Raw genomic sequence first — 72,089 nt, forward strand, 5'->3', positions numbered from 1 at the left:
GATGGTTTAACTCAGTTTAGTTTCAGCATGTCATTATTTGCTAGGAAAAGGTTCATTACTGCAAACTTCTTAAACTTACTAGCATAAAGTTTTGAGAAGTATTCCCTTATAATGTACTGAATCTTGGTTGTTTCTGTGGTGATGTTTCCATTCTCATCTCTGAGTTTATTTATTTCAGTGTGTTCTCTTGTTCTTCTAATAAGATTTGTTAAGGGTCTGCCAATTTGTTAATTTTTCAAAAACCAACTCTGTTTTGTTGATTCTTTCTATGTTTTTGGATTCTTATTTATTTAATTTTGATTTAATTTTAATTATTTCTTTCCATCTACTGGATTGGGGTTTATCCTGCTGCTCTTTTTCAAGGAGGCTCAGATGTCTCACTAAATTGTTGGTTTGAGATCACTCCAATTTGTTGATGTAGGAACTCAGAGCTATAAACGTGCCTCTGAGTACTGCATTTGCGGTGTCCCAGAGGAGCTGGTAATTTGTGTGTTCATTTTTGTTGAATATTACAAACATTTGAATTTCGTTTCTGATCTCTTCCATGACCCACTGGTGATTCAACAGTGTGTTGTTCAGCCTCCATGTGTTACAGGACTTTCATTGGTGGCTTTTGGTGTTGAGTTCTAATTTTATTCCCTTGTGGTCTGAGAGAATGCAAGGTATAATTTCAATGTTTTTGTATTTGGACAAGTTTGCTTTGTGACCTAAATGTGGTCTATTTTGGAAAAAGTTCCCTGTGCTGCTGAGAAAAATGTGTATTCTGATGCTGCTGGGTGAAATATTCGGTAGGTGTCTGTTAAATCTAGGTGATCTATGCAGTTTTATATCTGTGGTTTCTCTGCTGATTTTTTGCCGAGTTGATATATCTAGTGGGCAGAGTGTGTGTTAAAGTCCCCAACAATTAATATCTTGGATCTATGGGAGATGTGAGAAAAATTAGAATTTCTTGGATAAATTTGGGTGCCTTGTGGGGAATAGATATTTAGAATTTTAATATCCTCCTGAAGGAGAGATCTCTTAATAAGTATATAGCGACCTTCTTTATCTCTTCTCACTAATTTTAATTTGAAATCTATTTTATCTGATATTAGGATTGCAACTCCTTCCTGTTTATGAGGCCGTTTGCTTGTTAGATTTTGTTCCAGCCTTTCACTTTCAACATGTGTTTGTTTTTATGAGAAAGTTGTGACTCCTGAATACAGCAGACAGAAAGATCTTTTTTTTTTTTTTAAATCCAAGTAGACAGTCTATTTTGCTTAATTGTATTGTTAAGTTTGTTTATGTTGGGAGATAGTACTGAGAGATATTTGGGAGTTCCTGCCATTTTATGCACCTTCTTGGGGGCTGTGCCAACTGGGTTATTCCTACGGTTCTTGGATTCTCAATTTGGGTGCAGTTTCTTAGCCTTTATTGTGGTCCTGTTGGTTTTCTCTGTGTAGGACATCTTTAAGTAACTTTTGTAGGGCTAGTTTGGTAGAGATATATTGTTTCACTTTTTCTTTGGTATGGAAAGTTTTTATTTGTCCTTCAGTCATAAAGGAGAGTATAGCTGGGTACAGTTTTCTTGGTTGATAGTTGTTTGTCTTTAGGGCATGGCCTACATCATTCCAGGCTCTTCTTGGTTTAATTGACTCTGCTGAGAAATCTGAGGTGATTCTACTTGGCTTCCCTTATAGGTGATTGATCTTTTCACCTTGACAACTTTAAGGATGTTTTCCTTGGTCTGAATTGATCCTGGGGATATTATAATGTGGAGTTGTGATGTCTTGTTTTGGTCTGGTCTATTTGGGGTTCTAAAAGCTTCTTGTATCTGAATAGGCCTATCTTTTTGCGTGTTTGGGAAGTTTTCTGCTAGGAACCTGTGAAACAAATTTCTTAGATCATTAACTTCTGTTTCTAGGTGCTGCCCTATACCTATTATCATCAGATTAGGCTATCTGATGGTGTCTTCCAAATGTTGAATAGGTCTATTATATTTCTTGGATTTGTCTTAGATAGTTGTGTGTTCTTCCTCTATAATATATAGGCTGTCTTCAATCCCCGAGTTTCAGTCTTCTTCATGGTCTAACCTATTTTCAAAATTTCTACTTTGGTTTTTTTAATTTCTTTTCCTTCTAATTGGTCGGCTTTGATGGCTTCAAATTCTTTGTTGGAGCTTTGTTTTAGATCTTGTATGAATTTGTTTACTTCCTTAATTTCGTGTTCAGTGTTTATTCACAAATCACTTAATTGATTTGTTATGGTTTCCTTGGACTCTCATTCCTTCTGTTAGGCTCCATTCAACATTCCCTTTCAGGTCTCCCTGACTTCTTTCAGCTGTCTTTTAATGGCTTCCACGAATGCCTCTATTAGGTATGAAAGTAACACAAGTTTTGTGCTAGAACACTATTTTAAGGCAAGCATCAACCAAATTCCTTTAGTTGCACAATCAAAAGTCGACAGATACAAACAATCTATTTCAACAGGTACAATCTATTCAACGTAAAACAACAATGTATTAATGGGGTAAGAACAGCAAAGTAGAATTTGGCATACCAGAAATTAGTTTTAGGGAGAAAAGTGGGGAAAAATATGATTAGAGAGATGTGGAAAGGTAAAAGGAGAGTGAAATTAACCAAGTCCTAATCTCAAAGAAGAAAATGTATTGGACAAAATGATAGGAGAAAGAGAAGTGAAAGTAAAAGAGGCAAGAAAAAATGGAAAAACAAAAATTTAAATTTAAAAAGTAAAACACAAAAATGATGCAATTTTAAAGAAGAAATATTGAGAGAAGAATGGGAATACGATGAGAGGAGGGGAAGAGTAGAAAGGAGATATGAAGAACTAAAAATACTTATAATAAAAATAAAAAATAAAAAATCATTTTAATATTATATATATATGGTATTATGAGATAATACTGTAATTAAGGAATTTAAGCCAGAGATTTTTTGAAATAAGTAATAAATTTCTGGATTCATCGTGTAAACAATGTGGAATAAGGTCTAATAATCTATGAAGGGTATATCTGAGGATGAGCAGAACAGCAATTAAGTTACCCAAAAAAAGAATGAAGAGAAGAAAAAGTGAAAAGAATGAGAAAGAAAGAAAGGAAAAGGATCAAAAGTTCAATAGAGATAAAATAAAAATACAAAAGTGCACACACATATACACCAAAAATAAAATTTCTAAAAGCTAAACAAGATTAATAGAAAACAATTTTTTAAAAAAATAACAAGTTAATAAAAAGTTACAAAGAAAGTGTTCTTTGGGGGGGGGGGGGTTGAAAGGGAAGATCCTGTATCTCCCTTGTGTCCATAACTAGTCTCTTGGTGGAGTCTCTGGTCTGCTTTTGGTGTTTGGTTTTCCTGTGGCTTGATTGGTTTCTTAAGTTAGTTTATTTGGCAGGCAGAAAAATGGTCTGCTTTACCCAGAATTTTGTGATCCCCTTCCCAGGCTAGTTCAGTGGGAGGGAGATCTGCTTTGTTTCTCACAAAAGAGGGAGTTGGCTGTTTCCTCTTGATTGGAGATGCTGTGATGAGGCTAGGTTCTGGGTAGAGTTGAGGCCTTTCAGCAAACAGTAGCTTTTCCCTGAGGGGCTAGCTTCTGAGACACTCACAGAGCCCAGCATGGAGCCATTCTCAGGGTTTATGTTTACTGAAATTCAATTGATTGTCTAGGCTGCTATAGGGAGGGGAAGCCTCTGGCTCTGTTTACCCAGTGAAGAAAGACATTCCTCTGGGGGCAGAGTTTTCACTGCTTGGGCTGGGTGACTTTCTCCTGGGTGGAGCTGAGCCTGGCAGGTCATGTCAGGTTCCTCTGACCTGCTAAATGACTCTTTTGTTCTCCTCCAAGGCCTGGGTTGGAGCTATATTCTCAGCTGGGTCTTTGACAGTATCAAAGATGGAGATCTCAGGTAGTGGCACAGTGGGGAGAGGGAGCGGGAGGGGAGCCATGCCTCCTCTGCTCCCTGAGAAGGTGTTATTATGTAAGGCGTCTACTCATGCCAGTGTCTTGGTTCCTGGGTCGTCTCTGGTCTGTGATCTGCAGGATGAAGATACCTACTCCTTGTCAGTTCTTGCTGGTGTTGGGTAGAATCTGATCATTTGCTGTGTCTGGCACATTTGTCCAGGACTCTCTGTGTTGTAGGTGTGGAAGCAATGGCCACTGCTACCACCGCCACTGCTACCAGCAAGTGCTCATATCTGTTTCCTTGCCTGGATTTCCCCTTTCTGGCAAAACTCTTTGTACTGGGATGGCACACTTGGCGTTATTCTCCCGCCTAGGACTGTTCACTGAAACACTAATACTGCTTTCTAGGTGAGAGCTTGTTTAGCCTCCAGGTTCTGCTCTGCCATCTTCCTGGAACTACTCTTCTTTTTTTTCTCTCCAGTATATTTTCTTGTTTTGGAACAAATGTCATGGACTGTTTAACCATTCAAAAGGAAGCGTATTCCCTTAATTTAATAGAAAAGGAATGCAGCCTGCTTTCATCTCAAGGAAACTTTGAGTATAATGTTAATCTCATAATTCACATCATTGAATTATCAAAGTCGTATTTATAATTTTTTGTTAAACTATTCATTAATGTTTTAAATGTTTTAAAAGCTAGTAATTCAAGAAAACACATTCTATTCTTCCAAGATTCCATAGTGAAGAATTTGTCTTTTATCATAGCCCTTACCACTGATCCCCTCCCTTCAAACTTGTAGCTTTATTCAGTTTTCTTGTTCCCACTTTCATTTTGGTACTAGCACGAATAATCTCCTTGTAGTATTTGACAATGAAATTCCATTTGTTGTTAGAGAGATCAATACATATTGCCAAAGCAGACCCATAGGCAAATAATAGAGCATAAACTATTGAATATCATTAACGTGATCCTATGCAACTATTCCATCAATTAATATAAATACCACAAAGTGTGCATCTTCATATAATTTTTAAAATACAATGTAGTTACACATCATATGTCATAAAATAATTCAGACCACTGATAGAAGAGACTAAGCTCAACCTTTTGCATTGTTCCCAATACTATTTACAAAATTTTCTTTCTCATTAACTTTCACTGCAAGGCCTTCTTTCCCTAGCAATAAGTTATAAGTTATGTCCTTGGATTTTAGTCAACTTTGAGTAAGCTGTTTTCTTTCCACAACTAGTTAGTCCCTCATGTTAAATACCTGAGGAATAACTTGTTCCAATATGCCTGCAAGTGGAGTATCCAAGGCAACTGTCTGTGCCCACTCTTCCCTTACTTTGTTTGGGAATGCAGCATCATAGACAGGGGAGAAACGGGTTTCAGGGTTCAGGTGGCTGGAACCCTGGTGTTATGAATTATGGGTAGCAGAAAAGAGTAGTAGAAACTAGGATACCAGGTAAAGGTTAACTGTGATTGTAATTGCTGAGGTCCAGTGTCAGGAAATTTGTTAGCAGCAACAGCTTTGCAGGGGTTGGGGTAGCTAACACAGGTATCCAGAACTGTTTAGCAGGGACTAGGAAGCATAGACAAAGTGAAAGAGTAAAAGTTGTGAGGGATTGTGGGGCACGACCAGGGTAACAAGGTCATGGGTGTGCAAACTGGGTAGCCAGTACTATGGTAGAAGCAATTGGCATGGTGTCCTGATGTGGTGCAGAGCTCTGGGTGTGCTTGTCCAGTTTTGGCTGTTAGATCTTTAGGGAAACTACCTCTAGCATCTCATTATCAGCTTGTTGTGTTCAGGCATGTGCCATCTATAAATGTCTACTCCAAGTAGAATGCATTCTTTGACACCAGCTATAGGATCTTTGCCCTAAGCATCCTGAGAGACCACACTCCACAATGCTGCAGAACAGCCTCCAAATAATGAGTTGCAATCACCTCATACAACTCTTGCTGCTACTCTCCAATGTCAATGATCATGGTAGCAAGGAATCTGAGATGTGCTCAGCCGCAGTGCTCTGGGAAGCTACCAAATCGCCCTGTCTTTCTGGGAACTCCCTAGAAATGGGCAAGAGCACTTGTTGATGTTCTTCCAACTTTTCTCTGTGGCTCAGCACAACCAGACTGTTGTACCTCAGATGGGATACTTTGATGTCCAGGTGGCCTCAAATGTGCTCTATCTTCTCTCTCTAGATGCTCTTCTGCTTCAGCTGCCTCTCCTTTCCCTTCCACGTAGCTCGCTTCATCTCCACATCCTTTGAATTCTGCTTTATTTCAACCTGTGGCTTTAACACCAAGCCTTTCCACTTTCTCGTCTACCTCTCTAGCTGTGAATCTGGTACAACAAGTAACTTCTGTATCTGTTTATCAAGATTTGAGCTGGAATCTAGGAGGTACTAGCTAACTGAGAACATGGGGAGCTTCCTAAATACTCCCCTGCCATTCACTGCTCATTGAGAAAGATGCAAATGTGTTCTGGTCAGTCTCTCCTTCTCCATTTCTGGTGAATAAAGTGAAGTCACAATGGACCTACCAGACAGCTGCTATGTCAGCAAGTGACCAAACTAAAGACAATATAGTGAGGGGTACTTATCAAGAGTAGTAGGACAAATGCACATATTTGTGTATATTACTAAGGGCTTTCATCACACTAGTTATTTTATGTCCAAAATGACAGACCAATGTTAGGCTCTCCCCGAGATCTTCCTGTTCTGCAAGTCCTGAGGTCTCCGACATACAACTCAGACCTAATGACATGGGTGAACAAAAAAGTAAGGGAGTATGGATTAGTATTTTGAAGGTGTGGTAAGGTTTTGTCTTGTCATGACCACCATGAAATCAATGTCCTTTCTCTGACCTTCATCATATCTCTTTATTTGGCATAATTGGCAGATTTCTTAGTGTGTCGTTTTCTCCTGTTACTTCAGTTTACAAGTTAAAACTTTAAGCATGCCAAACCAGGGGTTTCCATTGTCCTAGTAGATGTTTTGTCTTCTAGGACCTTCCTTCCAGGTAACTCTCTGTTTAGCATATTGCACAATGCCCCAATCAATGAAATAATTTTGAGCCTAGGAGAAAATCTCCATTTGTAAAGCAGTACACATAAGAAGGAAATGATGCCCCACACTCAAATGCTCCAGGAAAACAGAGTGTAAGGGTGTCTACACAGTTGGGAATTAGGATTCTGAGGGGTGGGAAGGGATGAGTTTAGATAGGAAACCTAGAAGTAATTATAAATTTCTGAATGTCTAACCTTATTTCCTTCTGCCACTCAGACCCAATTCAGGAAGTGGTAGAATGTTTATGATCACAAAAAAGAGTTTTTAATCCCGGGCCCAAACTCTATGTGTTCTTGTTACATCGTTCCACCAGCTCCTGATGTAAATTGTGAGAAGGGCAAAGGGGAAAGTTGACCCCTGCTCAGGAATATAAATGGAGCTTAAAAGTAACTGCAATCTCTGACTTTCTATTTTAAAGTTAAGATAAAAGGCAGTTTGAGTTTCTACGAAATCAGTTTCTAGGCTCTATTGTTCCTTCAGAACTTCTTTCCTTCCTTCTGTGTTTTGAGAGCAACAGTTAGTAGTGCTTCTGTCTCTTAGGGGCAATCCTTCTCGTCACACAATGCTTAAAGTAGACAATAGGTGGGAAGCTGCCATTAAATTTAAAAAGCATGAAATAGCACACAATGTGTGCTTTCCCTGAATTCCTGGACCTAACAAATTCCAAATTCCGAAGAGAACGCGATTATGTGTGAGTACTAACAACCTCCACTGAATGGTGAGCTTAGAACACTTTTCCCAAGGCAGGTTCTGTCCAGGTTATTGGGATGGCTGAGATCTACTGGATCAATGAACTTACAGACCATGCAAGACAGAAAAATCTAAGACATTTAGATCCCAAAAAGAAACTGGACCAAGAAGAGAAAACTTATCATTGCTGAAAAAGGAGGAAGACTTAACTAGGAGAATGTCCCTCTGAATACAGATATGGGTATAATTATAACAAAGTTCTAGGTTATGGCTCATCAGTAGAAACTATCAAGTCAAAACTCACTAAAGCTAAAAATAAAGCTTATAAAATTAACAAAAAACTATTTGGATTTCAGTACTAACATCTGTTTTAAGGAGTGTGATTTTGGTGTGTGTGTGTGTGTGGTGTCTGAGATTATGTATGGGTGAGCATTAGTTCCTAAAATCATCATACTGTCAATATTCTTTAGATTTCCCATTCATGTCTGGTGGCATTCTAGCTCTACCACGTGAAACACAATTCTCGCTTTCTTCTGGTTAAATGGAGATAAACATGTAATGGATATGTCAACCTGGGTAGTTTCAAATGATGATATTCAGATCTTACTCTCTGGAATAGGTAATGTATAAGAGTGAGCCAGGATTGTCAGCCCAGTATTTCCAGTGACTTACATAATCTTTCTGAATCTCAGTTTCTTCCTGTGTGGAAAGTGAAAAGAATTACTGTGTGGACCTTAGAATCAGGTGGGAGTTATGACTGGGTGTAGGAAGTATACGTGTTTGGGATGTGTGTACAGAGCCTGACACTCTCATAAAACTATTGATGTTTATATTGAAATGTATTCCAGGAATTGGAAACAAGAAGGATTTTTCTGTTCTAGTTTACTCTTTTATGGCATTGATGGAACCAGAGATAGTCAAGGAGAACAGGCAAACAAACACAGCACTTGTACACTGTAGCTATTGTGTTCACAATGAGCTATACCACTGTGGACAGGGACAGGAGGGATGGGACTGTCAAACAAGAAATGAACTCATTACCTGACTTACAAAATGGTTATCCATATAACAATTTTAAAAATATAATAACAATTATAAAAATCGAGGTTGATGATTCTCTCCTCCAGTTTTTGTAGGTGCCCTTAAGACTCAGGCCCACCAATGGAGTTTTTGAAGGTCAATATATATGATAATTAATATAAAGCCATAATCTCTTAAGAAATGTTATAACAAGTATTTCATTCTTAGTACTGGTTTCTCTTTGAGTAGAAATTCTATATGTTGTTGGCAGAGCTAATGTTTTACTTTCTGGTTTTAATATTTGTTAGGTGTTGAAATCCTTCTTAAAGATTTGCAACAGAGTTCTGCTGTGTCTTGGCACCCTGCCCCTAACTAAAATGGTAATCAACTTTTGAAATTCATGTACTTAAGTATGAGTTTTATTTATTTAATTTGCTGATGATGGTGAACTGTCGCTGTCCTTCAGCTCTTCAGCTCAAGACTGCTCTAGCACTTGAGCCAAAGTACCTCTTCTAGCTGTTTCTGCTTAGGTGGTGCTATGGAATCAAACCCAGGGTCTCGTACATTCAAGATAAGCTGTCTACCACTTATCCACCTTCTCAGCTCCCATAAGCGGTATTTTTGTGCTAAGGTCTATCAAGCAAATCACTGAGCAAATGTATTCATTCGCTACTAGACATAATCAAAATTATGAATTATCTGATATTTTAATGAATAAATTGTTATCATTGTTACTAGGAATTGTTTGTCTCCCCATGCTGTAAACATGGAGGACGTATTTTAAATTAAAACTAAAAAAGTAATTTTAAGGTCTTGATGCTAACAAATGTGTCCAGGTGTTATTACACTAAACAGAGAATTCAAAATGAGTTTTCTTCATAAATACAGAGATTAAAGGACTTATAATACTTATTTCAAAATGCAAATTAAAGGGAAAATCAGTCAGGAGATAAAATTTATATTGAATGTTAATTTTTGAAGAGGAAAAGAAAATATTAGATGGCAGACTAAAGACAAAACACTATCAGAGCCCTTTATGCTGAATTATAAAAAAAGAAGCTTTAATTGAAAAATTGAGCTGGAATGTGCACATCAGGCAAAAGCAAGCAATCAGAGCATACCACCAACAAAAACGCCATAATGTATACCTCAGAAAAAGGAAACAAGTGCAGACCAGGGCTCAAAATCCTTATCCTTTATTTCAATGATACACATATACCCCCCTACACACAGACTCACAATCACACACATAAACACACACACACACACACACACACACACACACACGAACACACAAGAATGTATGCAACAGCTCAACCTACTCACTTCCATTCAACATGAATCAAAGATCTTCCTGTAATATTTGAAACTTTAAAAGTTTCAAGTCTTTTAAGTAATTGATAACAGATGCTTAAGCAATTATTTTCTGAATAGACTCTGCTATAGAAATGAGAGTTCAAGATGGTTATAACTACTTAAATATCTTTGAATCTCAAAAGAATTAAACAAGAGACAATCCGAATTTTGGGACTATATTTCTACCAGATATTCTTCAAAGGCTTAATAAGAGGTTGCAAAATCCAAAATTAAATATCAAATTAATACAACTAATATTTGTGTAAGCGAAGTGAAAGACACTGATCAGTGACCTATGCTGCCTCCATTTCTAAGCCGGCTGCACATTGTGGAACCTTTGATTCTACTGGGCCAGGCCCACAGTTGTCTTCCCCAGAGCAGTGGCCCTGCTGGGGTTGGCACTGGGAGCTGTGTGGAGAAGAGGGGAGGTCTCGGAGGCGGCCAAGCTGGGATTGGGGATGGGGGTAGTAGGGAGAGTATGGGAGGCCCTGGCAGAGGCTGGTGAAGGGAGGAAGGAGGCCGTAGGCCAATGACTCAGGAAGCAGCAGCCCCAAAGGCAGCTGGGTTCTGGAGAGTGTCTGTGAGGTGTGGAGTTTGGCCCCGGGGGCCTCATGGCTGGGTGAGGAGAGGAAGGAGTCTCAAATCCCACCCAAATAGGCAAGGAGAAATGAGACAACCAGTGGCTGAAGAATTTCAAGAAAAAAGGCAGGGACTTGTAGGTAAACTCTGGGGGTGGGGAGGGCAGCAGTGCTGAACCAGTGATGGTCATGCCTCTCTCGAGGCACTTGAAGTGAGTGAGGGCCAGCGCTGCTGTGCACTGGGCCTCACTCTCGCCTTGAAGCAGGCACCAGGAATCACAGGCACAGCTTCAGCTTGCCTCACAGAGCTGGCCTGCCATGAGTGCTGGGGACTGGGCAGCTGCTGGGAGGTTAGGTGCAGCAGGACAGAGGAGAATGGCTGGTGGGTACTGCTCCACCCTAGCCAGATACAGATCCACTGAAGTGGCCTCTGGGGATTTGCGTGTTGGCTGCTATGTGTGGGCTGGGAAATACCTTAACATGGCCAAGGAGTCTCCACAGCTAGGCACATTTGCTCCTGTGCCTCTCCCATCTTCTGTATTCCCACTGTCCTCCTGCCTCGTGCCATGTCCAACTACAGGAGTAAACTTCTCCAGGCCTCTAAGAGGCCATCCTGGAGATGCTCACAGGGCTTCCCACGTCTGGTTTACCATGCATGCAGGGCTCACAAGGTGCTATCCTCCAGGCAAAGCGTACCCCAATTTCAGCTTAGAAGAGGGAAAAGCTTCATTGTCCCAGATACAGCTGCCCTTGGGGTTCTCTGTGTACACTAGTCTTGTGCTGAGATAACGATCCCCAAAGACCGCCAAGGAGCCATTTCCGATGTGAGCACACGAGGGTCATTTATTGCAAGCTCGAGCATGGACTCACAACTGTCAGCATCACAGTGGGTCAGAGTTGAGAACTCTGAATCTTCAGTTAGGGTTTTTATAGGGCATAGGGCTGAGGTAAGTGGGTTCATAGCTTGTCAGTTACATGATTTGTTGACATTTAATGAGTTAATATTGTAACAATATTTTTGGCTAATATGTGTAAGCTTAGCAGTAAAAAGCAAATTATGTTAAATATGGAATCTTAAGAAACATGTGTAGCTTTAGGTACCTTCCTGTCATCTGCTGATGGCTATTGCTAGGGGAGTTATGGGAAGAATGTTATTGGGACATTTCATGGTGTTGCCAGGAACCTGAGTCCTAATTTTCGGTAAAAGTCTTTACAATGGGTACGTTCAGTAAATGCCTTCACAATGTATACTTTCAGTATAGGCCTTCATAATGGACTAAGTCCAAAATGGCTATACTTTGGCTAAGGTCTCCCACTTGGTGTGTGTGTGTGTGTGTGTGTGTGTGTGTGTGTGTGTGTGTGTGTTTGGTGTGAGAAAGTCAGACACAGCTGAGCTTTGGTGCAAAACACTTCTTCCCTTCAGCATTGAGTTTGGTATCTAGTGGTTGTTCCCTCTCCCGGATTCTGAACTCTAAATTTGTTCTTCTGTATACTTTTATCTTTAGATCTTAATATTCAGATTCCTAATATCTGCTTGTGAACTTCAGAATTTGCTTCATAAATGGGGTGCTTTTCTTCTAACTTTTATGAAGCCCTTTGCTCTTTTTAAATGCAGCATGTGCTGTGTTAGTGGTTTTACTTAGCCCAGACTGTTGTGGCCCAGGCTGTGACTGTTAGTTCTGAGATTAGTTTAGGCTAATATGAGATACTATCATTTCAGTCTGTCTAGTGAAAAAAGTTCAGAAGCTTTATTGAAACATTTTCCTGGCTGTAAAACCAACAAAAAATTCCAGTGGTATAAATGTACAATCTGTTGATTTTAGTTAATTGTGCACCACAGCAATGAAAAAAATCTTCTTACTGAAGTGATTATTTAGAATGTGGAAAAAAATCAAATATTATAGAACTTAAAAACTGATCAAATAACAAAAGAAAAAGAAAGACACTGATCAGGAATGCAGTACAAATGTAAGTGTTTAATAAATAAATGAAATGTTTGGGATTCTTATCCACATAGTAAATACAAAGGAAAATAAATAGGAAAGTCTCTGAAATCCCATCCTACACACCAGAATAGCTATCACGACTTGAATAAATAAACATCTGGAGAGGTAGAAATAAATTAGGAACTGTATTTGGTTTTGTGGTATTGTAAAATAGTGCAACCTATAATGATCACAATGGAAGTTTAGACAATACCAAAAAGACACATGTGTTGATGACCTTTACTGCAACCTTGATATATAAAGAAGGAATATATATCAACATCAATATCCATGTGCATGGCAGCAAGAAAGAAATCTGTGCATTCAACCGAGATGCACAAAAAAGAGGGAATAAAGGAAATATGCTATTCATAACTATAAACATGTTCTGGTATATAAGAAAAGTGAATTTTTCCAATATCACTGCTATATATTTTTGGATATATACCTAATCCTAATTTCACAGGTTTCGTGGCTTCTTGTTTTTCTTTAAAAGGGACCTCCATATTGATTTTTAGATGTTGAAGATATCCTATAGTATGTGGATATTAGAAGAAATTTAAATATATCAATGAACACATAAAGGACCATCATATACAGTTTGTAATTTGATCCAATTTTAAGAAGGCAACAATTGGGGGACAAGACAATGTTAGAACCTTAATAACAAAAAAAACAGACATGGAAAAATTTTAGAAATGTGCAACTGATTAGTTCTAATACTAACAAAATATTTTCCTCAAGTTTTAAAAATGAAACAATTAAAATAATACTTAATAATATCAAATAAGTATGCTATGGAAGAAAATGTACAATAGACATATGTTTCCCCATAATTTGTTTTAATTTATAACAAATGGATTAAAAGAAAATGTGATTACATGTCTGAAGATGATAACACATTCAAGTATCATTGATTGAATCCAGCAAAAGAAAGTAACAGAGAAGTAGAGAGTAAGAACAACCTGGGGCATGGATTTAGATACTCAGTAGAACATTGTGAGGAAAAAATGTGCTCCATTTTGCTCATCAACATTGAGCTAGGACAGCTACCTTTTGACAGAGTACTCGTAATGTAGTCAGAGCAGTGGAGTTACTAATTTAGGCAGTAATTTATTACTTTTATTCCCTAATCTTATGATGTGATTCCCAAATGATGTGAGTGATCCTAGATTTTCTGAGCCCTTTTTTCACCAAAAATTACTAATTCCTTCCCCTGCCAATAATTCTTCTGCTACTCTCATTTCACCTTGTTTCTGAACTCAACTCCTGTGTCCTTTTGGTTTATGAGAAAGAGCTAGAGAAATATGAGGATTGTCTGGAATCTGAGTAACATCCATTCTAGCTTGGAGGATCTGGTAAAAAAACCTCCACCTGGGACTCAGAATCAGATATTAATTGACTTCTTTGGAAATAGAGAATCTCAATCCCTCAGGCAGGATTCATCATTCCTTGACTTTCTCTGAAGAGATTTGGTCCTAGGGCATAATTCAGAGAATGAACTTTCCCACCACTCACCACAGCTTTGTCAGGAGGAATAGGTTCAATACTAAAAGTGATCTCAGTCCTCACAGGGCCAGTCAGAAGCCAAAAGATCATATTTTCCTCCTCATCAGGCACCTTCTAGTAGGAACAGAGTCTGGGCAAAGTCTACGATGGAGATAAAGTGAGACTAGGCCTAAGGAGTACACAAAAGAATGATCCTCTCTTTGACTAAACGTGAGTTGTGCAGTGAGACATGACAACTTCCTTTGTATATGAAAATTCAATAGGTGAGTCATCTCACTGCCACCGTGAGGGAGGTCAGTTTCCCTAAAGAAGTTGTTAAATGTTGTGTCTACCAGTTTGCCCTCTAGGCTGTTGTCTCTCCCACCCCTTCCCATGCCAAGAATGCATTGCTTCTTTCAGACACTCAACTACTTCTCCTGAATCCTAAGCAGGAATATTGTAGGCTATTCTTTGGCAAACCTCTTGGTTTGGAGGTAGAAAAGACCAAGGCTCTGCACATGCCAAGAGGTAGAGAAGGTGAGTATAAGCTCAGATTGGTACGGAAGAACAATCATGTTGAAAAAAAAATGAAATTAATGGTTGAGTAATTTAGGGTGTATAGCCACTAAATTTAGGTAATTATTAGTAACACATATACAATCATGGATTAGGAAGAAAACAGTGAAGTAGGTTCATGATAACATGGAAAAGACACATAACAGCCATAACAGGAGATGAGAGTGTTCAGGAACTGTTGGCAGAGGTCTATTTACTATCTGAGGAGTGACCTTGGATAGGAGGCTTTTAGAATAATATCTAAAAGAGAGGGACTTGCTGGGCACTAGTGGCTCACACCTGTAATCCTAGCTACCCAGGAGGGTGAGATCTGAATGTTATGATTCAAAGCAAGCCCAGGCAGAAAAAGCCAGAAGTAGTGCTGTGGCTCAAGTGGTAGAGCACTAGTCTGGAGCTCAGGGACACTACCTAGGCCCTGAGTTCAAGTTTCAGGATCATCAAAACAACAACAAAAAACAATAATGATAAAAAGAAATAAAAGAAGGACTTAAAGATATGCGATGGAATGATGATCCTGTGTAACTGTCTAGGTAACATAAAAGGAGACAAAATTTGGAGGAAAATGATACCTATTCATTACTAATCAAGGATGCAAAGAAAATGCCAAATTCCTCTTCTCAAAAACTTCCAAACCTGGGCTCCTTGATTGAGTGATTGCCTTGCAGGCTTGACGCCCTGGGTTCAATTCCTCACCCAGAAGTGGTGCTATGGCTCGAGTGGTAGAGCACTAGCCTTGAGATGAAGAGGTGAGGGACAGGACCCAGGCCCAGAGTTCAGGCCCCATGACCTGCCAAAAAAAACCCCAAAAAACAAAAAAAAACTTCCAAACTTATCTTTTCTCATAATTGAGGAGAGAGTTTTTATTTTAACAGGGATTCTTATCTAGTTCAAGGTCATCAGAACTTCAGTAGAGTTTTCCTGTTGAGATATAATGGACCTAACTCTGCTGAACTTAATCATGACTAGGAAAGTATGGACATTGATGTGTTTATTATATTTTTCCTTATAAATATATAATTCTGTCAGGTATTATATATAATGTATATTGTACAATATATTATACATTTTATAGTATAATAAATATATTATAATGTAACATGTATTATATATGAACAGATTTCCTAATTTTAGAGTTAGGAACAAGCAACATATTGAAAGACAAATGCTTGAATCTCTGAGTAATTTCTCTACCACTGGACAATTCCAGGTTTCATTCTTATTACCCAAAGAGCAACATAGGCAAGCAGTGCCCATGGAGGTGGAACTCTGGATTCTGGAAACTGTGATCAGCACATATATATATATATATATATATATATATATATATATATATATATATATATATATATATGAAATATTGTTTTATACTAGTGAATGTGTAAAACTATAACAGCAGATAATTAAGTCAACATCTATGTGCACACACACTCAATCAAATTTCAAGTATAATAATTTCTTTTCAGGCTGGGAAAATGGCTCAGTGGTAGAGCTCTTGCCTTGCATGCATGAGGCCCTGGGTTCGATTCCTCAGCACCACATAAGCAAAAGGAAAAAAGCCGGAAGTGGCACAGTGGCTCAAGTAGTAGAGCGCTAGCCTTGAGCTGAAGAGCTGAGGGACAGCACCGAGGCCCAGAGTTCAGGCCCCACCTCCGGACCCCCCCAAAAAAAATATAATGTCTTTTCTATGTTCCCTATGCACCTACACAGGGAGTACATGAGTTGCCCATGAATTGTCCTGGGAGTTCTTTATCTGGCTACTGTAGCTTCACATCATTTGTTCTCTTAGTAGCCAGATGTCATGTGTTCAACAACAATACTTGTTACAGGAAAAAGTATCCACCCTGACACACAGAGGAACTTGGATTTCAGAAATGCCACAAATAAGTGGGGGTTGCAGCAGTACTTTTCAAAATTAAATAGATTGCATATTTATTAGAAAGTTTGTCAGAAAAATAAACTTCAGTGCAGGATGAAACACTTGAAGAAAACTACAGTTGAAATTAAATATAGCTAGGTGCTGGTAGCTCATGCCTGTAATCTTGGCTAATATGGAGGCTGATATCTGAGAATCACAGTTCAAAGCCATCTTGGGCAGAAAAGTTGACATGAGATACTTATCTCCAATTAATCAATCAAGTCTAAATTTGATACTGTGGCTCAATGTTGTACAGAGATAACCTTGAGCCAAAGACCTCAGGAACAGTGCCCAGGACCCAAGTTCAAACTCTGCAATAGAAAATAAATAAAAATAAAAAATAAATTACATATAATTTATTACCAACACTGTATAAGGAAAATATATGACACATGGCAACATATGACTTCAAGTTACAAAGTTCCAAAGCATTTCCTCACTCTTGAGAACTAGGAGTAATCCATATTGAAAAAAATAAAAACATGAATGATTTATACCAAATTTCAAAACATACTATATGTTATACAAAGGAAATGCAATAAACATGCATTTCACAATTTAGTAACATCATATAGTATGAAGAATCTGATTAACTGATTCATAAAAATCAATACAATGCAGATAAAACATCCAATATCTCAGGGGTCAAATTAGCAGAATAATTTCCATCTATGATGGTTGTTTTGCAAATTATCCAGCCCTATCCATCCCACAATTGCAGAAGGCTTTTCCTGAGAATGTCCAGAAACCTGTCTACTGTGAGTGCTCAATGGAGACCTGGTCCCATTCTCTATTATTTTGACATGTGATAGACTGAATATCTGATAACTTGCCAAAGACACAATTTGGGAATGGCTTCCAGTAATGACATTTTAGTTCTCAGAATAAAATGGAAATTGAAGCTAGTGGGAAATTCTACCAGATCCCGGAAAGATTTCTATTATTGTGCTAAAACTGTCCCTTCTACTTACACTTGAACAAACTGCAGCAATTGTCACTCCAACCACATGTCCAAAAAATAGCTTTCCAAATATTGACCTGTTTTCATGTTAGCAAATCAAGACACTCTATTGTGGCCCTGTTTTACTTAAACTATCTGCTCTGGTTTGCCCAAGAGATAGTTGACCTTAACAATTTCTTAAATTTTAGGTCATCACACAATCACTTCATAGCCCTTAAGCATTAAAAATACATATCCATATTAGTCTGCATTACAAACTTATGACGGTTTTTCTTCATTTGTCATGTTATACATATTTGTGTATCCCAGGGCTTAGTTCTGTAATCTTCTTTCTCATGAGTGTTACCACTGAGTACATGTAATTATTTCGTTTTTTTTATCTTCAGCTCTGTTCTTTCTTTAATTCAAGTCCTTAATAGCATCATGTCTACTGACAACTCCTAGCTATTGATTTTAACAAATTCAAAAGAACCCAAAGTGAGCTTTGATTCTATCCCTCATTACTATTTGTTTAATTGATAATTCTTCTAGTTGCCTTGTCAAAATATCTTGGACTCATTTCAGACTGACCTACTATTTCACACCTCATATGTAATGTATGAACAGGTTTTGACAAATTAACTCACAGGATATTTTAGGAACCATAAATATATAGTATATGAGTACTAATACTATGCCTTAAATTCGTGGCCTTGGTTTTTTTTTTTTTTTCACTTTTCTTTTGTGCTCAGGCTGTCAGTCTTCCATTTGAGCCACAGGTCCACTTTTAGCTTTTTGGTTCTTAGTTAAAGATAAGTGTCTCATGGTCCATTTACCTGCTCTAGCATGAAACTACGATCTTCTGTTTTCAAGCTTATAAATACCTAGATTTAAACGTGTGCACCACTAAAACCACCCCTATTATATTTGAATTAAAAATAAGTTCAAAGAACGAATATTTGTGGTATTTTCAAATCAATATGTTTTCATTTACACATTGCCTTAAAAGGTTTTTGTTATTACAGCTCACTTATCAAGAAAGGAATGGAAAAATTCATAACCAAAGAACCTTTGTATGTACCAATGCTCAAGCCTGCTAACCACAATTTCTTTGCTGGGAAATAACAAAGGATTATATCGTCTACAGGGAAAACAAGAGAAAAAGCTCTTCACTGAAGTTGCTGAATGGCTGATAAGGATGAGGACAAGCAACTTTATCCAGAAATTATCACAAAGTGTTTGCTGTGGATAAGTGTAGCCAATCTTAGAGGATGATCATAATGATGAGGGGAATATTTGAAGGTGATTACAGAGGTGTACTTTCTTGAAGATATATATTTATAGCATAGTTTGTATACTGTTAAAAATGAGACAGTTACGATAGGGATGTTGTCATTCCTTGTATCGTTCACAGTATAATATTAAAACCAGGTTTATACATGTAGTATTTATAATAATTATAGAATATCACTAATTATGCATATATTATAAATATATCATTTTTATGTTATGTAATATAGTATATTACATATATTATGCACACATAATTTAATTTTTCTACTTGTCTGTCCAGGAATTAAACTAGCAATATCTTTGAAAATGGATAGAAAGTAGGGTCCTTACAATTTCGATTGCAACATAGAGTTTTACCCAATTAGAAGTTATTTATTCTGAATTGGTTTAGAAATGGAATATCAGAATATAATTGAGCTTTCAAAAATCATTATGTAAAAACATGCCAAGGATGGAGTTAAAAAACTATAACCTGACTCATGTATGTAATTCCAGCTACTTAGGAGCTGAGATCTGAAGATAGCTATATGAAGCCAGTCTGAGTGAAATGGCTCAGGGACAACACCCAGTCTGAGTAATGGCAGAAAAATAAATTATGTGACTAAAACATACATATATATTTATTTAAATAAAGTTGTCATTCCTTGTATCCTTCACAGTATAATACTAAAATGTTTAATGCATATATTATTTATAGTAGTGGTAGACTATCAGTAATGATACATATATATGCATATATATGATATATAAATATATAACTTCTATGTTATGTAATAAAATACATTACAAATATTATGCACACCTAATTTATACTGATAACTCTAATATCCATTAAATTGATATATGTTTTGGAATGGGGAATAGATTTTTTTTTTGGTACAACAAGGAAGTAAGTTGTCACAAAAATTATTCGTTTTGGATTGTATATCCATAGCAATCTATTCCCTGTGTATTGAGGGTACTGATTGATAAAAACCTGTGTTCATCAGCACAGGTGTCTTTGACACCAGGAATAATAAACAGTGGAAGCTGAATGATGTTCACTCAGGTATTTCTTTAGAAATTAAACTGATCTACATTTGGTATGAAGATCACTTATGCTGTCATTATCCACACCCTTTTCATTTAAAAATATTTATATTCTGTATCAATGTTATTGCCCTTATTACCATAATTAGGGAGATAATGTGGATTCATCTGGTCCATAACTCTTGAAAATTAATGAATGTGACAAAGAATATCTTCAGATATGGCTGGTGGAATTCTGGAGTTGAATTATGGGTCTCAACTGATCAGTCTTAAGAACTTGGGAAATTTGTTTGGGCTTCTTGCCTACTTTTGGTTTTAATAAAATACTTAATTCATTTCCTAACTTGAAGAACACTCATGAGCACTTAAATTACCCTATTGTAGGTTCAGTGCTTGGAATGGTGTCTGCAAATTGTGTAGTAGGTCCCAAAAAAGTCAGCTTCCGTCAACATGGTCACATCTTCCTTCCTGAAGGCCTTAAGAAATATATACCCAGTTGATGTTAATATCTGTGAAAATTTGTCTTTACTAAAAAAAGTCTTATCTTCATATGAAACAATGAAAGCAATGTTGGGGTTGTCCTGTGGCTTTTATTCTGAAGGAGTTTTGCCTAAATTTCATTCTTACCCTATTAGTGATAGCAGATATATTCTTTAGTGCTACCCTTCATATTTCTAGTTCTGTGTTCTATTTGGAATACTATTGTAACTTCGTTTATAATCTTTATAGGGAATAAATAAACTACAACTGCTGAAGTTTTCAATAATAAATGCATTACATTTTATGTGCTTAGTATTTTCCTGAAATTATTACCTTTGGATTATATATCCCTAACAAACTATTTTTTTATGATTTCTTTTATGATTTATATCGATTTCTTATGTGGTTCTCATATGACTTCTTAGAGATCCATAAATAAAACAGCTGAGAACAGGAAAAGAGTAGGTAAGAAGTCATAAAAATTACAATACTATTCTGGTGCTCTTAATGGCTAAGTGTAAAGAATATGTAATAAAACTGTTGGAAGATTCATTTGTTTTTTTGCTATTCTCTCTCCTTTCTTTGTAGAAAGGTTCTCACTACAATGTTCCAAGTGGTCTGGACCTTTCAAGGCTTGTCTTAGTGACATAAGTGATGGGATTAGGGATATGTGTTCCCATGGCTGGCTTTTAGGAAGTTCACAATATAGCAATACCTATACACATAAAGAAACTTTTGTGAGTGATGTATATTCACTTCCTCAATAGCCACAATGTCAAAACATCAAATTACTAACAACTGGCATCACTAACACCTCCATAAATCAAAAGTAAACTAAAAGCTCTACTTCAAAAACCAACATCTAAGGCAGTGTTGGAAATACAAGAAGAAACATAATACATCTAAAGTAGTGAGTTCTTTAACACTGGCAATGAGCAGGGATAGCTGAATTTTTAACCAGGCTTGAAAAGTTCGGGTTTCCAGTAACTATGTGATTAGAGTTGCAGAGTTGACCTTGGTATCAAGATTGGAGGTAAAATTCAAGGCAGATACGTTGCTGCAGTATTGTAGCACGATACACTGTGACCCTTCCTGAGAATGGTAAACAGAGAGTAGAAGCTAAGTCATTAAAATTTATAGGAAGGATTCTCCACTGAGAATAATTTCAGGGGGTGATCATTACTCTGCGTTGAAAATGAATAGCCCATCATTCTACTTTAAGCTCTAGCATATTTCTGATTTGAGGACAATTATACCATACCACTGTGCCATGAGTGCTGAGCAGTGTAGGTGTATATTACTCTAATATATGTAAAAATCCTTACAGGTATGGAATGGCCTGACCCTGACACTTCATTCTTTGTTGTTGAGTTTCATGGAGAAATGTTCATAATTAGGCAATTCACACTCATCTAAGTCTGACTCAGGCAACTGAGATAAGACATTAGGGTCATCACTCCAGTGACATGGTCTGTGACATGTGAAATAAATGACATAATTTCACAATGCAGATGTGTTTCTGAAAATGCATACAATACCAAATACCAAATATACAAAAAGGACAATTATCCATCTCATATTATCAGAAGTAAAGATACTCTTGAATTGTACTTACTTGCTAGAAGATCACAGGGTCACTGCTAACGTTTGGTATCTTTCCAGGTGCTCAATCTTCCTCAATCTTTTTGGAGGAAGTGTTTTTCCATAGTTTTTTTTGAGGTGTTCAGAAAATCATTACTGTCACTAACCGCAACCATGGGACAGGAAAGATGATGGGATACCTGGCCAAAGAACTGAGAAATCACAGGAAGTGATAGGAAAGAAGACAACAGAGGACCCCCAGCCTCATTGCCAGCTTCTGGATCACCAAATCCTGCTTAACAAGTTTATATTCCTTCTACTACAAGGGGATTGGTGGTCAGTGGCTATAGGTATGTCCATAAACTAAGGCATTAACCTAGCTTTGGTTACAACTATTAACATGAGGTATTGTTTGTATACATAGTGATAATTGAATCCCTTATTGTTAGGGAGCAGAAGGGAGCAATAGTCATTACATCCATAACACAGACATCCATCTTGTCTCCAAAGTCTTAATCTTTTAGTGTCCCCCAGCTCGAATTTGAATACTCTTGAGGTAATAACTCATACCCCTGTCTTCCCTTGATTGACCTTTCCAGAGCAGAGCTCTCAGCCTTTTGATTGCTGTTTGAGATGTCTTCCCACTCTATCCCTTTCCAGGTTTAACAGTTTGACCCTGGAATCCCTCACAAGTACTGTGACAGATGTATTATTTTGAAAAATATATTTTTTCTAGGATAGGTTCAATTTTTAAATTTTATTTTACTTCAAAAAATACTGTACAGAGTGGTTACAGTTACATGAGTAAGGTATATTCCTTGTTGAATACTGTTACCCACTCCATTTTTGTTCTCATTTCTCTTCCCACTCTCCACACCTCCTCCCCACCCCATAGTTGTAAAGTTCATTTCTGAAAGTGTCTTGGGAATATCATTGTTGCAATGGGTCACTCTTGTACTTCTTTCATCACTTTATTTTTTCTCCTTCCATCTCCAAATCAGATAAATGTGTATACAAGATGGAAGGTATCAAAATCAACACAGAGTTTGCTAGGGATAAACCAATAGAAAAAACAAGTGAAATAAAATAAAATCTAGATACTCTACCGACATCAAGGTTGATATCTGAAAAACAAAAAAAAAGATTTGTTGTTTCCATGTCTTCGAGTTCATTTCAATTAGCATCATTTTGTAAGGTCAAATGTATATAAATCTGGAGCCAGAAATCCCACTCATGGGCACTTGTAGAAATGATCTCAAGATAAAACACACTAAATCTACAACTATATTTTTTGCAGCATTATTATTGTAGCTAAGATATGGAACCAATCAAGATGCCCCTCAATAGATGAATGGATCAAGAAAATGTGGTAATGTTATTCTTCTATCAGAATGAATGATAGAATGATAGTTCCTTTCTTAAGAAAATGGAAAGACTTGGAAAACAATCATATTATGTGAAGGAAGCCAGACTCAAAGAAAAATAGGTTCCAAGGTTTGCCTCATTTTTATTAATTAATATATGCTTAGGATAGTCCTGACAGACAGGTTAACTTTTTAAACTCTTAATATTCCCTTTTTTCTCTCGTTCTTCTTCTTTCATGCCATTTGTGTGTGTGTGTGTGTGTGTGTGTGTGTGTGTGTACGCAGACAGTAATGAAACTTGACTCGGAGCCTCAAAACTCTTGCTTGGTTTCTTCATTCCTGACTGACTGAGTCTGTACTATTTCAACCAAGGTTTCAATCTTTCTTTGATTGAACAATTGAACATAAATATCTCATGGAATGCTACCTCAGCCATCTGTGAACCATGATCTTCCAAGCTCAGCCTCGTGACTATCTAGGAATAGGGATGAGGCACTGGCATCCAGCTTTATTGACAAGTGCTTTTTGCTTTGATTTGTTTTTGTTTTTTGTTGTTTTGTGCATCCAAAATCTGTATGGAAAACAAATCACTTATAACCAAGAATATTCACATAAAATGGGTGTTGTTTAAATATTATTTTATTAATGTTATCCTTTTACATACACATTATATGATTTGATTTTTTGAACTCTATTGTTGCAAAAGGTCAAGTCACATATATAATTTGAATCTTCTTTTCTTAGTTTTACAGTGTGTTAGGTGTTTCAAAACAGAATTTACCAAGGTTTAACTCTGCACTACTGAAGCAGCACCTTTATGATTATTCAATGTCCTGTAAATCATAAGTTCATGACTTCTTGTGGCATCATATGAGCACAGGTATTTTCCTATAATACCTCCACATAGTTTAGACATCAATGCCATGCACTCTTCTGCCAAATATGCAAGGACATCCTTTGTAAATCTCCTTGCATTTTCACTGTTCTTCTCTCTACTCTCCCATGCTAAGTCCTGTGATGATCATGTTGATTTTCTCCCCTGTTACATTCATCATTTCATCTTGGGAAATACTGGTATGCACTACTGTAATTCTGTCCATTCTCCTTGTGCTTCGTCTTGTACCCCTCTCACCGCAGAGGGTCAGAGATTGGGGATATTTTCTTCACTCTTTAGCTCAAATATCAATCTTTACTTTCTAGCAATACATTCATTGAATTCTTTCTGTAAAGTCTAATGTCTTGAAAATGATTACTGCATTTTCATGGCTTTGCTATTTGGCATTAGGGAAGAACATAGGTCAGTAACTATAACTTAGGTAAAAGAAGATTGCAATCATGCCTCCATATATGTTGTTAATTGGATAAGTTTTACTTCAAGGTCTACCTGCCTGCTTCCTTTTCACTGTTTATTTTTCAATGTAGCCTTTTTCTTCTGGAAAGTATTTATCGGCCTAGTGAAGATCCTACTATAATTAGTCATTAATTTTATTCCAACATCATTTCACAGATCCTTCTGAGTTTCTTCAGGGTATGTATAGTAATGCTTCACATTCTTAGATATGTTTTTAACATCGATGCATCCGATGATAAAGACACATTGCTTAAGTAACCATTTTGATGATTGAAAAGAAATGATGCTGCAATCTCACTATATCGCAATTTTCTGGTTTTAAATTCTTTCAGATTAGAATTGATGCTGGAGAACGAACATTCTGTGTACAATTTTATATTTTCCTAATTATTTTTAGTATACTTTTCAATATTGTATAAAGTTAAAACATTACTACTTACTTAGTTTTAGGATTTCTAAAATGGTTAGAATAAAAGTTCTATTCATTCACAATTTTAAGATAATATTGTCCATTATGACCAAGTGAGATATTTTAAACTTTTTATTTGTGGTCCTTAATGGTGGTGCTGGGGAATCAAGTTCTTGGTTCATGTGTCTTAGTCTACTGTGTGCCTCTGAGCCTGATTTGACCTATGGTTTTATTTTCAATCAACTGGAATAAAGCAAAATTTCCCTAGGAAGGAATTAAAACTTGGTTACTTTCTCCAGTATCTCTCACACACATAAAAATAATATAATTCTACACTGAAAGAAAATGGTGTTCTTATATTTTATTTATTAGTAGTAACTTTTTATTTTTTGTAGCCCCACTCTTCACTAAGTCTTGCCCATTTGCTATCCCTCCTTCCCATAAAACTTGACTAGATCAACTGGAAACCCACTTCTAGTAAGCCTTATCCTTAAAAAGCTCAACATTAACTAACCTACCCCATGGAAGCCCTGCTAAAAACTTTCAAAGGCCTGACTGAAACCAGACTCCTTCCTGATAGCCCTCCTCTGCTTTAGGGAAACCCCTCTTCTACTCCACCCCTTCCTGGAATCCCTGCTCTGCACCACCAGAAACCAGGCCACATCAATATCTCCTTCTATGTCCCACCTTGCTGCAATAGAACCCCGCCTACACCAGGCTCCTCCCTCAAATCCCCACCTCATCCACCAGATGAAGTCAGCCCCTAACTATTCTAGTCCCTCATAGTCGCATTGCTCCCATATCCTAGTACTTCCAAACTCCTCCCTTCCCTTTTATACCTCACCCCCAACCAGCCTTCTCACTACAGCGCCCCCCCCACCCGGTTTCATCAGATACTCAGCCTATAACTTGTAAGAGACCTAATCCCTCAGACACAGACCTGAACCTACCTCTTCCCACAAAGCCCATCATGCTATACCAAAAACCCTTCAGCTCCCTATAACTGCCCTTGAAGCCCTGCCTTGCTTGGCCAGAAGCTTCTCACACAGCCCATTTCCTGCCTTGAAAGTACAAAATGTCATGTCAAAAACGAGCTTTACAATGTCAGTGTGGGGCAGGGGAGGCAGGGAAGGGGGTGGGGGAGGGAGGGGGGCTGGGAAGGGGGGTGAAGGGTAAACAAAGGAGGAGGATGCAATGCTTGGTAAGAAATGTATGCATTATCCTGCCTATGTAATTGTAACCCCTCTGTACAATATGTTCTCAAATAAAATAAAATTAAATTAAAAATAAAAGACAGCCCTGCTCCACCACAAGCCTCTCTACCTCCCACATCTACTCTCTCAATGCCCTGCCTTGCTCTCCAGATAATCCTGCCCCCTATTGGCTCCTCCCTCAGTTACACATCTTACTCCACCAGATACACTGCCCAAAATTATCCTTCACCATTGTAGCTCTTCCACTCTTTCTCAAAGTCCCTCCTCCAACTAGCCCCATGGCTCCAAACCCTGCCCTGCTCCTGAAAAACCCCACTAGAAAACCCCCACCACACTATGCCATTTCTGGACACCCACATTGCTCCACTGGAAACCACTGCACCAGTTGGCCTCCCTCTGAAAGGCTCACTAGACTCAACTGTAAATCCCAGTCCCTCCATAGTCCCTTTTGGAAGGTTGTTTTGCCCTGCTGGAAATCCTGTCCATAATCCATGTCCTGCCTTACAACACTGAAATACCCATCCAATCTTACTCTTCTTTACGAAGTGGTGACTGGCTACACCAGAAACCCCATCCTACCTAGTCTAGTGCACTGGATCTTATCACTGCTCTCACAAAGCCCTGGTCCTTAATAACGCCTCCATACATTGTGACTACATCCTGCTCTGCTGGAAACCCCACCTCCACCCTAAAACACTTTCCCAAAGGCCTGCCATTCTCCATGAGAAACCCCGCCCCTTGCTAACCTATGTCTTCTGAGTACCACCCTGCCCTCTCAAAGCCACACCCTGAAAAGCCACTCCCTCATAGCTCCGCATTCCTGCTCCAGAATCCCCACTTTCTGTCAACCTCTTGCCTCCATTCCCTGCCCTGCCTTATGGGAAACCTCACCCTACATATCCCACAAGGGCTCACAGTGTTCCACCAAATCCCCTCGTCTAAGTAACCTCCTCCTTTGTAGCCTCATTCTTCCTTCTCAAAGCCCCGCCCCAAACTGCCTCCTCCCCAGTGACCCAACCTACTTCCAATGAAAACCTGTCCACCTGCCAGCGTCCATCCTAAGTCCCACCTACTCCACAAGAGACCCCTCCCCTACCAAGTCTAGTCCCTCCTGTTCCCTCCCTGATGTCTCAAAGCCCTTCACACACTGGCCTTCACCCTCAAAGCCCTGTCCTGTTCCACCATACAGGCTGTGCCAATACCAAATCCTCCCTTAAACCAGACAGAGCTTCACCAGAAACCCAATATCACCTCACCCATGAAGGTCTCATCTAGTAATTTTTATAACAAATGTGATTTTGAACATATCTGGGGAAATAAAAGTTCCTGCCTCCAGCTGGGCTCAGTCACAGAGAAGGATTTGTGCCTGTTTTTGATTTTTCAGCTCGTCCTGACAATGCAAAAATTCAAGAACTCAAGCAAATAATATGGACTAGAAGCATGGCAACAGTGGTTGAGCTTCTTGGTGCTATACAACAAAAGTCCTGTCTAGCAAGCAGAGAACTCCTGGATAGAACCCTAGTAATACTCCTCTCTTCCACCAAAAAGCCTAAATAAGTTTGTCCTATTTAAACATCTAATTTCAAGGCCACTGACAGATCAGAGATGGTGACATTTCTTTAAAATCAGGTATTCAAAAGAGACAAAGTTATTTAGGCTTGAAAGAATTGAAAAGAAAGGAAAATGCATTTGATTTTTGTTAGCTCCATAATTCTTGAAAACATAAAATGCATATATCCATGTATGTATGTATATACATGTATGTAAATATATGTGCAAGTAGTTCATCTCTTTTCTGTGTAGCAAATGGTACAAATGAATCTGCACAATCACTACTCAAAGGCATGAATATACAAAGAGAAGGAGCAAAGAACTTGTATTCAGAAATCTATGGTTAGACAATAACCCTGAAAATCTTTTACATCAGTTTGCATTTGTCAGTTACTGCAGTACAGGGACAGTAAGGCGACAATGTGATATCAGGCAGAAGAAATAAGAGAAATGAGAGATGAGAGATACAAATGGTACAATATTCTTTCTGATGGGTAAGTAGAATTTCCAATGTGTGTGTGTGTGTGTGTGTGTGTGTGTGTGTGTATTACATTTTCTTCATTCATTTCTCACTTGAAGGGTATCTGGGCTGATTCAGTAAGCATGGTTGTGCTGAAACTTTAACTATATCCTGGTTTGTAAACTTTCAGGTAAATGCCTAGGAGTAGAGTTGATGGAAAATATGGAAGTGGGTAGTCAAAAGAGAGGTAAAGGGAGAAAAGATAGAATGAATAAGAGGAATTGGAGGAACAGTAAAGAGGAATCCAGTAAATTTCCTACAAAATTAAGAAAAGTGAAGAAAGATTTTCATAGAGGTGGGATGGATGAGAATGTTGAAAGGGTTGGCATTGATCAAAGTATACTGTACGCATTAACTGCTTTATTTAATGATAACTCAAAATAATGATTAAAAATCATGTCCCTAAAATGTTATGCAATTAGAGGCAAAGCATGAGAATGTGCACAGATCAACTCTAGGGTCTATAAATATTTTTTCATTAGGATGAGTTTTAGAACAACAGTAATGATGCCTATCATCTGAAGAAAATTTAATGATTTCCAGCTATTTAACATAATCATTTTAGTTGATATGGTTCACGTGGCATTGGCTACCTTGTGACCAACGCTCTCAGATATTGAATTCAAGACTTGATCTTGAACATTAGTAAAAACAATCAATAAAAGTCAAGCACTTTCCCTGGCACTAGTAGCTCATGCCTTTAATTCTAATTTTAATCAGAAGTCAGAGATCTGGGGATCTCAGTTCAGTATCAGCTTGGATAGGAAAGTCTGTGCGATTCTGGTCTCCAATTCACTGCCAAAGAAAGCTGGAAGTGGATTCGTGGCTCGTAGCCTACAGAATAAAGCTCAAGAACAGAACCCAAGCCTTGAGTTAAAGCCTTAGAATAGTTCATATATATACACAAATGAAGTAAGTCTCAAGTTCTCAACCTTCAATTTCCCTAATCTTAACTCTAATCCTGGTCAAAACCCTAAGAGTTACCGTGATGATAATAGTAACCCAATCCTAAAATTAATGGAAATTACTCCAGTTTAGATACATCCTTACAGATACCCATTGTCTTTGAAATGATTTGCAATTTGCTCCAAATCCTACAGATTTCCTAACCTGGACTCTGAAATCTATCTTGTTCCCTATTAGGAATCATTAACCTCAAATTCTCATATCATGAAAAATACCATAGTTTCCATTGATCTTAACTTTTACTGAACTCCTGTATATCCAAAAAGAAGCTGCGGGTTTACTTAAAATCTACTCTCCTTCCAAACCCTAATGATATATCTAAACCTTACTAGAAACCTAACTCTAAATTTAACCCTATTGAACCCTGAATAGGAAAATTAGGGAAACTCTGTAGTTTTTGTTAAATTTCGCACTTACTTTACTTGAAAGTGTTAGTAGAAACGCAGTTTTACCTTAAAGTTTACCGTTCCCTAACCCTAAGCCTAAACGGAATTAGGAAAGTAAACCTAAACCTAGAACTAATGGCCTTTGGAGTCTAAAAGCCACACAAATACATTTGTTTTTATTCATCCTAACTTCAACTCATCTTTCTAAAAATAGTTTGTAGTTTCACTCATTATCTTGTCTTTATTGTAACCCTAACCCTAACTGGAATATTGATGTTAACCCTCACCCAAATCATACTCTAATCGTAATATTATTAGCAGTTTTCTATTTCACATTCATCCTAATTCTAACTCTACTTGTTATTCTAAGATTTACTTTCACTTTGACCCTAAATTTTCCATTTCCCTAATGTTTACAGTAAGCCTAGCTGGAATTAAAAACCTAACTTTCACCTTAATGATAATCCAATTATAATGCTTAAGAAAAATACTCTAGTTTTTAATCATTCTAATGAATATTCCAGTTTTCACTCTGGAAATGAGTTTCAGTTTGCCCTAATTCACGCAAATTTTCTGACTCTACCTCGAAAGTTATGTTGTTCCCTAACATGAGCCATTATATTACTTGTCTTCAAATTCTCTTACCAGGAAAATACCGTAGTTTCCATTGATTCTACCTTTTCCTGAACCACTGTATCTGAAAACAGTTTCAGATTTTCTTACCATCTAGTCCATTACTTAACGCTAACTCTCAACATAAACCTGTCTGGAAAACTCTCATTAATCACTACAAGAATGATCACTGAGGAATAAATATAATGATAATGTTCTAGTTACTATTCAGCCTCACATATTTGCTTTTACTTGTTAGTGAACACAATTTTATACTAAAAGCTTTCTTATTCAAACAGTAAATATAATCAGTAAATATAATCAAAAGAAAATACTGACCCTAATCTTAATACAAATTATATGACAATACTAACACACAAGTACACTAGTTTTCATTCATCCTTCCAAACATAGGTTACAATTTTTCCAATATCTTAGTCATTTTCTAACCCTAAACTTAATTTTTCTTAACTAGAACATTGAGAATAACCATCAGCCTAATTGTAAGTAGAATCTAATATTAAAAGCAATAATTTAGTTTACATTCATTCTAATTCTTATCAGGCTTATATTAAAATTTACCTTCAATTTGACCCTCATTTATTTTCTCCTTCACTCCAAGCCTAATCATGGCTGGAATCCTAACTATAACCTTGCCACTAATCGTATAACAATTCTAAAATGTATGAAAAATGCTCGTTTTGTGCAAGCCTAACTGAAATTCCACTGGTAATTCTTGAAATAAATTGCAGGTTTTTGGTAAACCCTACGGATTTTTTCATTCTTAACTTTGAATGTATTTTGTTCCATAACAGGAATCCCATTGATCTCAAATACCCATTGATCTCAAATCCTGATATTAAGAAATACATTGTACGTCCATTATCCCAGCTTTTCCTGAATTCCTGGAATCTGAAAAATAGGTTCACCTTTACTTAATATTTAACATTTCTTTTTTTTTTCTTTTTGTCGGTCATGGGGCTTGCACTCTGGGCCAGGGCATGATTCCTGAGTTCTTTAGCTCAAGGTCTGCGTTCAACCAATTGAGCCATAGCACCGCTTTTGTGTTTTATGGTGGTTAATTTCAGATAAAAGTCTCATGGACTTTCCTGCCTGGCTACCTTTGAGCTGCGGTCCTCAGAAAACAGCTTCCTGAGTGGCTAGGATAATAGGTGCGAGCCACTAGTTTAACCCATTTCTCTATCCTCAACACCGGTTAACCAGAAACCTAATCCAAATCACATTCGGAATTTAACACCAAATGGTTAATGTAAGGAAAATTGTTTAGATTCTATTCAATCGCACATTTTTTTGGCTTCTACTTCTAATTGGAAAACTAAAATTTACCTTAAAGCTTATCCTTCCCTAACCCTAACTGGAACAACAAAGTATCTCACACTTTAAACCAAATTATATCTGAACGTTTAAAGTAACAAAGACTGGTTTTCAATCATTCTTGCCATTCATTCTTCTTAAAATATGTGGCAGTTTTGCACAATGTCTTACATGTTTTTCTCATCCTAACCCCGCTCTAACTGGCACACCTTGCCTAATCCTAAGCCTACATATAACCGAATCATCGTGTTAATAGCAAGCCACTTTTTTCATATTTATCCTAACTCTTGCTCAGCGTGTAGGTCTAAATTTTACTTGCATTTTGAACATAAATTTTTAAATGCTTTTCTATTTCCTGTCAGGTTTTATTGTTTATTATTTTTTAAAAATTTTATTTTTTTCAAAGATGCTTTAAAGAGGGATTAGTTACATGTATAAGGTAAGGATTACGTTTCTTGTTGAGCATTGTAACCCACTTCTTTCTTGTTCTCCTACTACCCCATCCCTCCCCAATTCCTTTTCTCCTCCCTCCCCTTGGTGTAAACTTCATTTTCAACATAGTGTCTTGTGAGTATCATTGTTGCAATGGGTCATCATTTGATGAACCTAAATTTTCTATTTCTCTAACCCTAATTCTAATTCTGTCTGGGATCCTAACCTTAACAATAATAATAATAATAATAGCTCAATTCAAAAGTTAACAAAAGATATTCAGGTTTTTGTTAGTCGTATTAATTCACTGTACATCTTGAATTAACTTGCAGTTTAGCTTAAATCTTCCAAGTTAGTTTATATGTGCATATATGAAGATGTAATTTTATGTGAATAACAGAAGATCTTTGGAGGAACGAGTAATGAGAAGGAAATAGAGGGAGTATAATCAAATATGTTAAATATATTATGGAATTGTCACTTCTGACAATTAATATCCATTAACAAAATAACTAAAAATTAATAAAGAACACTGTCTTCTAGTGTTCTTTAAGAGAGCCATAATCTGTCTTCTGAAAAAATAAACTCGTGTTAGATAAACATTTTTTATGCATAATTTATATTTTTGTCCAATTATTTAACTTAATGAATAAAAATTTATCGAATAAGATTCCATGACAAAACAATATAAAACAGTTACTTAGCAATTGTTTCAGAAAAAGTTATTTTCATGAGTTTTAGGAAACGGGATTGCTATTTCCCTACAAAGCAATGAATTAGTTTTACTAATCTATATTTGTAGTAAGTTTAGAGAACTTAATTGGCATGAAAAACAACTAACTCTACATCTTATTTCTTGAATGAGTGATATTTTAAACATTTTCTTTTATTCAAATAAATACTTAGGTTTATATTTCAAAATAAGTGCAATTTTATCTCATTTCAGACCTAGTATTTACCCTGCAATTAAATGTACTAGCATATTCAGGTATTTAAAAGCTAAATTTTTTATGTTTTATATGTAGCTCTACATATTCAGAATGACATGATTTTTTTATTCATAAATGTCTAACCTCAGATTTTTGCTTTATCAGTATAAATTGTCTCATGAGGTTGTAGTGAAAGCTCCAGTAACCAGAGTGGTCAAAACCATTTCCAGAATTCTAAATTTTAAATCAAATCATTTTTAAGCTTTGATAATATCATTTATTGTCTCTTCAGAGCAGTTAAGCTAAAACAAATGCTACTTTTTAAACATTTCACTCATATTGTAAAGAATATTAACATAGATCAAAAAGAGACTATTTCAGACTCACCATATTTGGTGATCTTAGTGGGAAGAATGTAGAGAGTAGAAGTTCCTTATACTCAATAAGTAGTTTTGGTTAAATTAAATCATATATCTGGATTTCCAATTTGGAGGTTAATCAAATGGAAACAGGAAAATAATAAAAAATACTTTGGGATCAACAGAAAAAGATATTTGTGCATGTACCACAGTTGCTTTATTAGTTTGTAGTTGAACACTGGACTTCGATTTATATCTTGGCTGTTGTGAATAATGTGAATAACAATGAACTACAGATATATTTATGAGTTACCCAGAGAGAAATAATCACGCGATTGGTGGGTCAGATGATATTTCAACTTTGGATGTCTTTAGAAAACTGCATACTACTTTCTACAATGAGAACACTAACCTGTATTTTGACCAAGATTGTAGAAAATTTCCTTTTCTCCACAGTGTCGCCAGCCAACATTATTACCTTTTGAGTTTATTTAAATGGCAGGTTTTTACTGTGTGCAGTACCCAAGACTGGCCTTAGACTCAAATCCTTTTACTCCATCCTCCAATCACTTGGAATTACAAGCCTTTACCACCACACCTGGTTCCTTGGATATTTTTGATGAGAGTTATAATAGTTAAGAAGTAATATCATAATAATTTTGAATTGCATTTCTCTAATGACTTCTGCTCACAAAGCATTAAGCCAGCATAGAAGTTGTATTAAATACAAATTTGTAAATCCACAGGCGATTTTCAGGGCTTTTTGGAAAACATGTCTATTCAGAACTTTTGTCCATTTTTAATCAAGTTTCTTGTTAATCTGATCTTTAATCTCTCTATAGAAAATCAATAATTAATTCATAGTAGTAGAAAGGAAAAAGATTAAGCAGCTCCAAACATTTTTAAATTTTTATTAACATGGTATTTTTTAAATCATTTTCTGTTAACGCTTGAGACTATATAACTGAATGTAGTTAGACCTTTTACAAGGCTATATATACTTTATTTATTTTTCTTTGATTGTTCTTTCTAAAGGCTACATGGCTAATTTCACTTGGTTTCTTTCAGTCTCATGTTCTTCAGATTTCAAACTGAAGAATAAATGGAAGGAAGCAAACCAAAAATATAGTTCCCCTCATCTGACGATGCCTCTACAAGAATGAGGAAAGTGTTCATCCTTCTAAGGACCTATGATAGACTATCAAAAAGACGTTTTATTCTTCTAGGTCTTCCTTATCTTTGCGATGTAACTTAAATGATGTAAAACACAACATACTGCTCAGATACTTCCATGTTTTATCAGTTTTACACATTTTCATGTGGATTTCACCTCAGTCTACAACATTCCCTCATCGTTCTGTCCCTGATATTTTTACACTATCATGACATAAGATAACCAGTTTGATTTACAGCATAAGAAGTTATACACCTGGCTTCCTTGGACGCAGAGCATGGTCAGTAGATATTAATTCTGGTTGCTCACACTACATGTAATGGTTTCTGTACTACTTATCACATTCTTTTTAGTATTTTAAAAAGATTGGTGGCTAAACTCAAAGATCATTCATAGGATTATGTTAAGTGTTTCACAAGTTTTATTCTCTTAATTCTTAAGATAACATTTGCTATAATGCTAATGTTATTACCATTGTAGTGTTGGGAAAAATTGTAGTTAAAGACAGTAAGTGCATGGCCCAAAGACACACACAGTGAGGAAGGAAATGAGTCAAAGTTTCCAAAAGTCTTTCAGCAATACCAAAAAGGTGGGTAAAATCTCTCCATTTTTTATACTCTCAATTCAATATTCATATTGCTCAAGAAAAAAGAGCGTAGCAAATATTGCCCATGGTGATTGTTTTCTGTCACATTTTGTCTTCAACACAGACTGCGTTGGTGAAATTAGGTTATCATGCACAGAGCTGAGCTTATAAATTGATGTCCGAAGACAGCCAAATTTCTTCTGTCCCACAGTTCCAGTTTCTTTTTTAAAAAGTACTAAAACTTTTAAATATCATCACTTTCTATCTTTTAACAATCCCCAAACAAATTAAATTATCATAAAATCACTCCAAAAGGCTTTCAAATTAGGACATGATAAAACAGGCTCCCTTGAAGTAAATTTTCTTTTATTTTAAAAATTATTCTAAAAGCCTTGTTCTGGCTGGTCACACCTATAATCCTATCTACTCTGAATATTTGCTCAGGAGACTGAGATCTGTGGATAACACTTGGGAGCCAATCAGGGCCAAAAAAAACACGTCATGAAATTATTTTTCAAAAAGTTTAATGAATTAGCAAAGAGCCAGGAATTGAGATGTAGCTTATATCGTAGCTAGATAGTAAAAGCCTAGCAAGACCTTGAAGACCTGATTTTAAACTCTCAGCACGCCAATATACATGCATGGCGTGTGTTTGCACGCACGCATGTGTTTGATTGTGCGGTGCCGCACTCACTCACACACACACACACACACACACACACACACACACACACACACACACACACATTTATTCAAATTACCTTCATATCAGTGTTCTGCATTAATTTCTTTGTTAACGATATTATATGGGTAAAATAGAGGAAATAAACTCTTCCATCTCAGAGCATTTTATATGTTTTTTATTGTAATAATACTGTGCAGAGGGGTCACATTTACATGAACAAGGAAACTAGTATATTTCCTAACAATCATTGTTAACTTCTCCTTTGTATTTCCCCTACCATCCCTTCCCTCCCACCTCCACAAGTACACTCCCCTCACCCTTCCTTCCTACGCCTAAATTGTAAAGTTCATTTTTCAACATAGTGTCTTGTGCATCTCATTGTTACAATGGGTCAAACTGTATCCCTATTTGAGCATTTTTTCCCTTCCCCTCCCCAAATTAGAGAAGCATACATACAAGATATAAGTGCACCAACTTCAAATACAGAGAAAACAGGGGTTATAGCATGGGGAGAAACATACAAAGAAACAAAAAAAAATGACATCGCACATTATAAGTACGTTAGAAACAATAGCAAGAAACAAAAAAATCCACTTGTATCCCTATCTTGGGGTTCAATTTCTTTAACATCATCTTATCTGGATATATGCACATATCTTTTGAACTTTTCTGCTTATCCAAGACATATATTCGTTATTGAAAATAAGGGAAATCATGGGACCTATATTTATTTGGACTTGGCTTACTTTACACAATAATTTTTTTTCCAAGTCTTTCCATTTCCTATCAAATTGGGAGATGTCATTCTTTCTGATGGAGACATAGAATTCCATTGTGTATATATACCACATTTTCTTGATCCATTCATCTAATGGGGCATCTGGGTTGATTCCATATCTTAGCTATCGTAAATAATGTTGCAATAACTATAGTTGTGCTGGTAGTTTTAGTATGGTCTTGTTTATGATCATTTGGGTAAATCCCCAGAAGTGGGATTACTGTGTCATAGAGGAGTTTATGTGGAGTCTTTTGAGGAAACTCCATACTACTTTCCAAAGTAGTTGAACAAGTTTACACTCCCACCAAGAATGCAATACGGTTCCCTTGTGGCCACATACCTTTCAGCATCTGTTGTAAAAAATATGGAACGCTCCACGAATTTTCATGTCATCCTTGCACCTGGGGTGTGCTAATCTTCTCTGTATTGTTCCAATGTTAGTGTATGTGATGCTAAATTGAGCATAAAACATTTTTTATATATAAAGTATAATTTTCATTGATTTTATTAAACTAGACTATTCAACAAAAAGTAAGTTCAAAAGAATTGTTGTGAAATTTTAGAATCATGTATTTCTTACATAAGCACACATTTAAGAATAAAATCAAGATAGACATGCCAAAAACAAAATAATTCTGGATATTTATTGCTCAAGAGATGTGTAGGAGGAGAAATTCAATTATTCTATACAAGGTACCTGTCAAAATGAACATTGCAGAAAGTGTTAATGTTTGTTAAAAGTTTTAATGTTTTAAATATGCTTACTACTTGTTCAACCACTTTGGAAAGCAGTATGGAGGTTCCTCAAAAGACTCCACATAGAGCTCCCCAATGACCCAGCAATCCCACTTTTGGGCATTTACCCAAATGATCACAAACAAGGCCACACTAAAGCTACCAGCACAACTATGTTTATTGCAGCATTATTTACCATAGCTAAGACATGGAACCAACCCAGATGCCCCTCAGTAGATGACTGGATCAAGAAGATGTGGTATATATACACAATGGAATTCTATGCCTCCATCAGAAAGAATGACATTTCCCCATTTGTTAGGAAATGGAAAGGCTTGGAAAAAATTATATTAAGTGAAGTAAGCCAGGCCCAAAGAAACATAGGTCCCATGGTTTCCCTTATTTGCAATATCTAGTATAGGTATGAGTCAAGCGGAAAAAGTCAGATAATGTGATGTTAGGAAAACAAAACCTCAAATATGTATTTTAATGTTTTTGTTTCTTTCATGCATGTGTTTCTAACGCATTTATAAGATTATTTCCTTGTTGCTTTGTATGTCCCTCCCCCACAGTGTAACCCCCGCTTTCACTATATTTGATGTCAGTATAACATGTGGAGGAGATGGGGACAAACAAGTCGTTTAAGGATTCAGGTGGACCTGTTGCAACAATGAGAAGTACAAAATGTCATGTCAAAACCAGCTTTACAATGTCAGTGGGGGGGGGGGAGGGGGGGTACGATTGGTTGGGAGGGAGGGGGGAGGCCGGGAAGGGAGGTGAAGGGTAAACAAAGGAGGAGGCTGCAATGCTTGGTAAGAAATGTATGCATTATCCTGCCCATGTAATTGTAACCCCTCTGTACAGTATGTTCTCAAATAAAATAAAAAAAAATTAAAAAAAAAATAAATATGCTTACTTTGGGGATTTTGCTTATATATGCCAAAAAATAGGACTATTTGGCAAGTATAAAACTTTTCTATAAAGTATTTAAGATTTATGGTAGCAGACATTAAGCATTAAGTATGTACATTTCAGAGTTTATGGAAACTTTATTAATGAAGAGTTGCAAAGTCTTTGTGTAAAGAAGCAGAGTGAAGAGTTAAGACTTTAACTACACAGTTTCTGTTAAAACTTTAGGGATTCCTTACTTTATTTGTTAGCAAGGAATAAATGATGATATAAGCCATAATGTACACATGTATGTTACTATTCACACACATACATATTCTCATGTATACATGCACCCATGGAGAAAGACACATAATTACAGCCAACACAAGTTTCACCAGTTATTGAATATGCCTAAACGAAATACTTGGAACAATATGTGTTGAAGATGTATTTGTCTCTAAGAGTTCTTTTACCACTCCTCTTATCTCTTAAAACTGATAGTTTTAGAGAGATTTGACTTACAAAATGCTGTACAAGTGATAGCAAGTCAATTGGGTATAAGTCATATGGTGTCTCCCTTCTTCTCACGGAATTCTTAGTCTTGTAGACACTCCCAACAACCAAAGTAGCAAGAGTATACCCTGGTAAAGAGTAAAGTTATAAGGCTTTAAATGGCATCTTTACTTGAGCTCTTTTTCCAACAGCCAGCATGAATTCCTAGGCAGATGAGTGAATCCTCAGAAAACTGGACTCTACATATACATTTAACTCCACTCATGATAATCAGTGGACAGAACAGATAATGAATAATCCAGAAGAGAGCTCCCAAAAAGCTCTACAAACACTAATGGTAAACATGGTAAATGAAAAGATTGAAAACCTGCAATGGACTCTGTGTGATCATGATAGGGAGAGAGAGGAGGCAAACCAAAGATCAAAACAGGAAGCTCATGGGCGTGAGGAAGCTACTCAAATATACATAAAGGAATTGCCTGAGCAGTTTGACTACACTCAAAAAGAAATAAAGGAATTGTGTGAGCAGGCTGAGATCAACCAAAGAGAACTACAGGAATTGCATGAACGTGAGGAAGCTAATCAAAGAGTAATACAGAAAATGAGAGTGGGATGAGAATAGACAGAGATCACTAGAGGCATTCATGCAATCCATAAACAGAGAGCTGAAAGAAGTCAGGGAGTCCACAAAAGGAATGCTGAATGGATCCCAACAGAAGAAATGGGAGTCCAAGGAAACCATAACTAATCAACTAAGTGATTTGAGAATAAACACTGAACACTAAATTAAGGAAGTAAAGAATTTCATACAAGATCTAAAACAAAGATCCAACAAAGAATTTGAAGCCATAAAAGCCCAACAACTATAAGGAAATAAAAAAAAGTAGAAAGTCTGGATAGTGGGATAGACCATGCAGAAGACTGAATCCTGAGGATAGAAGACAACCTAGATATTATAGAGAAAGAACATACAACCATCCAAGACAAATCCAAGAAATATGATAGATCTATTCAACATTCAACCCTTGGAAGACACCATTACAAGGCCTAATCTGAGGAAAATGTGTGTAGAGGAGCACCTAGAGCCAGAAGTCAATGGTCTAGGAAATTTGTTTAACAAGATCCTAGGAGAGAACATCCCAAACATGCAAAAAGATAGGCCTATTCAGATACAAGAAGCTTTTAGAACTCCCAATAGACCAGACCAGAACAGGATATCCCATTGTCACATTATAATATGCACAGGATCAATTCAGACCCAGGAAAAGATCCTTAAAGTTGTCATGGAGAAAAGATCAATCACCTGTAAAGGGAAACCAATTAGAATCACCTCAGATTTCTCAGCAGAGACAATCAAAGCAAGAAGAGCCTAGAATGATGTAAGCCATGCCGTAAAGACAAACACGAGTCAACCAAGAATAATTTACCCAGCTATACTCTCCTTAATAATCGGAGGTCAAATAAAACACTTCCATGGCAAAGAAAAATTGAAACTATGTATCTCTACCAAACCAGCCCTACAAAAGAATCTTAAAGATGTCCTACACAGAGAAAACCAACAAGACCACAATAAAGGCCAAGAAACAGCACCCAAACTGAGAATCCAAGAACCATAAGAATACAGTTGCGGCAGCCCCTAACAAGTTGGATAAAATGGCAGGAACTCCCAAATACCTCTGAGTTCTATCTCTCAACATTAACGGATTTAATTCTCCAATTAAGCAACAAAGTGTGTCTACTTGGATTAAAAAGCAAGATCCTTCTATCTACTGCCTTCAGGATTTACATCTTGGCCAAAAAACAAACATTTTCAATTATAAAGGCTAGAACAAAATCTACCAAGCAAATGGTCCCCATAAACAAGAAGGAGTTGCAATCCTAATATCAGATAAAATAGACTTTTAATTAAAATTAGTGAAAAGTTCAGGACATACTAATTAAGGGATTACCCCTTCAGGAGGATATTACAATTCTAAATATCTATTTGCCAAACAACGGAGCACCCAAATTTATCCAAGAAACACTATTTTCCCTCAAATCCCACATAGATCTAAAGACATTAATTGTTGGGGACTTTAACACAGAACTTTCCCCACTAGATAGCTGAATTTCGTAAAAACACAATAGAGAAACCGCAGATATAAAAAAACTGCATAAACCAAGTAGATTTAACAGACATCTACTGAATATTTCACCCAGCAGCATTAGACAATACGTTTTTCTCCACAGCACATGGAACATTTTCCAAAATAGACCACATTTTAGGCCACAAAGCAAACTTGTCCAAATTCAGAAACATTGAAGTTATACCTTGCATTCTCTCAGACCACAAGGGAATAAAATTAGAACTCAACACCAAATGCCACCAAAAAAAGTCATGTAATACATGGATCCTGAACAACACACTACTGAATCACGAGTGGGTCATGGAAGAGATTAGAAAGGAAATTCAAATGTTCATGATATTCAACAAAAATGAACACACCAATTTGCTGTGTCCGCTGGGACACAGCAAACACAGTATTCAAAGGCAAGTTTATACCTCTGCGTTCCTACATCAACAAATTGGAGAGATGTGAAACCAATTTAATGAGACATCCGAGCCTCCTTGAAAAAGAGCAGCAAGATAAACACAATCCAGTAGATGCAAATAAATAATTAAAATTAAATCATAATTAAATGAATTGGAATGTAAAAAAAAAATAGAAAGAATCAAGAAACCAAAGAGTTGAGTCTTCAAAACATTTAACAAAATTGACAGACGTTTAGCAAACTTATCAGAAAAAGAAGAGAACACACCCAAATAAACACAGAGATAAGAATGGAAATATCAGAGAAACAACTAAGATTCAGAACATTATAAGGGAATGCTTCTAAAACCTTTAAACTAATAAGTTTGAGAACTTGGCAGAAATGGACCTTATCCTAGCAAATACTGACATGCCGAAACTAAGCCAAGATGAGTCAAACTATCTTAAAAGGCCTATACCAAGCATTGAAATAGAACCAGCAATAAGAGCCCTCCCATGTAAGAAAAGCCCAGGACCAAATGGTTTTACAGCAGAATTCTATAAGGCCTTCAAAGCAGAGATCACACCAATACTACTCCAACTCTTCAATGAAACTGAAAGAGAAAGTTCACTAATGAACTCATTCTATGAGGCCATCATAACACACATCCCAAAACCATGAAGGGCCTCATCAAGGAAAGAGAACTATAGACCCATTTCGTTTATGAACATTGATGCAATGTTTCTCAACAAAATTTTGGCCACTTGACTTCAACAATTCATCCAAAAAATCATACATCAGGGTCAAACAGGATTCCTTTCAGGGATGCAAAGCTGGTTTAATATATGCAAATCAATTAATATAATTCATCACATCAACAGCAGCAAGGATAAGAACCACACGGTAGTCTCAATAGATGCAGAAAAAGCATTCGACAAGATCCAACACCCCTTTATTATGAAGGTTCTGGAAAAATTAGGAATCCATGGAACATTCCTCAATACAATAAAGGCTGTATATGACAAACCTATAGCCATCATTTTACTTAATGGTGAAATACTAAAGCTATTTCCTCTTACTCAGGAATGAGACAAGGATGCCCACTCTCTCCACTTCTCTTCAATCTAGTATTTGAATGACTAACTACAACAATAAGACAAGGTGAAAATATAAAAGGGATCCAAATAGGGAAGGAAGAAGTAAAACTCTCCCTCTTTGCAGATGAAATGTTCTTGTAATTAAAGAATCGCACAGAGTCCACTCCAAAATTACTCAAGCTGATTCAAAACTTTGGCAAAGTAGCAGGGTGTAAAATTAATCCTCAAAAATCAATAGCTTTTCTGTATGCCAACAATAAGAAAAGTGTGGCTGAAATTAGGAAAGCAACTCCATTCGTAATAGCTCCACAAAAAATAAAATACCTAGGAATTAGCCAAAGAAGTGAAGGGTATCTATGATGAAAAGTTTAAAAAACTGAAAAAAGAAATCAAAACTGAACTTAGAGAGTGGCAAAACTCCCATGCTTCTGGATTGGAAAGATCAACATCGTGAAAATGGCAATATTTCCGAAGACTATCTACAAATTCAAGGTTATTCGTATCAATATTCCAACCTCATTCTTCAAGGAAATAGAACAGGCAATCAAAAAATTCATATGGAACAATAAAAGACCCTGAATAGCAAAAAATGATCCTTAACAGAAAGAACAGTGCTGGAAGAATATCAATACAAATTCAAATTCAACTACATATCCATAGTAATCCAAACAGCTTGGTACTGGCACAAGAAAGACCTCAGGACCAATGGAATAGAATTGAAAACCCAGAAATGAACCTACAGAACTATAGCCATCTAATCTTCGATAAGGGAGCTAAAAAATAGAATGGAAGAAAGACAGCTTCTTCAGTAATTGGTGCTGGCAAAATTGGTAAACAACTTGTAGAACACTAAAGCAAGATACATATGTATCACCCTGAACCAGGATCAACTCCAAATGGATCAAAGACCTCAGAGTCAAAGCAGACACTCTGAAAACATTACAGGATGGAATAGGAGAAACCCTAAGTCTTGTTGGCACCGGCTGAAATTTTCTTAGTAGAGACCTGGAAACACAACAAATCAAAGAAAAGTTGGACAAATGGGATTGCATAAAATTGCAGAGCTTCTGCATGGCAAAGGACATAGCTAGCAAGATTAACAGAAAGCCTACGGATTCGGAGAAGGTCTTCGCTAGCCATAAAATGGACAAGGGTCTCTTATCTAAAATATACCTGTAACTCAAAAATTAAATCCCCCCAAAAAAGTCTTCAAAGAAGATAAATAAGTGGGCTAAAGACTTAAAGAGAATGTTCTCTAAAGAAGAAAGAAGGATGGCCAGTAGACAAATGAAGAAATGCTCAACCTCCCTAGTCATACAAGAAATATAAATCAAAACAACATTGAGATATCACGTCATGCCAGTTAGAATAGCATAATTCAAGAACTCTAATAACAACAGATGCTGGAGGGGATGTGGAAAGAAAGGAACATTAATGTATTGTTGATGGGAGTCTAAACTTGTTCAGCCAGTTTGGAATTAATTATTGAGGTTCCTCAAAAGTCTTCACATAGAGCTCCCCTATGACCCACCAATCCCACTTTGGGTATTTACCCAAATGTTCACAAACAAGACCACACTAGAGCTTCTAGCACAACTATGTTTATTGCATCATTATTTACCATAGCTAATATATGGAATCAACCCAGATGACCCTTAGTAGATGAGTAGATCACGAAAATGTGGTAAATGTACACACTGGAATTCTATGTCTCCATCAGAAAGAATGACATTGCTCCATTTGTTAGGAAATGGAAAGATTAGGAAAAACAATATATTAAGTGATGTAAGCCAGGCCCAAAGAAACATTAAGTGCCATGTTTTCCCTTATTTGCAGTAACTAGTATATGTCTGAGACAAACAGAAACTGTCAGACAAGTTGATGTTAGGGAAATGAAACCTAAGATATATATTCAATTGTTTATTTTTCCTGTAATGCGATTGTTTCTAACACATTTATAAGATTATTTCTTTTTTGCTTTGCATGTCCCTCCCCCACTGTAAAAAACCCTGCTTTCACTGTACTTGATGTTGTTATAATTTGTGAAGGGGAAGGGAAAAAGCAAATCGTTTAAATAATAGGGATACAGTTTGACCATTACAACAATGAGATGTACAAGTCATTATGTAGAAAACAAACTTTAAAATTTTGGTGGGGGGGGAGGATTGGTTGGGGAGTGGAGAGAGGACAGGAAGTTATGGGAAGGGGAAACAAAGGAGGAAGCTACCATGCTTGATAAGAAATGTAGTCATTATCTTGCCCATGCAATTGAAACCCCTTTGTACAGTACTTTCACAACAACAGCAAAACAATAAATTTAAATATGGAATCAAATTAGTTCCAATAATGCATTGCATTAAGGTATTTATAAATAACTGAGAAACTTAAAGGTACATAAGACTTTTTTTTATTGGAAATGAAGGGATATTGGAATTTGGTTCTCTACATTTTAAGCAATTTGCATAAAAGAATAGGCAAAATAAAATTTACATTTTCAGCAGACTTGACACGCTGAATTTTGTATATTGAAAGGGAAACAAGCCTCAACAATATGCCAATTCTCTTCTTATTAATCTCTAAAGGTTTATGCTTCTGGTCTCTGAATATTAAAACTTCAAAAAATTTATGTTTAGCTAGTTGTGCAGAGGGGTTTTGCTTCATCATGTCAGTGTTGAATAGAGTGTATGTGCATTTCAATATACAGTGCATCTGGATTATTGTCAAACTTCACATTTTTCTTCCTTCCCTTACCCCAACCCCACCTATCCCTTCATGTTTCCTACTTATATTCTGACGTGTACATTGAATGTTATGAATGTATTAGTCCACCATTTCCCTCTCCATTCTTCTACTCTACTCCCTTTTAGCCCTTCTACTCTACTCCCCTTTTAAGACTTGTTTCAAATTCATGGTATTTTGTTAGATATCTCTACTTTGGCATTTGGCTATGGGCTTGCCACATCTTCTCTTCCAGGTTTGACTTACATAAATGAGTATATTTCTCCACAAAACTAATCTCAGAATGGCTAAGATAGATCTCCTTTACTATTCACCTTCTGTCCTAAATTTAGAATTGGACTTTCAGGGCCATCCAATAGAGCATTTTTATTCTCTACACACTGAAGTTGGAAGGGAAATAATTTCCATGCTCTTAGCATTATGTTATCTATCATGAATTCCCATCGCTTATCATTTCAGAAGTCTAAATTTAAAGAAATATTTTCTGAATTATATTCACACAGTATAAGTGAATATCAAGGGTAATTTACCTAGTATTGGAGGTTTAGGGACGATCTTCAATTTCTGATGATAGAAGCAGGAATCAGTTTTAATTTTCAGTTTACACTATGTAGTGAGCCCTGTAGTCTTCTAAATTTTCGATAAATTTCAAATTACTTTCTGTTAATAATTTAAAAAGTTTTATTTCAGTATTTTAAATGCTGCTCCAATTATTTTAAAAGTTTCACAATAAGTTAGACTGAAATTTTTCCTGCCATTTTCCCCACTAGTTCAGGTTAAGTCTCCTTTCACTTTATTTTTTTTTGAAACCAAGGGATGAGGGTAAACAGAGTGATGATCATTACTCAGATATCTCCTTCTTCTTCTGTTTCTACTTTTCTTGTTGAGAGGAAGACTGGAGCAGGGAACAAGATTGATGCTTGACTTCACCATACAAGGGAGCATTCCTGGCATGTCAATTATTGTTTCTCAGAATCACTTAAATTGCTTCCTCTTGCCTTCTCTCTGACAGTAACCTAACTGTGGCTTCCTTGGTGCAGAAGGAAGCACACTTACAGGTTATTACCCGTAAACTGGTATTTTATATCCCAGCTTACTAATACCAAACATAATAGCTTTGGCTACATAAATGCAAAGGTACTAATTGTCCAACAAAACCTAAGTGAGGAGTAGACAATTCTACTCAGCTACCTGGTCCTCTCGTATCCTCCCTTCCACTCCCCTCCCCTCATTTAACCTCCCTTCCTTTCTTCTTTCTTTGTGTCTCTCTCCTGCATATTCATCTCTAACTTTTCTCTTTTTCTCTTCCAGTAGCAAGTGATTAGGTTTATCAGACAACACATAAATAATTGAACAAGTGTTTTTTTCTCCTCTTTTTGTGATTTTTTTTTTTATTCTTAAGAAGTGAGTTCTAGCACAGCACCAGTGGCTTACACCTAGATAGTTGGTAGGTTCAAATTTGACAATTGTAATTCGAAGCTATTCCAAGTAGATAAACCTAAGAGATTCTTTTCTCCACTTATGGTAAATGGAAGAAGTGAAGGTGTGGCTCAGGTGGTGTAGAGCAAACATTGAGAATTAAAGCCCAGATAGAGGTCAAGGCCAGGAGTTCAAACCCCAGTACCAGAACAATATTTTTTTAAAAAATGGGTCCTTTGTCTTTGAAAAGGGATATTTCTCCAAAAATTCATACCCAGGAAAATTTTCAAGGTCCAAGACTCTTTTTAAGGCTCTTTCACATCTTAAACTAATTCCTCTAATTGATTTATATTATTTAAAATGGGAGTCACACTTCATACTAAAAAGTATGCACATTACTGAACAGTTCTTACCATTTTTAATGTAAAGGAAGCATGAAAGAAGAATTCACCTCATTTGCGTGAGTTAGGTTTGACTCACTGACAGACTTTTGCAAGTAAATGAGGGTCTGTTTACATGTAAAGAAGTTTACATAGATGGTTTTCTAGGAGAGAGAACAAGCTACCTTTTTCCAAGTTTGAATCAGATTAAGTTTATTCCTGATATGGTAAAGAGAAGCTCATCTCATACAACACTATTCAGACAGTAATTTCAAAAATATTAAAAACCCATGTCTATGTTTTTGAACAGCTAATTTGTCACAAACCAAAAACAGTTTACTGAGCCAAGAAAATATAAGTTAGAGCAATAGGAACTATGTTAAATATAGTTAATGGTTGAGTGATATGTGTAAAAGAGTTCTGTAATCGCAACTAAACTATAAATTTTTTCATCCTGTCCCTAAAAAGAATCTCTAAGATAGGCCTTGCTAAATCTGTTATAGAGGGCGGTGTTTGTGCAATTGTCAGGTTTCTTTAGGGTCCAATATCGTCCACAGTCGCTTGGGTTGCAAACTGCTCACACCACATGCATTTTCTGGAAACGCATGCTGTCTTGCTAGGCACCTAAGGTATTTTTGTGCAACTGTGAATAGTTACTGTTTTTCTTCTTGTAATTATACCTGTCAGTGTGAAGTCCTTTCATGATAAGAATAATAGTTTCTGTACCTTTTATTCCACTAACAAATCTCAGATATAAGTATAGTCGGGTGCCCGTGGCTCATGCCTATAATCCTAGCTATTCAGGAGGCTGAGATCTGAGGATCATAGTTCAATGCCAGCAGAGGCAGGAAAATCCATGAGAGTCTTATCACCAATAAACTACCAGAAAACTGGAAATAGCGCTACGTCTCAAGCGGTAGAGCTCTTGCCTTGATCTGAAGAGTACTTGGACAGCACCTAAGCCCAGATTTCAAGCCCCACGACTGACCAAAAAAAAGTATCTATCTATCTATCTATCTATCTATCTATCTATCTATCTATCTATCTATCTATCTATCTATCTATCTATCTATCTATCTATCTATCTATCTATCTATCTATCTATCTATCTATCTATCTATCTGTCTATCTATCTATCTGTCTATCTGTCTATCTGTCTATCTGTCTATCTATCTATCTATCTATCTATCTATCTATCTATCTATCTATCTATCTATCTGTCTGTCTGTCTGTCTGTCTGTCTGTCTGCCTGTCAGTCTGTCTGTCTATGTGTCTATGATGAGATGAATTACATTTAGATATAAATCAATATTTGTGATAATAATTTAAAATATAAGTAAATATATGATGTATTTATAATATATACATATATTTACATATATAAGATCATATTATATCTGTATGTTGATAAATATACTTTTAATTTATATCCAAAGAGTACATCTGAAGATTTTGGGGAAAATGTAGAGTGTCTAAAGGCTTACTACTGACCCACCATACTTTCAATCATTTTATCCACTTATTACAATGTCTGGAGTACTAAGACTGAATGATTATGAAACAGAGTTGTTGTTTTATTCCTTATGATTTTGGATTAGAAACATCTACTTACTTGGTATAAAACCTACCCAAATGTGATCTTGAAATCACACTCCACAAACTGGACATATACATCAATTTAGCAACTTACAGGTCTCAAACTTTCATTTGAATCCTGTATCTCACATACACTCAGTTTCCTTTGAGTCAGCTGCATGAACAAACATGCCTAGATTTTCATGCTCACATACATCCCCATACTCACATGACATACTAAAGGTAACATTGTAATAAAAATAATATATATATATATATATATACTGAAAAAGAAAACCTTTGCAAATGTAATTATATTTTATTTTTAAATACAATGCATTATTGAAATATTGATGAAAGAGCAGATGAGAGATGTTTCTTTTTTTAAAATTTTTATTTATTTTTTATTGTGAAAATGCTGTATAGAGGGGTTACACTTAGATGGGCAAGATAATGAATATATTTCTTATCAAGCATTGTAGCCTCCTCCTTTGTTTCCCCTTCTCATCCCTTCCCACCTATCCCCACCCCTCACCCAGTCCTCCCCACCCTGCACCAATGTTGTAAAGTTCGTTTTCAACATGACAACTTGTTGCAACATTGTTGCAACGGGTCCACCTGTATCCTTATAGTAGAGTGCCTGTCTAAAGAGCATGTTTCTTATTCCAAACATCATTATTTCCATCCTTCCTTCTCCCACATAAAAAAGCACAAATAACTACAGAATTAACTACATGTTTCTTAATCACTCATTGAAGAGAGAAACTGTAACATATATATATATATGTATATATATATGTATATATATATATATATACACACACACACAATGATATACTATTTAGCCACACATAATTATGAAATCATATCATCTTCAAGAAAAGAGAATTGGAAACCTTCATATTAAAGCAATTAGCGATACTGTGAAAAACAAATATTAGATTTCTCATATGCAGACTCTAGACCCAGAAAATAAAATGAATGACCCACATGTAAAGATGGAACTGATTAAGTTTGGAAAAAAGTAAGAGATGAGATGAAGAGAAACATTGTGGAGTAAATATGTTCAAATATTTCATAAGTTAGTATGGTGACATAATAAAATACAAGTATAAAAATAGGATAATAAAATTAATAAAAGGAATAAAATTTAACAAGCTACATTATGTGGACATATGTGTATAACACAATAAAATACTTTTGTGAAATTAATATTTGCTAATAAAAAGCAAAATTCATTCCAGTTTTTATAGATTCATATGTTATTTTCCATTTTTAGCTTAGATATTTCCCTGATAAAGTAAAAGGAGAAATAGGTTTTGCTCATTTAGAAGGACAATCTTGTCCAATTAGCATTAAAGTATTCTAGATAATTACTGTCAATGTGAAATTGTTCAAATTATTATATTAGAATATTTCCAATTGACTCTTCAAAATATTATCCTATAGGTATATACTTTTTGTTATTTATAGAATATTTTTCTACTCAATTACTATATACCATTTTCTGAATGCGGTTTGGTATATGTAACTAGAGTATATTATACCTGACCAGGAAATCAATTATTCAAACAGTTTTTATCAAAAATTCCTGTAACGAAATAAAGAGGTAAATCTCAATTATGTATATTTGAAGACAATATTGCTTAGTCCTCTTCTCACATTCTTTAGTCCGTTCTTGAGAATAATACACATTGTAAGGGAATGCTTAACATGTTTTAGAGAAATAAGTTGACTTTAGTCGAATGAGTTACTCTATCCTGCATTTTGGTTTACTTTATATCCAGAAGAGCTCAATTCTTACCTTATGATTTTCCTTAGAGTCTATATTCTGGTTTAACCTCTGATGGGTGACAGATAAAGGTATAAACATTTTTTAAAAGTGGCTAAATTTAGGCTGAGGAATGTAGGTACAACTTTACTCATGCAATAGGCCTCATCAGTCATGAGACCATGATATCAAAATGTTAACCTATGCTTATGAAATCATGCTTATGAGATTTTGTGTATTAAAAACAGTGGTAATTAGCATTTGTTTTGTAAACAACAAGATTTCATGGGTTAGGAACTGAAGTGAGATATTAAACCCAGAACAAATATTAAGGAGGCATGCAAAATTAGTTACCAAGATATAAATCATTTAACACAATGTTTAAAAAATGCAAGACAAAGGATATAATTTTTGAAAAAAGCCAACATATAAAATAAATACAAAATCAGTATGACTGATTTTTCTTTTTATTCCAGTTGCAATACGGATTGCATGATGACTTTTCTAGTTATATGTTTAGTTAGGTCTTGATATTTAGTTGGAGAAGTTATGTTCTTTCATGTATTCATTTGTCAGATCAAAGAGGAACTGAATTCCATGCCAGAGTCAACATCCATAATAATGTTACTGTTGTATTCTACTACTTTGCCACAGTTTCAAATCAGCTCGAGTAACTTGGGTCTTCTTTGGATCTAATTAATTAGGTATACAATTTAGTCAGTACTAGATTTTGACCAACATTTATTAAAATATTATTTTCCAGAAACTACTACTCTTCTCTCTTTTCATGAGATTTTTAATTTCATTTATATAATGTGCTAGTTTTCCTTTAGATAATCCACATTCAATCTTCTAAAAACAGTATAATTTGGAGTATTTTTAAATTATGTACACTCATGTACACTGCTCAGATTCTATTATTTGCACATTTTGTTCTTGTTAAGTCAGTAGTATTTAGCTCTCATTATGGATATTTTGGAATTACTAATTGCATTTCCGAATTTTTAAGAATGCTATGATTTTTGGGATTTAATACTGTAGCATTTTTTCTTTTAAATATGTGCAGATCTTACTTTATATACAGCTTCATTTGTTTTAAACAATTTGATCCATTCAAGGGATTTTCTATATTAGGTTGATCCAGATGAATTTAATTACATATTAACACAACCTTATTTCTGAGAGACAGTTATAGCTCTACTTAAATTATGTTTGAAGGTTTTGTAATTTAAAAAATAAACTGGGCACAACATGTTTTTGTTCTGGGGAAGTTCCAATTTGTTTGTTGTTTTTCCAGCTGTGATGACTTCAACATATGTGTGCATTTTATTTCAATTGTTTTGTGCCTATATTTTGTTTTATATAACAGAAAATACAAAAAAAAGAATCAGTGATTTAGAACTTTTCCAAATAGAATTCTAAGAGAGACACTGCAAGTTTTGTGACAACTGGGAAAAGGGACATCTTCTTAGTGCAGGGGTTAGCAGAATAAGAGAGACATTGTTTGATGAGATTTGAATTCTGCCACTTCCTGCCTCAATATTTCCAATGGTATTACTTCAACGTATTTAGTGGAAAGAAAATAATTTTGTCTGTATGAATTCACAATTTTTGGTTTAATTGAGCCACACTACATATTCATATGTGATTTTACCTCTAAAATCTTTTCTCCTTAGTTTAAAACCACAGATGTGAATTTATAATGTAAAATAGCACCTAGAATTTATATGAAATGATCCAAACTATTTAGAATGTAATGATTATAGTGTGTGAGGTGTGTGGGGGGAGGGGTGGCCTTCCCCTCCTTTGCTCCCAGAGGAGTGAGGAAGTGGGGCTTCTACTCACGCGGAGTCTTGGATCTCGGGTCGTCTCTGGTCTGCAAAGTGCAGGATGAAGTTGTCTGCTCCTTGTCGGTTCTTGCTGGTGTTGAGTAGAATCCGCTCCACCGCTGCGTCTGGCTCCTTCGTCCCGGACTGCGTCTCAGGTATGCCTCCTCGGCGGTGGTCGCCGCTGCGACCCTGCCGCCGCAGCAGCAGCTGCTCAGATGTGTCTGCTTGGCTTCCCCTCTCTTGACTAACTCTCTGTCCTGTGATGGCACACTTGGTGTGATTCTCTGGCTTGGGACTGTTCACTGGAACTCTGAAACTGTTTTCTATGCAAGAGCTTGTTCAGATTCCAGCTTCTCCTCCGCCATCTTCCCGGAACTCTATCTACCTCATTTAAGATGGCCATGGTATATAAAATTTTAAGTCCTCCAATTACGTTTCACCAAGGAAACAACATATAATATTTCTTTAAAAATACCTAGATTGTAGAACACTTTACCCAGAAAATTGAAGGAATATACTATATGGAATTTAATTTAAATATTTAGTCACTGAAATGGATGTTCTATATCCACAACTCAGAGCCCTATTAAACTACATAATCGCAAAACTCATCTATTACCATCTTCAATGAACACAGTCCCTCATGAAAACAAACCAGATGTGGTAAACAAATTAACATGTATGCCATTGTCAAATGCAGCTGTTCTAAAGCATGGAACTGACAGAGCAATTAATGCCTGTAAACAGCTGTTTCTAAGGAGGTGACCTCACAGACTCAGTTCCATCCAGGGAGGGGTCGCCCAGCTCAGGCACCAGCCATTGGAGTGGCTCCCCTCGCTGGGTGGCCAGAGCCAGAGGCTGCCCCTCCCTCTAGCAGCCTCCACAATCAATTGAAAAACAGAAACCCTGAGAATGGCTCCAGGCTGGGTGCTGTGAGATTTTTTTCACAAAATAGCCCCAGGGAAAAGCTACTGTTCGTTGAAAGGCCTCAACTCTACCCAGAACCTAGCCTCATCACTGCATCCCCCTCTTTTGTGATTCTCAAAGCAGATCACCCTCCCAGTAAACTAACCTGGGAGGGGGATCTCAAAATCTTGGGTAAAGCAGAGCATTTTTCTGCCTGTTCCAACAAACTGACTTAAGAAACCAATCAAGCCACAGGACCTCAAGCTGACCAGAGACTCCAACCAGACTCTGGTTACAGACAAAAGGGAGATACAGGACTCTTCCCACCCCTCCCAAAAAAAAAAAAAAAAAAAATCGAAGAACTTTTTTTTTCTTCTTCTTCTTTTCTTTTTTTTCTTTTTCTTGTTTTGTTTTTTTTTCGTTTTTTGTTACCTTATATATATATAAAAAATTTTTTTTGCTTTTCTAAAACTTTTATTAATCTTTAATTTTTGCCTCTTCTGAAAAAATAATTGTTTTCCATTAACTTTTTTTTTTTTCTCCTCTTATAATTTTTATTTTAGGAATACGTGAATGTGTGTTTTCTTTTCTTTTCTTGTCTTCTTTCTCTTTTTCTTTCATTCTTAATTATCTTTTTGTTTTTTTTTCTAGCTCTACTGAACTTCTGATCTTTTCTTCTCACTTTCCTATCCTTTCCATCTTTTCCTCTTTGTTCATCTTTATGTGACTTAACTCTTGTCCTGCACATCCTCAGATAAACCCGTAGTTAACCAGTAGACCCTATCCCCCATTGTGTACACACTTAATCCACAAACTTATTACTCAATTCAAAACCTCTGAGACTTAAATTCATTAATAGCAGTACTACCTCTTTATACCTATATAATATTTTAAGCATTTTTTTAAAGTTTTTCTCATCTCCTCTATGTCCCTCCCTTTCTCTCAACATATTCATATTCCTCTATAAATAGATGGTCTTTTAATCTCTAAAATAACATTAATTTTTACGTTTCTATTTTTTTTTCTGGTCTCTTTTCATTCCCCTTTCCCTTTCTTCTTTTTCTCTCTCTCTCTACTTACATCCTACCCAACCTATTTCCTGCATTGTGATTAGGACATAGTTAACTCTCCCTGTGCCTCCCCACACCAATCTATTCCTATTTTTTACCCACATCTCTTCCTAACCCTAATAATTTCTGGCTTTCCAAATTCTTCTCTGCGGTTCGAAGTCCTTTAACATATAGTTGTTTGATGTCGAATAGATGTATCTGTTGAACTAGATTGTATCTGTAGACTATTGACTGTACAAATGCAAACTTTGGTTGATGGTTGCCTTAAGATAGTGTTCTAGCACAAAACTGGTGCTATCTTCATCTCAAATGGGCAGAGTAAGCCGGAAAAACACAAGAAAAATGGCAAATTCGGGTATCTCAATTCCCAATCCTGATAATCAGGGGTTAGAACAGATAATGAATAATCCAGAGGAGAGTTCCCAAACAGCTCTACAAACACTGGTGGCAAACATGATAAATGAAAAGTTTGACAACCTACAAAGGACTCTGTATGAGCGTGATAGGGAGAGAGAGGAGGCATCCCAGAAGTTTATACAGGAATATCATAAGCGTGAGGAAGCTACTCAAAAACTGATACAGGATTAGCGCGAACAACTTGAGAATACTCAAAGAGAAAGGGAGGAATGGCGTGAGCAGGCTGAGAACACTCAAAGAGATCTGCAGGAATCCCACGAACGGGAGGAAGCTAATCAAAGAGTAATACAGGAATTGAGAGACCAGGTAGAGAACACACAAAGATCACTAAAGGCATTCATGGAATCCATTAACAAAGAGCTGAAGGAAGTCAGGGAGACCACAAAGGGAATGCTGAATGGAACCCAACAGAAGGAATGGGAGCCCAAAGAAACCATAACCAATCAACTAAGTGATTTGAGGACAAACACTGAACACCAAATTAAGGAAGTAAAGAAATTCATACAAGACGTAAAACAGAGCTTCAACAAAGAACTTGAAGCCATCAAAGCTGACCAACTAGAAGGAAAAGAGATAAAAAACAAAGTAGAGAGTCTTGACAGCAGGTTAGACCATGCAGAAGATCGAATCTCAGGGATTGAAGACAGCCTAGATATTATAGAGAAAGAACATACAACCATCCAAGACAAGTCCAAGAAATATGATAGATCTATCCAACACCTGGAAGACACCATCAGAAGGCCTAATCTAAGGATAATGGGTGTAGAGGAACACCTAGAAACAGAAGTTAATGGTCTAGGAAATCTGTTTAACAGGATCCTAGCAGAGAACTTCCCAAACATGCAAAAAGATAGGCCTGTCCAGATACAAGAAGCCTTTAGAACCCCAAATAGACCAGACCAGAATAGGACATCCCACCGTCACATTATAATCCACACAGGATCAACTCAGAACAAGGAAAAGATCCTTAAAGCTGTCAGAGAGAAAAGGGTAATCACTTATAAAGGGAAACCAATTAGAATCACCTCAGATTTCTCAGCAGAGACAATCAAAGCAAGAAGAGCCTGGAATGATGTATGCCATGCCCTAAAAACAAACAACTATCAACCAAGAATACTGTACCCAGCTAAACTCTCCTTCATAACTGAAGGACAAATAAAAACCTTCCATAGCAAAGAAAAATTGAAACAATACATCTCCACCAAACCAGCCCTACAAAAGATTCTTAAAGATGTCCTACACATAGAAAACCAACAAGACCACAATAAAGGCCAAGAGACTGCACCCAAACTGAGAATCCAAGAACCATAGGAAGAACCCAGTTTTCGCAGCCCCCAAGAAGGTAGATAACATGGCAGGAACTCCCAAATACCTCTCAGTCCTATCTCTTAATGTTAACGGACTGAACTCTCCAATTAAGCGACATAGACTGTCTAGTTGGATTAAAAAACAAGACCCTTCTATCTGCTGCCTGCAGGAGTCACATCTTGCCCATAAAAACAAACACATTTTCAATGTTAAAGGCTGGAACAAAATCTACCAAGCAAACGGACCGCATAAACAGGCGGGAGTTGCAATCCTAATATCAGATAAAATAGACTTCAAATTAAAATTCATGAAAAGAGAGAAAGAAGGTCGCTACATACTAATTAAAGGATCTCTCCTTCAGGAGGATATTACAATTCTAAATATCTATTCGCCAAACAATGGAGCACCCAAATTTATCAAAGAAACACTACTTTCCCTCAAATCCCATATAGATCCAAAGACATTAATCGTTGGGGATTTTAACACACCACTCTCCCCACTAGATAGATCAACTCGGCAAAAACTCAAAAGAGAAACCGCAGATCTAAACAGCTGCATAGATCAACTAGACTTAACAGACATTTACCGAACATTTCACCCAGCAGCATCAGAATACACGTTTTTCTCAGCAGCACATGGAACGTTTTCTAAAATAGACCACATTTTAGGCCACAAAGCAAACTTGTCTAAATTCAGAAACATTGAAGTTATACCTTGCATTCTCTCTGACCACAAGGGAATAAAGTTAGAACTCAACACCAAAAGCCACCAAAGAAAGTCCGGTATCACATGGAGGCTGAACAACACACTGCTGAATCATGAGTGGGTCATGGAAGAGATTAGAAAGGAAATTCAAATGTTCATGCTATTCAACACAAATGAACACACAAAATACCAGCTCCTCTGGGACACAGCAAAGGCAGTACTCAGAGGCAAGTTTATAGCTCTGAGCTCCTACATCAACAAATTGGAGAGATCTGAAACTAGCAATTTAATGACGCATCTAAACCTCCTTGAAAAAGAGCAGCAAGATAAACCCCAATCCAGTAGACGGAAAGAAATAATCAAAATTAAATCAGAATTAAATGAATTAGAATCCAAAAAAACTATAGAAAGAATCAACAAAACAAAGAGTTGGTTCTTCGAAAAACTTAACAAAATTGACAGACCCTTAGCAAATCTTATCAGAAAAAGAAGAGAACACACCCAAATTAATAAACTCAGAGATGAGAATGGAAACATCACCACGGAAACAACCAAGATTCAGAACATTATAAGGGAATACTTCTCAAAACTTTATGCTAATAAGTTTGAGAACTTGACAGAAATGGACCTCTTCCTAGCAAATATTGACATGCCAAAACTAAACCAAGATGAGGCAAACTATCTTAACAGGCCCATATCAAGCATTGAAATAGAAACAGCAATAAGAGACCTCCCAGCTAAGAAAAGTCCAGGACCAGATGGTTTTACAGCGGAATTTTACAAGGCCTTGAAAGCAGAGCTCACACCAATTCTCCTCCAACTCTTCAATGAAATTGAAAGAGAAAGCTCACTACCGAACACATTCTATGAAGCCATCATAACCCTCATCCCAAAACCAGGCAGGGACTCATCAAAGAAAGAGAACTATAGACCCATTTCTTTGATGAACATTGATGCGAAACTTCTCAACAAAATTTTGGCCAACCGACTTCAACAATTCATTCAAAAAATCATACACCACGATCAAACAGGATTCATTTCAGGGATGCAAAGCTGGTTCAATATACGCAAATCAATTAATATTATTCATCACATCAACAGGAGCAAGAATAAGAACCACATGGTTATCTCAATAGACGCAGAAAAAGCATTTGACAAGATCCAACACCCCTTTATGATGAAGGTTTTGGAAAAATTAGGAATCCATGGAACATTCCTCAATACAATAAAGGCTGTATATGACAAACCTACAGCCAGCATTATACTCAATGGTGAAAAACTAAAGCCATTTCCTCTTAACTCAGGAACAAGACAAGGATGCCCACTCTCTCCACTTCTCTTCAATCTAGTATTAGAATGCCTAGCTACAGCAATAAGACAAGATGCAGACATAAAGGGGATCCAAATAGGGAAAGAAGAAATAAAACTCTCCCTCTTTGCAGATGACATGATCTTGTATTTAAAGAATCCCATAGACTCCACTCCCAAATTACTCAAGCTGATTCAAAACTTTGGCAAAGTAGCAGGTTATAAAATTAACCCCCAAAAATCAATGGCTTTTCTGTATGCCAACAATGAGAAAAGTGTGGCTGAAATTAGGAAAGCAACTCCATTTGTAATAGCCCCACAAAAAATAAAATACCTAGGAATTAACTTAACTAAAGAAGTGAAGGACCTCTATGATGAAAACTTTAAAATCTTGAAAAAGGAAATCAACACAGAACTTAAAAAATGGCAAAACCTCCCATGCTCCTGGATTGGAAAGATTAACATCGTGAAAATGGCAATACTTCCCAAGGCTATCTACAAATTCAACGCAATACCTATCAAAATTCCACCCTCATTCTTCAAGGAAATAGAAGAGGCAATCCAAAAATTCATATGGAACAATAAAAGACCCCGAATAGCAAAAACGCTCCTCAACGGAAAGAACACTGCTGGAGGAATATCAATACCAAATTTCAAACTCTACTATAAAGCCATAGTAATCAAAACAGCTTGGTATTGGCATAAGAACAGACCTCAGGACCAATGGAATAGAATTGAAAACCCAGAAATGAACCTACAGACCTATAGCCATCTAATCTTCGATAAGGGAGCTAAAACAATAGAATGGAAGACAGACAGCCTCTTCAGTAAATGGTGCTGGCAAAACTGGTTAACTACATGTAGAAAACTAAAGCTAGATCCTTATATATCACCCTGCACCAGAATCAACTCCAAATGGATCAAAGACCTTGAACTCAAAGCAGACACTCTGAAACCATTACAGGATGGAATAGGAGAAACCCTGGGTCTCCTTGGCTCAGGCCGAAATTTTCTGAATAGAGACCCGGAAACACAACAAATCAAAGAAAGGTTGGACAAATGGGATTGTATAAGGTTGCAGAGCTTCTGCAGGGCAAATGACATAGCTAGCAAGATCAATAGAAAGCCCACGGACTGGGAGAAGATCTTTACTAGCCATACAACGGACAAGGGTCTCATATCTAAAATATACTTGGAACTCAAAAAATTAAACCACCCAACAACAAATCCTCAAAGAAACAACTGCCCAATAAGTAAGTGGGCAAAAGACTTAAAGAGAAGCTTCTCTGAAGAAGAAAGAAGGATGGCCAATAGACACATGAAGAAATGTTCAACATCCCTAGCCATAAAAGAAATGCAAATCAAAACAACATTGAGATATCACCTCACTCCAGTAGGAACAGCAAAAATCAAGAACTCTAACAACAACAGATGCTGGAGGGGATGTGGACAGAAAGGAACCTTACTTCATTGTTGGTGGGAATGTAAACTTGTTCAACCACTTTGGAAAGCAGTATGGAGGTTCCTCAAAAGATTCCACATAGAGCTCCCCAACGACCCAGCAATCCCACTTTTGGGCATATACCCAAATGATCACAAACAAGGCCACACTAAAGCTACCAGCACAACTATGTTTATTGCAGCATTATTTACCATAGCTAAGACATGGAACCAACCCAGATGCCCCTCAGTAGATGAATGGATCAAGAAGATGTGGTATATATACACAATGGAATTCTATGCCTCCATCAGAAAGAATGACATTTCCCCATTTGTTAGGAAATGGAAAGGCTTGGAAAAAATTATATTAAGTGAAGTAAGCCAGGCCCAAAGAAACATAGGTCCCATGGTTTCCCTTATTTGCAATATCTAGTATAGGTATGAGTCAAGCGGAAAATGTCAGAGAATGTGATGTTAGGAAAACAAAACCTCAAATATGTATTTTAATGTTTTTGTTTCTTTCATGCATGTGTTTCTAACGCATTTATAAGATTATTTCTTTGTTGCTTTGTATGTCCCTCCCCCACAGTATAACCCCCGCTTTCACTATATTTGATGTCAGTATAACATGTGGAGGAGATGGGGACAAACAAGTCGTTTAAGGATTCAGGTGGACCTGTTGCAACAATGAGAAGTACAAAATGTCATGTCAAAACCAGCTTTACAATGTCGGTGGGGGGGGGAGGGGGGTATGATTGGTTGGGAGGGAGGGGGGAGGCTGGGAAGGGAGGTGAAGGGTAAACAAAGGAGGAGGCTGCAATGCTTGGTAAGAAATATATGCATTATCCTGCCCATGTAATTGTAACCCCTCTGTACAGTATGTTCTCAAATAAAATAAAATAAAATTAAAAAAAAAAAAAACAAAACAAAATAAATGAGGTAGATATACTTGGATTGGCATGCAAAACTTTTGGTAAGTAAGGTAAGTGCTCTACCACTGAGCCACCTTCCCAGCCCTTCATGCATGCAAAACTTTTGGGACAGTATTAATGTTTGAATCTTGGATAGGATTTGATTGGGAATTGTAGCACATTTTCATAGTATAAGAAGAAAAACGAAAGGCCATACTAATTTTTTTGGGGGGTTCCGGTTGTGGGGCCTGAACTCTGGGCCTGGGCGTTGTCGCTCAGCTATTCAGCGCAAGGTTAGCGCTCTACCACTTGAGCCACAGCGCCACTTCTGGCTTTTTTCTTTTTGTTTATGTAGTGCTGAGGAATCTAACCAAGGGCCTCATGCATGCAAGGCAAGGACTCCACAACTAAGCCACATTCCCAGCCCCATTAATACTTTTCTCTGCTACATTGTTGTATTAGTTTATTCAAACACACACAACACACATACAAACACACAGATACACACATTTGTAGTATAAAGACCCACCCCGTCTGCAAGAAAATATTTTAATAGGAATTCCATAAAATATTTAGTCTGCTGAGTTCTGATTAGAATTTACAGAAATATTTACCTACTTCTTCCCCTGGACAAGTCATTATCATTTGTGAAGGTGTTGCCAATTGGTTTTAGAATGCCCCAGAAAGATCTATGTGTTAAAGAAAATTTTTCTTTTTATTTCCTCCCAGACTGTGGAGAATATCTGAATAGTTCTGGAGATTAAGTTATTCAGCGTGTAAGCTATGAGAACATAGACTCTCAACTACTTTCTTATTTTATCTTTTAATCAGTCTAGGTCAAAAGCTTTTCTCTTTGACATACTCGCCACCTTGCCATTGTCTTGTCACAGGCTGCCAAAACAATAAAAAAACTGAACATACACTGAAACCTTCAAACTTGTAAATCTGAATCAACATTTCTGTTCAATAAGTCGACAACATCACTTATTATGGTAGGTTATAAAGCTAATCCAGAAATCTAGTCTTTCTAACAATGTAGAGTATATTAAATTATGCTTCATTATAAAATATCTAACTCCATGTTTTATTTTATATTTTTGTTTCTGTTGATCCCAGGGCTTAAACTCAGGGCCTGGATGAAGTTTTTGTGTCCTAAGCCAGTGCTCGACATACAATCTGAACTGGAACTCCATTTGCCCTGGTGGTTAATTGGAGATAAGTATCTAATGAACTTTCCTATGCAGGCTGGATTTGAACTGTGATCTTCACTTCTTAGCCACTTAACTAGCGAAGATTACATCCTTGAGCCACCAGTGCCTACCCATGTTGAATATTTTGTGTAATTCAAATTTTCAGCATTTTATAGATGCTCCTACTACAATATAAGAAAAATCTGAACCTAGTTTTTATTGTATTTGATGTTGGTATAATTTGTGGAGGGGAAGAAAAAACCAAATTGTTTAAATGGGGATACAGGTGGACCCAGTGCAACAATGAGATGTACAAGATGTTATGTAGAAAAATGAAATTTACAACTTTGGCTCAAGATGGGAGAGAGGGTCAGGAAAGGGAGATGGAAAGGGATGATAAAGGGATAGAAAGGAGGAGGTAACAATGCTTGATAAGAAATGTACTTATTACATTGTCCCTGTAATTGTAACGCCTCTGTATGGTATTTTCAGAAAATAACTTAAAATATAATAAGGATATTTGTAAAGTATATAATGAAGGAAGAATTTTCATCCTCTACAAAATGTATGCAAAATCTATGCTAAACTATCTATATTTTACTGTACCTTTCCTGCAACCAGTTTGATATAGTTTAATACCTGTCACTCCAAGTTTCTCTATAATCTAATGGAGATTTAATTTTTCATGTATGTATGTATATATATATATGTATATATATATACATATATATATATATATATATATATATACATGTATATGTTCCAATGTGGATCATCAAACTTGAAACTTTGCTTTTTTTTTTGCTGTTCAGCAGTTAACATGGTCGGCTCAATCTGTGACAATATCTCTGCTCATTCTGATCATTCCTTTATTTACAACACCATCAGCCTTTTAAAATCAGCTTTATTTCCAGAGATGATTAACAATCAGTCCAACCAATATACACCCAGAGGGTTTTAATGAAACAAGCTTAAAGGAAGGAAGACAACATGAAGTGACAACTACAAAATTTCTACAGAGACCTGACATCTTTCACATTTCTGCTTCCTCCTGATACTTAAGCAAGCATTGACTAACACTATAAATAATACTGCAATTATAACTTAAAGATCAGTGATTTTTCCAACCTGAAGCCTTGTTTTCCATGATTTTTGACATAAACTTTTGTGAGACTTTTTTGATTGTGATGTGATTCCATCCAAAACAAAACCATGTATATCAAGAAAGCCAATGTTTTCAACTCAGAGTACTAAACAAAAGAGGGAGAAAGTTAAGGTTAGCTACATATGTTAAGCACAAATATAGGCAATGTCAAGATATTTTGAAATTGAATACCTTTACTGGATAAAGTGGCTCAAATCTATAATATTATCTACTTGGAAAACAGAGCTTAGAGAATTCCAGTTCCAGGCAAAGTGTTTTATGCTTGTGTTAGGAGGACCTCAGTCCAAGCAGGCCCAGGCATAGTGATACTACCTCAAAATAAGCAATCAAATTATAATCTGCAGGTATGGTAGTAGTAGAGATGCTGGTTCACAAGTATAGGCTTTGAGTTCAATCTCCAGTAGCGCTGGGAATTTAAATGTGGCATGTCTAAGATCAAGACTTCATACTTGTCTTACAAGTTCTAATAAAACCTTTACCTCTTTTGCTATTTTTAAAAAGTATAACCATAACTTCCCTACCCCAAACAAATAATTTCATATTAGAGATTTTCTTCTATTAAGTAATATGTTATGTCCCACTGAAATCAGACTAAAGTTAAAAAAACCCATTGTCTTACAAAGTGACTGCATATGGAAACAGAATCTCAAAGTTAGCATTTAAGTTGAAGTCTACTCCAAGAGAAGCAGAATGTCTTGAATATGCCAAGGAAAGAGGAATCAGAAGCTAACTCTAATCTGGAGTTCTAATTCCACCAACTCAGAGACAATGTATTTACAATGTTAATGCTACCCAATCTGTGCTAGTTTATTATTGCAATTACTAGCAAACATGTAGAAGCTATAAGACACGAAAAGTCATTGACTCTTCAGATCCAAGACTCATCTCTATAATCCCAATTATTAAGTACAAGACTTGGGGGATAATGGTTTTCAGGCTGGTAGGAAAGTTCATGAGGTTCTATCTCCAATTAACTACAAAAATTTCTGGGCTGGGGCATGGTTCAAATAGTAGACTGACTACAGTTTGCAAAAACAAAAAACAAAAAAAAACAAAACTGAGAGCATAATGTATGTTCAAGCTTCAAACTGGCAGAAAGAAAAAGTCCTTAGAAGAAGACTATGAGACACAGAATTATGACTAGGAAAGCAGAAACAAAAGAAATAGACAAAGATATAGACAAAGCTTCTCAATGTGAAATATTGCACAAACTGTAATATTTAGGATTTTCCTTCCTATCCAGTAGAAATAAATGGCATTTTTACTTGACGAAACTAAAATATAAAACTGTATGCAATAAATAATCACATTACTTTTATGTTTCCATAATTTAATTGTTTTCCAAAATATTTCTCGAATTGTGTAGCTTTTGAAAATCAATAAATGTTGCATTTTCATAAATGATTACATATTCTTCCAAGTGTTGTCTGAAATTGATCTACACTGAAATAATTGCCATTGACATCTTTGTCATGATATTTATACTTTCAACTGACGTTTCACAAAACTCATACCCAAAATATAACTTTTTATTTTGTTCATGCAAACATAGGGACATAAACATATGTCTCAAAATGTTAGTTACATTTATCTGCTGTCATTAATGAAGTATAACTAATAGAATTAAGTTTATACCCTGAGGAAAATGAGATACTTCTTTCTAACTACAGACTTGCAGGCACCCACACAATCACACACGCACACATATATATTTACCACTCTGACTCAGGTTAGATTCCTGACATTGGGTGTCAGCAGTGATCTAATAATCAAATTTTCCTGCCCAGACGTAAAATACATTCATAATTCCACACAGACAAAAACACCAGATCATTCAAAATAATGAGAATATTTAACAGAACCAACCAGCACTTGAGCCATCTACACCCTGATTTCATTCATTCATGATAATGCATTTTTCATATCATAATAAAAATATTTTGTCTCTGATTAGCAGAAAAAATATGCTATCATGTAATAGAAATTGTAGGTAAAATAACTTGTAATCTTTAATATATCTTATCAAAACTTCTGTTTCCTTCTTGCAGAGTGTTTCTGACATTTTGCCTTAATGTCTATAATTAAATTACAAAGGACATGCCATATATATTAATTCATTTTTCCTAAAGGTTATGCTATGGAGTTGAATCTGATTTGTTTGCTTATTCTAAATTAAATATTCTCAACAACTTGAATTATTGTTTATGTTACTCCTAATCCAAATGAAATATCATATAGAACTGGAAATTCCCCTCGGCAATGATTTGTGAATGTCATTAATGGTTGTGGAGGGATGAAGGATTTGAATTATCTAGAGTGCATTAAAAATGGCACTGTTATTCAAAGGGCTGATCATTTAGTCAGCTTTTAAAGTGTGGACTTCTTATTTCATCTAAGAAGATAACAGTATGCTTTTCATCACATTCTTGCCTGCAAAGCAGTAGAATTATTTCCTTTGTAATGTTCATGTCCAGCTGAGACTTTAGTGAAACCAACAAACAACTGCACAGCTATATTAGCTGCTCTAGATTTTGAAATTTTCTTCCTGTAGCCCTTGTGATTTGAGCCCAGATTCATGGGATAGTTACATAATCCACAAAAACAAAGCACCACAATATACAAAGACCACATGCAAAATGAGGTTCAATTTTTTCTTTGTTGTTTCCTATTTTTTTTTTTTTTTTGCCGGTCATGGGGCCTGAACTCTGGGTCTGGGCGCTGTCCCTCAGCTCTTCAGCTCAAGGCTAGCCCTCTACCACTGGAGCCACAGCACCACTTCCGGCTTTTTCTGTTTATGTGGTGCTGAGGAATCGAACCTAGGGCCTCATGCTTGCAAGGCATGCACTCTACCGCTGAGCTACCTTCCCAGCCCTGTTGTTTCCTATTTTTATTGATTGTCTTTTAAGGAGCTAAGGGTGCTTATTTCTCATTATTTTTGATGTGACTTAAATAAATTTTTCAGACTTTTGAAATAATATAAAGAGATATAAAAGAGACCTATTTAGTCACAAAATACAGCTAACCGTTTGCATGATTTTTAAATTCTAATTCTATTCTCAGTTATCTTCAAATAATGTTGAGATCAGCCTAGAATATGTGTAAATTGACATGTATAAAGCACACAGAATTCTGGAATCTTTGGACTGTGATTTCTATATAACTTCACTTAGAAAAGAAAATTATCACTTTCTTCATGTCTTAAGTAATCTACTTAAAACAAGTTCTATAAATTTTATTAATAGATGTCATAATCTATGGTACTGATGAATTGCATAAGTATTTGATTCCTTATGTCCACTGAATTAACATTATATTTATTTTATTTTTTCCACATGAAATAATGACATTCTTGAGGATAAAACATGCCTGTTTTTCATTTTGGTTGCCAAAATTGAATTATTAGACATTTGGAACATTTAAATCTGAATTTTTAAATTTCACTAGGACTTGAATTGTGTTACTTACATATTTAATATTAAAATAAAAAGCATCATTAAATAGAAAGCAAAATTATGTTATCACACATTACCCCCTGAATTGACTTAATGATAAAAAATAATTAGATTAATATAACAAGATATACATTCTCAAACTAACTATGAGTTATGGAAACAGAAAACTTCTTTTGTGTTTTGTGTTTGTTGTTGTTTAAAGTTTGTGATAATTCTGTCTTTTTTACCTTATGCCTGGTATATTCATTGTATGTCTTCAGGAAGTTGAGGGGTGGGCACAGAGCTTTAGGGAAAAGAGTGAAAAATTGCAACAGTGGAGTTCATTGAACATTGATGAAAGTGAACTATTTAACACATGGGTAGGGACAGGAGGGTGGGATTGGGAACAAGTGTGGGTACTGAAGACATTTCACAAAAGGAAATGTATTCATAATCTGACACTTGTTATTGTAATCCATCTATAAATCTCCTTAATAAGAACAACAGAGTAAATTTCTGTTAAAAAGGTAAACAAAATGTTGTTTCTTAGAATCCTAGAAGTTTGTTTTGTTCACTGGTTTAAGCTGGTTGAGTCTATCTCTGAAAATAGCGACATTGACATTCATTGGGCGAATTTTTGAGCAACTGGTAGATAAAAGTCAATTATGATTGTATGTTTTTGAGACTGATTAATTTATTTCTTTAATCTAATTTGTATTATTTCTGTCTACTGATTTTTGGTTTTGTTTTTCCTGTTTTGTCAAATACTTAGTGGTGCACCATTAGTGCTGATTTAAGATTTATCTAATTTGTTGATGTACATACTCAAAGCTATAAATATTCCTCTGAGTATTGTCTGTGCTGCTGCTGTGTCCCAGAGGAAGTAGTATTTTGTGTGTTCACTTCCACTGAATTCCATAAACGCTGGAACTTCCCTGCATATCTCTTCAGTGACTCACTGATGATTTAGCAATGTGTTATTCAGTCTCTGTGAGTTTCAGAATGTTATGTGATGCCTTTTGATGTCTAGATCTAATTTGGTCCCATCATGGTCTGACAGGATACAAAGAGTAATTTCATTTTTATTTTTGAATTTTGAAAGATTTCCCTTGTGATCTAAGATATGATCTACTTTGGAAAACATTCCATGGATTGCTGAGTGGAATATATATTGTGACAATAGTAGGTAAAATACTCTGTAGATATCTGTTAGGTATAGCTTGACAATACAGTTATTTAGCTCTAAAGATTTTTGCTAAGTTTTTACCTTGATGGCCTGTCCAGAGGTAAGAATGTTTTGTTCAAGCAACCAACAATTTATTTGGATGTATGCATGTTTTTAGGGTAATTAGTATTTCTCTGATTAATTTGAGAGCTCTAGGATTCAGGATACTGATATTTAGAATTGTTATAAACCTCTGATGGAGAGTTTTCTTCGTCAGTATTTAATGTCCTTCTTTGTCTCTTTTTACTTTCACACAACTTTTACTTTAAAGCCAATTTTGTCTAATATTAGTGTAGCTCCTCTAGTCTGATTATGAGGTCCATTTGTAATTTGTAAAGATGTTGTACAGAGGGGTTACCATTACATAAGTGAGTTAATGAGCACATTTCTTTTTGAACAGTGTCACCTCTTCACTCATGTTCTCACAGTTTTTCCCTTTCACCCTTCCTCTCGCGTAAGTTGTATAGTTCATTAACAATGTAGTGTCTATTGAGTAGCACTGCTGTATTTAAGCATTCGTGCCACCATTTCTCTTTTCCCTCTTGCCCTATCCAAACGTACATATAAGACCAAAGGTGCAGAAATTTTAAAAAAAAAAAACGGCATCAGAACACTGAAGGAAAAAGCAAAATAATAAACAAACACTCATAATCATTTCTTGGTGATCATTTTAATGAACATTATTTTATATGACAATATTCGTACAGCTATTGATCCTTTGTGAACCTTTCCAAATGGCATCCTCCTTTGATATAACTGTATAAATGTTTAGAATCCCATAAAATTTGTTATGTCCAAGTGTAATGTTTTCTCTTTTACCATCCAACTGTGTTTACATGTACAATTAGAGGCACATTCTACTACAACAAATGAGGGAAATTAGGCAACCTATATTTATTTGAGTCTGTCTTTCTTCACTTAATATAAGTTTGCTCCAAGTCTTTCCATTTCCTTATGAATGGTGTAATATCATTCTTTATGGACCAATGGAATCGCATCATACTGAAGAGTTTCTACATGGCAATGGAAAAAGTTAGCAGGATATATAGAAAGAGAACAGAATGGAAGAAGATTTTTACTAGCTAAGCAGTAGACAAGTGTTTTCATAACTAACCCATATTTAGAGGTCAAAACGTTAAAACCAACAAAAATAACCCCTCAAATAAACAAGAACCCAATTAACATATGGGATAAAGACTTAAAGATAACTTCTTAGAAGAAGAAGTAAGAATGACAAATAGATGCATCTCTCTCCTTAAAAGAAATGCAAATCCAAACAACACTGAGATTCATCTCACCCCTCTTACAATGTCATTATGAAAAACCGAACAATCACAAATACTGATAGGGATGTGGCCCAAAGGAAACTGTTGGTGGGAATGTAATCTTGTTCAATCACTTTGGAAAACACTATGGAAATTGCTCACAGAACTGAATAGAGAGCTACCTACCTATTATCCAACAATTCCACTTATGGTCGTTTATCCAATAGAGCAGAAACAAGGCCACACTGAAGCTACCAGCATAATTAAGTTCATTATTGCATTATTTTCTGTAGCCAAAATATGGAATCAGCCCAGATGCCTCTCATTTTAAAAAGAGATCAAGAATTATATATGTATATATAAGTTATATTTATACATCTATATCTAATTTTATTGATCCCAATTTACAAGTATATATGTACGTATATAAATGTATGTATACAAACATATATACATATATGTATACAAACATATAAATACATACATAATGGAATTCTGTTCATCCATCAGTAATAATAATATTGCACCATTCTTAAGGAAAAATGAAACACTTAGAAATAATATTAAGTGAAATAAAGCAGACCCAGAGAAACTTAGTTTGCATGACTTTCCTTACTTTTGGTAGATAGGAGTGTCTATAAATGTAAAAGTAAACACACTGGATGGTATGCAAGGAAGTAACTGAAGTGTCAGGGTCCATGGAGAGTGAAAATACTATAATTCTCTTAAAAGGCTAAGTCAAAGCCCAACAAAATAAATACCAGTAAATGTGTAGTGCAAGAAAGGACAGTGGGGGGCAATGTGTGAGGGGTAGGAAATTGAAGGGGAAAAGGATAGAATACAGGCAAGAATCCATTGTATACTTCCCAGAATTGAAATATACAAAGCAAGGGGTAGTGTGAAATGGGGTTCAAGATGTTGAAGTGGTAACACAAATCCAGGTGCATTGTACACATAAACTGCTTAGTTAAATGGCAAAAAATTCCATAACATAATATTGAGATACATCAGGATTGGGGTTGATTGGTAGGGGAGGATGAGAGTGTTGAAAGAGGTGACATTGATCAAGATGCACTGTATCCACACACTGTTTCAGTGAATGGCAACTCCTTTGTACAACTAAAGATAATAAAAATATTCAAAAAATTAATTATGATAGTTAATAGAATGTTGCACCTCAATTCCTATTTAAAAATATATTTAAACCGGAGACTTGGAGAATAAAATTCAAATAATAAAACCTTATGAATCATTTTTATCAGAATTTGTGAAATTTAAATCAAAACTTTGCTTTTTGTCAGCCATTGGACTGTTAAAATATTTTAAAGTAAGGGGCTTAAAAACATCAGGAGTATATTATCCATATTGTAGAAGCTTAAACATTGATTTTAAAAATGGTTATTCAAAGCAATTCATTTTCTTCTGGGGGGGTCTACTTTCTGATTCATTATAATCTATTTGCTGGACGTTCACATGGCAGAGTAATTATATTGGGCTTCTTTCGTCAGGATCATTATTGCAGGGTCATCTCAAAGGTTGATTCTAATGTCACCAGACAAGAGAATAGAATTTTAACATGTGTATCTAGAAGGAGTTACATCACCCAAAACACTTTTCTACTTTTGCTTTAACTCAGTGTGGTGTACATTTGGATATTATTTCATAGAACATAATAAATTAAGGACAAGATTATATCATGTAAATTATGTGAATGATTCTTCTTACAATGGGAATAATTATAGTGATGGCAAAGTGAAGTATGATTGTTTAGTGGCTCTTGAATCACATCATAGGTAACCATGTTAACATGGTACAGCCTTTCTAAGGCTCTTCTGATGTATTTGAACAAACTCCAATGAGTTAATTGCTTTCAGAAATATTCGTTTGTGCCAACAAATTCAGATCTCCTTTCATTTTAATTACTGTCCGCTATTAGGACTCCCACAAACACCAAAATCAGAATATGCTAATTTCTCTGATAAAATATATAATAAAAATGTTACAATTAATATAACATAAAGACTAATATTAATAGCATTATAATTACTAGTATTCACATTATATAATATATTGACATCCCTTGGTTACCTAAATAAATGTAAATTGTTTGCAAATAATTATTTGATGATGTATGGAAAATGAGAAAAAGATTTGCATACATATTTTCTACAGATGCAAACAGATTCACCTGGTTATTTCTGAACCTTCATTTGTTGGTTTCATTCATTTATGGGGAACATGTAGAGAAATGAAAATTGCAAACTTGCATTTACTAAAGTGTTAATTACAAGTTTATGTTGGGCTAAATAGCACATTTTATGAATTAAATTGTTTTTGTCCCTTCCTTCCTCCCTCCCTTCTTTCGTTTCTTCGTTCCTTCATTCCTTATTTCCTTCCTTTTTTCCTTCCTTCCTTCTTTTCTTTCCTTCCTTCCCCCTTCCCTCCATCCCTACACCTCTCTCTCTTTCTCTCTTCCTTCCTTTTCTTTCCTTCTTTCTTTCCTTCATTTTCTTCCTTTCTTCCTTTTTTTCTTTTACTCAGACTATTTCTTATGGCTATAGAAAAAATAGCAACTGTTATGCTCCAAGGTGTTATGAGTAATTATAAATATACTATATTGATATTAATCTTAATAACCTAAGTTATATCTTAAGACAAATTGTAATAAAAACAACTTCACAAAATTTCAGGATATGTAACAAATATTACTTTCCATAATATTGTTTATTTCTTCAAACTAAAATAAGAATTTATACATAATATTTTGTTTGTGTTGTTCTTGTGATTTGAACTCCAGACCTATCCCTTGATTTTTTTCCTAGCAAGGACATTGCTCTAACATTTGAGCCGCAACTCAACTTCTGGCTTTGTGTGTGTTTGCGTGTGTTGTGATGTGTGTTTGATTAATTGAGGTGCGACTCACAAACTCTTGCCAAGTCTGGCTTTTTAAATTTATTTTTATTTTTTATTGTGAAAATACCGTGCAGAGGGGTTATAATTACATGGGCAAGGTAATTAGTACATTTCTTATGAAGCATTGTTGCCTCCTCCTTTGTTTCCCCTTCCCAACCCTTCACATCTACCCCCCCTCCGCCCCTCACCCGGCCAAAGTTGTGAAGCTCTTTTTTCAACATAACGACTTTTACACCTCATACTTGCAGTGGGTCCACCTCTATCCTTATTTAAACCATTTGTTTTTTCCCTTCTCCTCCACAAATTATACCAACATCAAATACAATGAAAGCAGAGGGGAAGGGGCATGTCTGAGACAAGCAGCAAAGGTCAGATAAGTTGATTTTAGGTGAAATGGACCCCAAAATAAATATTCAAATGTTTTTTTTCTTGTAATTGTTTCTAACATATTTATAAGATGATTTCTTTGTTGTCAAGGCTGGCTTTGAACCCCAGCTTCCTGAGTAGTGAGGATTACAAGCTTGAGATACCCATATTCAGCAATGATATAATATATGTAAGAATAAAATACATTTCTTGTTATTTGAATTCTAGAGGCTGAATTTAACAAATTAACATTTAGATATTTATTTAGTTATTGAATCTGAACCTGCAGTGTGAAAAAAAGTTTTCATTTTTATGAAAAAATATACACTCAAAAGTTTAAATGACAGAATCTTTGCACAAATTGAAATACTATAATATTCAAAAGCGATGAAGGGACCGTTAATCAAATTTCTCATGTAAGCTATAAGCAATAGGCTGTGTCAGGGTGAATGAAGTAATTTTTC

General features: G+C 36.0%; 1 non-coding gene across 1 annotated transcript; it reads right to left on the minus strand.

The window, feature by feature from the left end:
• Positions 1-36,903: 36,903 nt before the first annotated feature.
• Positions 36,904-37,010, minus strand: LOC122125951. The gene has a single exon (XR_006150812.1). It is a non-coding gene; the product is annotated as a U6 spliceosomal RNA (small nuclear RNA).
• Between the last annotated feature and the right edge of the window lie 35,079 nt (positions 37,011-72,089).

This window comes from Dipodomys spectabilis, unplaced genomic scaffold (assembly GCF_019054845.1).
Source record: "Dipodomys spectabilis isolate Male_0828 unplaced genomic scaffold, ASM1905484v1 ptg000268l, whole genome shotgun sequence".
NCBI lineage: Eukaryota > Metazoa > Chordata > Mammalia > Rodentia > Heteromyidae > Dipodomys > Dipodomys spectabilis.